The sequence below is a fragment of the Pagrus major genome, chromosome 10, assembly GCF_040436345.1.
Source record: "Pagrus major chromosome 10, Pma_NU_1.0".
Lineage (NCBI taxonomy): Eukaryota > Metazoa > Chordata > Actinopteri > Spariformes > Sparidae > Pagrus > Pagrus major.
In genome coordinates this window covers 19879388-19949774 of record NC_133224.1, presented here as the reverse complement: position 1 = coordinate 19949774, position 70387 = coordinate 19879388, and the positions used below count along the sequence as shown (strand labels likewise).

The 70387-nt window shown below is 40.1% G+C and overlaps 2 protein-coding genes, 1 long non-coding RNA gene and 1 pseudogene across 3 annotated transcripts; 3 read left to right on the top strand and 1 right to left on the bottom strand.

Annotated features, from left to right (window-relative positions):
• Window positions 1-12313: 12313 nt before the first annotated feature.
• LOC141003660 (up-regulator of cell proliferation-like) lies at window positions 12314-24223 on the top strand (annotated as a pseudogene).
• A 9290-nt stretch (window positions 24224-33513) lies between these two features.
• LOC141003271 (uncharacterized) lies at window positions 33514-34100 on the top strand. The gene is made up of 3 exons (XR_012179709.1): window positions 33514-33615; window positions 33839-33914; window positions 34041-34100. It is a non-coding gene; the product is annotated as an uncharacterized lncRNA (long non-coding RNA).
• A 108-nt stretch (window positions 34101-34208) lies between these two features.
• LOC141003374 (interferon-induced very large GTPase 1-like) lies at window positions 34209-51080 on the top strand (the record flags this gene model as incomplete). The annotated part of the gene is made up of 6 exons (XM_073474698.1): window positions 34209-34473; window positions 34793-35053; window positions 36750-37010; window positions 39284-39544; window positions 42395-42655; window positions 46124-51080. Coding segments are annotated over 6 exons (5991 nt in total), but the record flags the coding sequence as incomplete, so codon positions are not given.
• Window positions 51081-57390: 6310 nt separating this feature from the next.
• LOC141003373 (general transcription factor II-I repeat domain-containing protein 2A-like) lies at window positions 57391-66319 on the bottom strand. The gene is made up of 3 exons (XM_073474697.1): window positions 64969-66319; window positions 59550-59612; window positions 57391-57515 (listed from the first exon to the last, which is right to left on the bottom strand). The coding sequence occupies exons 1-3, from the start codon at window positions 66317-66319 to the stop codon at window positions 57391-57393; spliced, it is 1539 nt and encodes a 512-aa protein (XP_073330798.1).
• Between the last annotated feature and the right edge of the window lie 4068 nt (window positions 66320-70387).

The following is a 70387-nucleotide window of genomic DNA, read 5'->3' as shown; positions in this document are numbered from 1 at the left end:
AGAGTTGTTTTAAGTAACTGGAAAAATACAAAAACTGCAGAATTCACTGAATGAATTAGACTAATGACAGAAGCTGCCTCTCCTGAATACTTATTGGCTCAAATCAATAATACAAAAAGGACATTTTCTGAAGTCCAGGATAACTTCTTTCTATTTATTAAGGGCTCGTGACAAAGTATATATGGGTGCATCTGTGAAATGTTTACATTGTCATTATAGACCGTCTTTCTGTTCTTGTTTTGTTTGCTGTTTAAGTCACATGTCTGTGTGTAGAATATTTAATTGAAAGAAAATCAATAAACATTTGAATGACAAAACGTGTGCTCATATTAACAGGCATGTACATTATTTCATATGCTTTGGAAACGAGATTATAACTGCTGACTTCTCTTTGGGTAGATCCCATCTCACCTAAATAGTTTTCACGTTTCCTTCACTTGCATCTTTTCCTCGTGTCGTAGTCCTACCGAGGATCCGTGGAGAGACGCGAGGAGACCACAAGAGGAGAATCCGAGGGAATCTGTTTTAAGAGAAATGAGACCACCTTTCCTCTGCAGCGTCACGTGAAGCGACACCCGTTTCTGATGACGGCTGCAGCTGATCACAGCTGGATCAGCTGTCCGTCGGCTTTAACAGCTGTAGAGACGTCACATGAATTGATGCCAAAAATGCCATTATCTTTATTTTCAAAAGAGGAAGCTGAGAAAATAGAGTTGGTAGACAGAAGCTGATTAAATGTGGTCATGATACCTTTTGGCAGACATACAGACATGCTATCAGCAATTTATATAATCAGCAATTATTGTTTTTTATCCCTCAATGTGCTGATTACATTTTAAATGCCCCTCGTGATTTCCCATCTTCAAAATCAGACCAACAGTTCAAATCCAAAAGATATCCTAATAAACTTTAAGGATCAATACTGTGATCCTTTAAACTAGTCAATGTAAATGATTTCTCTCTTATCATACAGGGTTGTTGATTCATCATCTTTCAAATTCTTAATAGTTTCAGCTCTGCATCCTAGACCCTTCAGTAAGTCCATTGATCAGCAGCAAATTGACAACTACGCTTATATTAACTAAAACATACAAGTAAATGTCCTCAACACTGTCTAACTCCAGGTTCTGTGATGTGATGATTAGCCTTTGTTCTCTGTATCATTGTAACACACTCCTGTCCTGTTCTCACATGTCCACTCTCTGGCTCTTTGTATCCATCAGTTAATATTGGTATGAAGTTATAATAATTCTTTTGCAAATATTTTTTAACCAAGAGTCCAATATTATCCTCATTTCTTTTAATCCATTTACGCTTCTGGTCCACAAGTTGTAAGTCAACATTGGGTACTGGAAATATTCATGGAGGAACATTACCCCATTTGGACATACATTTATTTATACCATATTCTTCTGCCACTGAATTAATATGCCTGTTACGCTCAGCCTAGGGTTGCAAAAGCGTGACATAAAACGAATGACAAAACAATGTATTTACAACAATCATAATTTATTAACAAAAAACAATTACAGAGTGTGAGTGAAAATGTATACAGTGGTGGAGCCTCTGTCCAGGGTGAGCTCAGGCCAAAATAACAAACAAAAACCCAATCTAAACTTCTGATTGGTAATCTAACTAAACCCTATGAACGAAAAGGAACAAAAAGAAAAACAAACACAGAGCCCTCTAGCACTTAACTAAACGCTAATTTATCAAGCACAAATACAAGTAAGGCACGAGCGAGGAGGATGCTGTTCGCTGGTAGAGATCCTCGGCATCTTCTGGGCGGAACCGTTTTAAATATCCCCGCTCTCCTGTACCAGCCAATCCCCAGCTGCAACGTCACTTGCTCTTGGCCATTGCAATGTGGGAGCTGATGAGTGGAGATTAGCTTTGGAGGGAGGACAGGAGCTCTCACTCGACTTGGAACCTAAACACACAAATTAATAGCACAACACAAATGCAAAATACGTCTGGAGCCGTAACAATGGCATCCAAATCCTTTACCTTTAAGCTGCTGTTAGTACTTCCAGCAATCACTTATTACCTTAGTTGCAGGTTGTTCCTCTCCGGATCCCTTTAACTTAACCCAATAAGCCAATGCCAAATTTGTACGTCTTGGATCTAATGGTAGTTCATTAGCATCATTAGTCTTAGAGCTCTGAACTGAATTCGGTCTAGTTCTTCGAAGATGCTCTTTGCTGCTGCTCCGTATACCACAAATCCATAGTCCATGTATGACCGTATTAAAGCTCTATAAATATCCAACAGTGATTGCTTATCTGCTCCCCACTCATAACCAGATACTGATCTCATGAGATTCAGAACTTCTTTGCACTTTGTCTCAGTCTGTTTAACATGGTTCCTCCATATACATTTCTCATCAAACCACGATCCTAATATATTTTGCCCATATCATTTAAGCTGCACATGATCTACCCTTCTCTTCCTGGTAAATATCATGTAACATGATTTTGTAACTGACATCTTGAATCCCCAGCCATATGACCATCTTTCAACCTTTTGTATATTATCCTGAATGCAATTAATCACATGTCTGATGTTTTTCTCTCTTTTCCATATAGCCCCATCATCCACATAAAGTGATGTCCCAATATCTCCACCAACATTCACAAAAATATCATTTATCATAATGTTAAACAGAACAGGGCTTATCGCACTACCTTGATGAATACCATTTACTATATCAAACTCTTGTGACACAGCATCTCCAACTTGTCAATGTCAAAGAACACTACAGCCATGATCTCTTTCATTGTAACAGCTTTTTCTGCCTCATTTCTAACTTTAACTAAAGTATCTTCTGTAGATCTTCCTTTACGAAAACCACTTTGACATGTGCTTTGCAGACCTCCTTGTCCTAAATAGTATGTCAGTCTATAAACAATGACCTTTTCCATCTACACCTTCCATCCATATCTTATTAACCAGGTTTAGTATAATTTCCAGCACTTCATCTGGGAGTTGTCTGAACATAGCATAGCATAGTCCTTGATCTTGATCTTGTCCTGGAGCTGTATATCCACTTCTCTCTGATGCCATTTTTAACTCATGTAATGTAATATCCATATCAAGACATGATCCATTACCATCCGTCTTCTTTGTAACATCATTATTTTCTGTTTATGGATTTCATCTAAGTGGCTTCCATTTGCAAACTTCTTACCCAATAGCTCAGCGTTTTGCTCGTTTGAAATGGCCAGATATTCTCTATGGGATTTTAACAGATTTCATTTTTCTACTCATCTTTTTAACCATTGCCCAAATGTCATTAAGTTTAATTTCTCTGCCTATGGAGGAGCAGAATTGTGAACACTCCCTATATTAGTATCAGTTATGACATTCCATTCACATAGGGTACTCATATTTCCAGACACTAGGGTAAGATCTAAACATGAGACTCTGTTTCTTATAACATCCACCCTGGTGCCTCTTCCATCATTAAGACAGACAAGAGCTCTCTCCTAAATTAATTCTTCCACCACTTCTCCATTAGTATCTGTATGTTCACTTCCCCAAAGAGTATTGTGGGCATTGAAGTCTCCGCACCAAATTTCACTCGTGTCTGCACTTCCTGATATCTCCTGAAATGTTTGCATTGTTAAGTTCGTGCAAGGGTTGGAAAAATTGATGACTTTAACATCTCCTCTGGGACTACACATTTCTGTCACTATGCATTCGTACTCATTTGATACATTGATTCTTCTATAGGCTAAAGTGTCCTTAATAAATGTTACACATCCTCCACCTTGCCTTCCAATTCTATCATATCACACAAAACTATATCTTGGCATGACAAAGTCCAAGTGTGGTCTTAACCATGTTTCTTGTATTCAAATAACATCGGGTACCACTTTCAAATCAGCCACAACTTTCTTGAACTCTTGCCCATTGGCATTTAAGCTCCTGGCATTCCATTGTAGAATATGGATTACCATAAGGATGATACTAATTACCTTGAGACAGTCCATCATAATTTCATGTATCAGTTCAGCTGTAATTTCTTTAAACCCCAGGATCTCTACAGCTGCCTCAACAATTGTCTTGATTCTATCACTTTTTCTCTTTTGCTGCATTGCAACATTCACAGTCTTACAGATGAAAGCAACAAAGCTAATTTTGTCCACGATCAGTGTGTAGGAAGCAGAAGCTCTTTTTGTTGGTTCTCAGAAAGCCTTGCGCTATTTATCACGTGCACAGCACTGGGTCTGGCTAGTTAACTTTCCTTTCCTTTTTTAACTGCGTTGGCATAAGACACCTGGTTTGTTACTTTATATACTTGTACCTCTCTGGCTTGCCTTTGAACAGGGCACCCTCCATAAGCAGCACTATGTTCACCACCACAGTTACAGCATCTGATTTTTGCATCTTGGCCACACTTTCCATATTCATGTTCACCTGCACATCTTGCACATCTTAGTTTTCCTTACATTGTCCTGCAGTGTGTCCCATTCTCTGACACTTGGAACATCGCAATGGTGCCGGGATAAACTCTCTCACATCATAGCTCAAATATCCCATTCTTACTTTCTTAGGCAAACTTTTTTCAAACTTGAGGACTACTGACAGGCTGTCTGATTTCACGCCCTTTCTTTGTATTTGCAGCCTTGCCCCTTTTACTTCTTGAGCTATCTCATCCATCGACATTGCCAAAGGTACATCATAAATATCACCTTAGTTTTGCTATTTTTCCTGGGACGTGAGCACTGATCTTTTCTCCATTTAATGTATCTGCTCTGAGGGACTTATCTCTTTGCATCTGATATTTTGCAAAGACCAATAGCCTCCTGTTAGTCAAGTATTTAGCAAACGTAATCTTCCCCATTTCTTTTTCAATTGCTTTTGACAGTTTCAGTCGGTGAAAATGTCCCCCTTCTTTTTTGAACACTATCATTACTTGCCATTCCGTTTGTTCACTTTCCCTCCTCATGTTTTTTGCCTTAGTTTTTTTTAGCCATGTCGCCAGCCTCCAAGCCAGAAGCTGCACTACAAGAGCTGTCACTCCTATCTTTCCTCTTTCTACTGACATCCTGCCATGGCATAATATCACTATCTCCATCTGTACTGTCACCCATGATGGTTACAGTCATGGTACAGTTTGTGCTAATCCGCCCATACTCTGTTCACTTCTCTCTCATGATCTCGTGCTCCAAACAATTCTCCACACCTCCATGTTCACTTCACAACACGACGCTTGATACGCCCAAATCAAAGTTGATGCACAGTGTTTCCCAGTTGTCTAACTTTTAATATGAAAATGCATTATCATCACCATCATCTTGCTGCTATTTACAGCAACCTGACACAAAATCGGATACACAGATACACAAGTTTATGTATTTTAGTATAGAAATAACTTGGCCTATATTTTCTGTAATTTATGTAGCATGAAGCAGTTGAACTTCCATTTCGTTATGCAACCCTGTGTTGTATAATGACGATGAAATGACCTTTTACCCATCAGCTAGTTTTTTATGACTTAATGTCCTGTGTACAGCACTTTATTAGTGGCCATTCGGGACAGGTGTGGCTGATAAGTGATGAATCCATGTGACTCCAGATCAAAGGAAGAAGATTTCTCTATCAAACTTTTTAGAGACTTTAGTGGGGACCATGGGTTGTCTTTGTTTCTCTAAATTCTCAGCTTTGGTACATCTGGCTTGGTATATAGAACAGTACCAACGCTCCTTGGAATCCTGCCAGGTCAGGCAAAGGGGACAAAATGCACAAAACTATTGGGATGAGGAAGGATTGACTGAAAAAACTTCCCCCTATCTCAATATTTTCACACAATACATCTATGAGAAACATCTCCCATTAAAGAGCTGGTAAAAAGACCTTCATATTGTTTCAAAAAATTGCAAACCACTCAAATATGCGCTCCCCATTGGCTGTTTCATGACCCTCCTTTTAGCAAAGGGGTGGTAGCATGGCCAGTTTAGCTTTATTGGAAATCACATGATGGATTTCTTGGAAAACAAAACAGAAAGTAACTTTGCAGAATAAAAGGAGACGCCTGCAACCGGCTCTTGTATTGCAGGGCAGAGCTTTATCGTCAGGACAAATACCTTTAATGTATACTGCGTAGAAGAAGAAGAAGAAGAAGAAACACTTACAATGGATGAATCTCTCCTACAAAGGTAGGCTATAATTTATTACATCTGTAATGTACTTTTCAAATGCAGGCTTTCCATACACTAAAACAGAAATATGACTCAGCATATTTTATATGCCCTTGAATCTCCCATAGTGGGTTGATTACAGTAATTCTTTTTGTTTTGGTCAAAATTGTAGTCTGGCAGGCTGCAGAGTGCAATTAACTGTGTGATTTTTGTGTAAAGGGTTGTTTCTTGTTACTTTCAGGGAGAGGAAGTTTGAATAATCTGGACAACGTGTGAGGTGCCTGAGTGTCCCCACAATGGGGGACTCTGATGAGGAGGTAAACAGTTATGAAATATAATATAATAATATAATAAAATTATAAGCCAAATATGTGTTTTCAGCTATTGTGAATGGGTTTTGCTACCAATATTGTTTATATTATACTGCCATTATTTCTCATTTAATAAGGACTTCCATGATGCACCTGATTCCTTCTCTGAGCCATGCTGTGAGGAAGGAACAGATGCTTCACCAACACCACAGTCTGACTGTAAGTGTGTCAATAACTGATCCAATTTATTGACTAAATACATGCTATAATGTGGAAATATATTGAGATGCACTTCTCTTTTGACAGGTGTCCCTCCACCAGAAATAACAGTTCTCAGTGTTGGTCAGAAGACTGTTTCCTTTGGTATATCACTCACTGATGACTCTGTTAAGTATACACTGGAATTAGACTACTCCTGTGACACACAGAGAGGCAGTTTGATCAGAGGCGACTCCAGCACTGTGGAGGTTGAGGGACTGATTCCTGGGACTGAGTATACTTTCAGCATCACAAGGATTGCAGACAATGGAAATCGAAGCAAAGCAACCTCGCTGTCTGTCTTCACAGGTAAATCTGAAAAACACATGAACACAAGAAAAATCAAACACAACTAAAACTACAAAGTGTTGTCTGATTGGTCTTTGTACTCAACATATGCAAATGTGCTTCTTACTAAGAGGTAAGCTCTGAATTTATGTTATGAAGGTTAATTTCAGAATAAAGAGGTGGTAAAATGTTCTTCAAAGTGCATGAAGTGATCATATGTGTCATTGTCTTTTACCACACCTCTTGTGCTTGGCAGTCAAACTGCAACTCAAAGTGCAGGCAAACACTGACAGAACATGAATTTCCAGTTGTGCAAGAGAAAACAACGGACACAAACGACCTGACTCTCAGCAACCTGAGTCCAGGGGTGTGTTACTCTCTGCAGGTTTCTGCACAACTTAGGAATGGAAGAAGAAGCAAGCCAGCTGTAACATCTGCCAACACAAGTAAGTTAAAGGAAATCACAAGTGCATTAAAAATGAAGAATTATTTTTCAAAATAAATTCAGACACGTAGGGGCAACAAGAGGATTGTATTACATGAAATCAAATACAATCCTATAGAAATAAAACTCTAAAAGTGAAATTAAAGTAATATTAAGACCCCTGCTCTCCAGTAGTGCACCAACACAAAGACCTTCTCAGAGCGATGTGGGTTTGTAGAGATTGATTGATGGTCACGAAAGTCCAGAGAAACAACTTCGTTTTGGTTGAAAGCGGTGCAACTGCCAAACCAGGTGTTGAAGCAGCCAGTCAGGATAATGTTAGTGGTGCCCCTATAGAAGTTGGAGAGTATGTTGGATTCCATTTTGAACCTCCTCAGTCTGCGGAGGAAGAAGAGCCATTGTCCTGCTGTCTTTGTGTTAGTGTTGATGTGTTTGGTCCAGGTCAGATCCTCACTAATGTGAAACCAAAGGAACCTGAAGCTGCTGACTCTCTTTACTGTGTCCCATTGAAGGTGACGGGAGCATGTACAACTCCCCGTCATTTTCTGTAGTCCACAATCAACCTCTTTGTTTTCCTGATGTTAAGATGGAGGTTATCAGGGGGCATCAAGAGTTCAGGGCTCAGAGTGATTCATGATGGTGGATTTAGTGATAATGGGCAGTAGCTGCTCAGGCAGAGGGATTTAGTCTTTTTAGGGACAGGGACACTGGTGTTCTTCTTTTTTTTTTTAAAGGTGTGGACTACAAACAGGAGCAGTCACAGTGTAGGAACACGTCCATTGGCTCTGCGTTTTATTGAGGCCCTGTTCCTTGCCTTAATTAGTCATTTCATCTGCAAGTTTACTGTTAAGAAAGAGGCACCTTGCAGTGTCTCTCCTCTTCACCTGGCAAGGAGGACGTTGTTTTCCTTTCAATAAAGCCGTCAGATAGACGGTTCACAGGAGACCCCCTCCTGTTATTTACAACTATCTAACATCGTCTGTCCCCCCCTGTCTTGTGATAATGGTAAATGGTCTTGCATTTCTATAGTGCTTTTCCAGTCTACTGACAGCTAAAAAGGCTTTACAATACTTGCCACATTCACCCATTCACACACACATTCATACACTGATGGCAGAGGCTGCTCACTTCAAGACAGCAATCTCTGCAGAATTGCTCACGTGTTGATTTTTCTCATTTTTATAATTTTGCTGTATTGATTCACTTCCTTTAAGTGCTTCAACTTTTGTTAAGTATCGTTACCTGATTTAGAGGAAGTGAACTTTAATTAAGCTTGCTTGTATTAAGTGACCAAGGAAATTTCGTCCAGCTGGCGTCTAACCTTCAGTTATTTTAGTCAAGAAGTTAAACTAGTTTACAAGTCAGAGCCTAAGAACCACCACTCAAAGCGACAAAGAAGACCATCGTCTTTATTAAGATCATCATCATTGATAAAGACGTTTCAGTAACGGGCTGTTTCAGAAACTGTGCAAGCGGTTTCCAACGAAAGAAAGACTTTGTGCCAAGCAAAACCCGCTTTGCCCCCAACGCTCACAAGTGGTGCCATTCTGCTGGGCATTGGACAAGATTGTCACCGGCTGAGTACTTCTCCGACACCGTACCTAGGTGGTCAAACTCCAGATACCGGACGAGCCGCGACACTCGTCTATTGGACAGAGACTGCCAGTCCGCAGTCGAGCTACGAACCACCGGAGCCCGCTGATGTCCCCAACTCTTCAGAGAAAGTAGGCTAACCATCAATCATAACAGCTGGATTCACACATGAAATACGAGTTGGTGTCTTTGGCTTTGATTCAGATCTTTCGAGCTTAAGAGAAATTCGGTCAGGTTGTCATTAGTATTAAGAGTTACTCTCGTAATATTTAAATACTTTCACCTAACCCGTGATTTCACCATCCACACATATTTCACTAATACTCTCATTACTTTAGTTATTGCAGACTCCTCATCTTTTCGTTACCTGTTGTCATTCGTTTAAATTGCCATTCATTTATTTACTCTGAATTATTTAGTCAATAAACATATTTAACCATATGTCGTTGTCTGTGCAGGTTGGTTTTTAATGTGGAGAACCGATGGAAACTGTGTAGATGTCACTGGTTCAGTTATGAGATTGAATAAATTGATCTGAAATTGATTAGAATTGTTCCAAGTTAACCTTGTCCAGTCGAATTTGATTAATTCCCTCCGGATTATTCCAATAGATAAAACAACGGAGGTGGTGCCCCATTTACGGGTGTTTTATTAATCGCCAGTGATTAATAAATTACATTTATTAGTAGTGTATCTCCTACAACAGGTTGGAAATGACTGAAGCCATCCACTATCACACAAATTAGGGTTTGCGCAAGAAAAATGTTTAACTCACTTTGGAATGGATAATGGCATGACTTGTAATCTTATTTATGACACAGTTAGTTCCATGTAGTGATATTTTTCTTACCATTATGTATATCTTTATCTTAATCTGCTTATACCTCAGTGTATAAAAAAGACATCTGTTGTCTCATCCTGGATCTGAGGAAAAACTATCCTGTTGTCTGGATCTCTATGAGCAGGGTCTCTCTGAGCTAGGTCTGTCTGCATTGGACCTCTCTGAACTGGATGTCCCTGACATATGACAGTTGACAGTGTGCAGTACTACCAGCAGTCACAGAATACAGCTAATGATAGCAATACGTACAAAAGCAGACAGGTTGTAAGCAGGGATGTCCCGAGCCGATCTTCAGAATTGGGATCAGGGCCGATATGGGCATTGTTTCACTGATCGGGATTGGCAATTTTGAATGTGGACCAAAGCCCGATTATTTTTACATCAGATGTCGTAAACGGAGCACAATTTGTGGCAGAATGCAGACGGGCACGTAACGTTACTCTGGCAACCCTGTGGATAAAATGTCTGCAGTGTGGAAATATTTTAAATTAGAAAGCGAAAGCAGTCAAACGGCGACATGTAACATCTGCAATACGACCCCGCGAGGGGGTAACAAAAGAGCTGCACTTAATACTACAAATTTGATATGGCACATAAAAAACAAACACTCAAAGGAATACAATGAGTTCACTCAAGCAATACAGGCAAAGGCACTGAAGCAACAAACACTCGCAGATACTTTCAAAAGGAAAGAGAAATATCCTTGAGACAGCGACATGGCCAAAAATATTACAGAGAAAGTAATTGAATTCATCGCTCTGGATAACCAGCCCATCTCCGTGGTAGAGGATCAGGGTTTTCGCTAGAAAAATATTAGTAAAGGCTAAGTATCGGATCGGGACTCGGTATCGGCAGATACTAAATATAAAATGACTCGGATCGGGATCGGGGTTAAAAAAAAACCAGATCGGGACATCCCTAGTTGTTAGCACTAAAACGGGCTATAGATGTTGTGATTACCTTAGACCTCGCCGAGTGGTGCCTGGAAAAAGTGATCAATTTCTGTGTCTTCCTCTTGCGTGTTCTTCCTAGTGCTAGCTTTATTAGCATCCCTCGTTGTCTGCACAGGTTTCACCAGGTGAATGCTAAGATACTGTACATGCTACCAATGTACTTAAATGCTGTTCTACTGAGCTTACAAACGGCCTGATTATTGTCCAACTTTCCGACCTTCTTATAAAATCCAAATCATTTCCAAACTTTTCATTTTAGATTTGACGGTACATTGTAAATCTTGTCAGCATTGTTGGACATGTTGCTTTTGTTTCCTTGGCAACGCTATGCTAACATTTCTGTGCCGCATCTCCTGAGAGTCTCGCACTGACCTCTGAACTTTGAGAGAGTTTGAAAATGCTGGGAGGAAGTAGCAGCATAGCAGCTTCACTCAGCCGATTCATGACTTTAAAATCAGGCCATCGACCAGTTCACAGTAAATTTAGATTGATCCAGAGGTCCACGTATCGGTGTAGTCTTATCTTTAACATTAAAACCGATTTCCAATTCATATCAGTGATTTGTTGTACCCCTACTGAACTGTATAACAATATCAGTTATAATACTGTGTGACAGTATACAAGTTCAGCAAATGACTGATCCAATTTAATGCTTATTAAGACATGCTATAATGTGGAGATATATTGAGATGCACTTCTCTTTTGACAGATGTCCCTCCACCAGAAATAACAGTTCTCAGTGTTGGCCAGGAGACTGTTTCCTTTGGTATACCACTCACTGATGACTCTGTTAAGTATAAACTGGAATTAGACTACTCCTGCGACACACAGAGAGACAGTTTGATCAGAGACGACTCCAGCACTGTGGAGGTTGAGGGACTGATTCCTGGGACTGAGTATACTTTCAGCATCACAAGGATTGCAGACAATGGAAATCGAAGCAAAGCAACCTCGCTGTCTGTCTTCACAGGTAAATCTGAAAAACAAATGAATACAAGAAAAATCAAACTGAGCTAAAACTACAAAGTGTTGTCTGAATGGTCTTTGTACTCAACATATGCACATGTACTTCTTACTAAGAGGTTAGCTCTGAATTTATGTTATGAAGGTTAATTTCAGAATAAAGAGGTGGTAAAATGTTCTTCAAAGTGCATGAAGTGATTATATGTGTCATTGTCTTTTACCACACCTCTTGTGCTTGGCAGTCAAACTGCACCTCAAAGTGCAGGCAAACTCTGACAGAACATGAATTATCAGTTATAGTGAAACTATTACATTATTCCCACAGAGCCCAGCCCCCCTGTGCAGATTGCAGTCTATCAGGTCAGCAGTGAGTCACTCTCTCTGCGATGGGATCCGCCTGCTGGTGAAGTGGAGAGTTACATTGTAACGTGTTGCCATGAGGGAGAAGTTGTGCGAGAGATGATAACAGACACAAACGACCTGACTCTCAGCGTCCAGGGGTGTGTTAGTCTCTGCAGGTTTCTGCACAACTTAGGAATGGAAGAAGAAGCAAGCCAGCTGTAACATCTGCCAACACAAGTAAGTTAAAGAAAAATCACACTTGAAATAAATGCATGTTGAATGCATTTTTTTTTTAAAGTCACAGATTTTGGAGCAATAAACACATTTCTATCACAAGGATCAAATGAGAGGAATATATTGCATGAAAGCAAATACAGTCCTACAGAAAAAACTCAAAAAGTGACATTATTGATATCAAAACAGTTGCACATAAGTAGTCCACAACAAAGAACTTCTCAGGGCGATGTGGGTTTGTATAGACATTGATCGATGGTATGTAATACCTTAGTGACATTTACCAATACTGTCACTAGTAAATGTGTAGTGCTACTGTAAAGTAAAAGCTGAGTAAAAATAGAAGGATCTATAAGTCCCTATTTCATAACAAATGTCAAACTACACACAATCTGTATGATCCTCAATGTAGATCAATGTTAGAAATACTATAGAAAACTCAAAACCATAATTAAAGCTGCAAGCAGCATTGAGTGGGCCCTCCCACCTTTGTACACGGTGGCCTCATTGCTGGACCTTATTGCTGGCTCTCAGTATTCATGTGCTTTGGACACCGCACAAATGAGTCCTTGAAGCGAAATAGCCAGGGACATGGGTGAAGGCTACTTCCTGCCTGTCAAATTTCAGTTACATCAGTAAAACTCAGAGTGAGAGCTACTTTGTTAAATTTTTGTAGGGGGCGCTATCAAGCCATTTGTCCATTCGTCATTTGTCCAAATGCAAAGACCCACATCAAACATTAGTGTTTCTACTGTTGACATGTGTTCCAAGTTTTGCAAGTTTTCAAACATCCCAAGCCCCTCAGCGATAACTGTCATGGCCAATAATACATTGCCATGGCAATGCTGTTTGATTAAAAAAACAACAACAACAAAAAAAAGATTTTTGAACAGAAACATTGTTAGGCTCTCGAGTCTTCTCTGACCATATCTGAGGTGAATCTGTTTAATCTGCCTGGAGTCATTTGTAAGAGTATAGCACCTGCAATGTCCTGTTACCAGCAAAAATATGCATGAAGTTGTCTTCATAACTCTTAACAAACACATGAAGTTTGAGGCAGATTGGATAAAGCATGTATGAGTTACAACAACTTCCTGTTTCACAAGAAAACCTCAAAATATGCCATGTTGCTACGGCCACGCTGTTAAACAAAAACTCAGTTTTTGGCGTGATGCATCATCATTGGTTTTCTGACCAAATTTGAGGTGGATCTGGTCAAAGGGGCACAAGGCTGCTGCGTTGCTTCATCCAGAGACAGTCTTGTCTTTCTATTTTACTGTGCACTTTTTTTACTTTCCACCCCTCCCTCCTTCCCTCCCTCCCTCTCTTTCACACTCCTGCTTTCTTGCTCTTTCATTGGGGGTAAAGGTAAATCATGTCATCATATTTATTGATAATTAGCAAAGGCAAACTCCATGTAAACAGATTCAGCAGGCAGGAGCTGCACTGCAGGAGCAACACTGCCTATGTGGACACAAACACGCAAATGAGCAGCAGCAGCTGAGCAACACCGCTGCATCTCCATGTCATGTCCTGTAGTCCACAGTCATCTGCTTTGTTTTGCTGACACTGAGATGGAGGGTATTGTGGTGGCATCAAAAGGTTGAGGGCTATAAAGCTTTATGATGGTAGAGTTGAGTGCTACTGGACTCTCATGCCGAGGGATTTAGTCTTTTCAGAGAAAGGGATAACGGTTGTCTTTTTGAAACGTGTGGTCTACAGACTGGAGCAGTGACAGGTTGAAAATTACTGTGTTGGCATCCACAGAGTTCAGTTTGAGATCAACAATGAATGGATTCCTCTGAAAACCACATGACTTTGCCCCATTAGAAAGCGAAGCTATGGACTCAAGCTCCCACAATCCTTAATGTCTTGGCACCTAGGTGCAAAGACTGCGCAGAGGCCCAGCTTTGAGCTTTGATTGGTCCGTGGGAGAGACCCCCGTGTCCATGTTAACAAAACTCCAGCTCCCTCTTAATTCTCTTTCTCTTTCTTTTGGGCCTCTCATCCCTCCTGGTCTGTCACTGGACAGCTGCTGAAAGATGCTAGCTGCAGGGTCTTGCATGCAACTAACCATTTTTCTTAACTTGGCAGTAGAGCCCAACTAATATGGGATTTCTGAAACAAATACCAACTTAAGAGGTGAAAAATCCACGGGTAACTGACTGTTTGAGCTAAAGTGAAAATAGACCTTTTCTATGTGCATCGTGTACCAATTTTGAAAAATGTAGCGTTAATTTTAACTGATAATATATTGTACGTATAAAATATTGTTCTGAAAAGTAACTACCAAGTATAGCAGTAAAATAATAAATGCAGTGGAGTAAAAAGTACAATATTTCCCTCTGATGTTACTAAAGTACAGCGCTTAAGAAAATGTACTTAGTTACATTCCATCACTGCTCTCTAATAAACTACTCATTTGAGATTCATGCTGCAGCTTTGTTCCAATTCTGAAGTGTTATTTCAATGAATAAAACTTCAATCAGAAAATCTTATCAATACATGTCATCTTCAGCAATATTTCACTGTTTACATTCAGCATTAACCAGAATGATAAGCTTGTTGTCACGGAGAGTAAAAAACGGGGACGCTTTGGTTGATTTCCAGCATCGTCTCTCACAAATTATGTATCCAACGTTGCATGAAATGGATAAAGATAATAACCTCTGATTATTCAATATAATTAATAATTATCCCTGATAATAATGAATTATTATTGATATCCAAATGTATCTCAAATACCCTATAAATAATGCTCCAACAACTGTGACATCCGCCATCATGCAAATTACAGTTTGCGCAAGCAAAATGTGCAATTCACTTTGAAATGAATAGTGGCAGATTTTGACTTGTACGTCTTAATTCTGACAAAATTGGTTCCATATAGTACTGGCGAAAATGAATGAACAATTTTTTTGAGTACGAAATGTACCAGGTCAGCAGGTACAACTGCTTCCAGGAAGAAGCCACATCTTTGCACATCGAGTCTGACACTGACAATTGTTCTTGACTTCCCCCGCATACTTATTACCAAACTAACAGCCAGTGATACAAAATGGAAGCAGTATAACCTTCAACTGTACAACAACTCACTTTTACCTGTTTCACACCCGCCAACATCCAGCTTTTGTCTTTAATGTGAGTGTGTACCATCGTAAGGGGTACCCCATGTAAGGGGTATTTATGGTCTCCACCTCCAATTGCCTGTAATGGGAACAGAAGACCTGGGTGAAAATGCTAATATGTGCCACTCTTCAGGTGTGATGTAATGATATTATGTGTTGAAGTTGAGGGCTCTGGCTTGTTAATATTTTTCCATTGGTCTCTGTTCAAGCAGTGCTCAAATGTCATTTAACGCTGAGTTTGAAAGACAGACTGAAATAAAAGACACTAAAAAAGTAGCTGCCATGTCACTAATAACTGAGCCTTGCTGCCAACTGCCTGATTGGTACTGCACATGTGCAACTCGCCACAGAGACGAGAAAAGAAGCGAGATATGTCACTCCTTAGCTACTTCTGTTGTTCAGCATTTTTCAGAATGGGTGTAATCTGGTGAGGTATATGAACTCATGCCTTCTACTGTACCCTGTTCTTCCAGTGCGTTCATGATGACAAACGTGACACGAGGAAAAAAAGAAACACAAAGGCAAACTCGCCTCCTGGCAATGTGAAAGCAGTTAATCGGCTAATTTTAGCAGGTTTTCCCGCATTTAAAAACGCTTGTACTTGTGCTTGTAGTGTTACGGTGGGGGTTTTCTTAGGAGATCGAAGGCAGGAAGTCAGGGAGTTAAGGATTTTATTTTGCAATAGAGTTCTCTTTGAGGGAAACATAGATGAGATGAGATGAGATGAGATGAGATGGATGGGTGGGTGGGCGGGCGGGCGGGCGGGCAGGCAGGCAGGCAGGCAGGCAGGCAGGCAGGTACCGTACAGAACGGAACAATCTGGCACCGGAGTAGTGGAGAGACCAGGGTAATATAGCCAGAGGATGATGAGCTGATGAGAGACAGGTGTGCCTCTCCGCTGCTGCAGACACCACTGCCACGCCCACAGACACACACACAGGGAAGGGAGCAGGTGAGGGAGAAGGGAGGTGGAAAAAACACAGAACAACAGAAAAACAACCACTGCGACGACTGCCACAGTAGCACCGTGACATGTAGTCTATTAATGTGGAGTATGAATTAAAGTTGTTTGTGGGTTGTTCAAAGTTACAGTTTGCAAAAAACCCCAAACTTTTAGCTGAAATAAATCCTTTTGTTTCCTAATAAATTGCAATGTTTGGCGACATAAATGGTCATTTCAGCTGTTTTAATTACTCCTGGCTCTATTGGCCGTACCAAGTCTACAAGTCCAATAGTTTTAAATGGTGTCACCCCTAATTACACTTGTTATATATAAAAACATGAATATAAAAACAAGCAAGCAACATTGAACAGGCCCTCGCACCTTCGTTCACATTGGGGTGTACAGCAGTTGTGAATTTGGATGGAAAGTTTCCACCTCAAACATTTCAGAAATTGTGGAACCCTGATGAGAATACAGTGATCGATTCAGATTCTCTCAGTTGTTTGTAGACATTTTCAAATATAGCTACTAGTTTCAATAGAAGGTTTGTGGTAACTAAGTCTTTATTTATGTGGGGATTGTCTCTTTTAAAAGATATTTTATTGCCATAAAATTTGCGGCTGTCTGAATATCTTTTTACTTTCCTCTCTTTCTTAATACCATTCCTTTTTTTGTTGATTGGATTTCATTTTCTGTCTCTTAATAATCTTAGCTTGGTGTTCAATCTGAATGTGACTTTGACTCTACAAAGTGGCTCCAAAAATGACTTTACTCTTTTTAATTTTCGTTAGCGTGTTTCCACCTGATTTCCACCTGTAAATCTTAAAATGTCTCTGCTGACAGTTTATAATCATATGGATTCTGTTATATTGTGTTGTGACTGAGAGCCTGACTCACCGTGCATCATGGAAAGCGAAATTACATCACATAATCACCATCAGTGAATAGCGGACCCTGTCTGGCTCTCACTCATGGAGAGGGGTGCTGTTTACTGGGGGGAAGTTCACCAAAGACTCTCTCCACTGGTGGATCAGAGACAGAACAAAACTGTCCCCCGATTCCGCCTCTGTAACTTTCATACAGACAGCGAGGCGGAACAACGGTGCAATATTCCCGCCTTGAAGATCAGTGTGAATGGGGCTTCTTGAGTAACTGAAAGCAGAGAGTGGTGGTCCAAAAACTTTTAAAAAATCAACACACATCATCTTACTGGTTTCAGGTATACTGTCAAACATTTTGTTGGAGTTTCTTTAAAAAGTAAATGGAATGAAAAAAATATGCAAACAGTACAAATCACAGCAAGATATTTACCGACATACCGTTTGATCAGTCTGAACAAAGATCACATCACAAATCACCAATTACCATCTAGAGAATGTCTATGTCCATTTTGGTAATATTTAAAGACAGACTTGTGGAGATATAGACATTCAGCTCTTCAGTTCAGCTCTTTAGGAAATATGCAAGATTTTTAAGGATTTTTTTTTAAGTTTGCTAAATTTTGTAGGGGGTGCTATCAGGCCATTTTACCCAATTCTGAAACTCATTAGATGTTTTCAGGCCAGGACTCTGATCAAGCATGTGAAGTGGGGAAGAGTCAATCATCAATCAATCAAAGTTTTATTGTCATTTAGCTGTACCTGCAAAAGTAGTGCAGCAAAAATGAGATTGCGTTTCTCCGGGACCCCATGACACGAACACAATAAATACACACAATATATTACTATAATAAATTAAAACTAAAAACTATGACTAAGGCTCATGAAGTGCAGTAGTGCGCATGCTCCAGATCAGCAGTTCAGCAATCTAACAGCTTGTGTCAACCATGTACACACAAGTTACAACAATATCCGATCTACAGTCAAAAGCTTACAGAAAGTGTATATCATGGTAGTTTTCAGTTCTATGATTTCTACAGCTCTCATTTTTCTGTGATTGAATTAGTGGCACACATACTACGTTGTTACTAAAAACATTCATGAAGTTTGCTTCAAATCTAAATTTATTATGGGTCTTCTGAAAATGTTACCAAATCTACTGGTTCAAAAATATATGTACAGCAACTTGAACAATTAATTTTGGTGATTATGGAAAGTTGTGTGAATCTATTCTAATTCATCTGCAATGAATTGGAAGCTGCTGAAAGATAGGTGACAGTGTCCAAAGTCAAGTATGTGAGAGGCTGCCGTGCAACAGAGATGCTCTTGAAACAAACGTGGCACCTTAAAGCTCAACTGAAGTTTTCTGGTGATCACATGCATAAAGAAAAACCCTTCTGGAGGAAAACTCTGTGGTCAGATGAAACAGAAATTTAGTTGTTTGGCCACAGTGACCTGCAATATGTTTGGAGGCCTTTCACCCCAAGAACACCCTACCTACTGTAAAGCAAGGTGGTGGTAGTATTATGTTGTCGGGCTGTTTTGCTGCCTGTGGATCTGGCGCTCTAATGAAAGTAAACAAAATAATGACGAAGGAAGATTATCTCCAAATTATTCAGGAAAACATAAAATCATCAGCCAGAAGATTGGGTCTTCGGTGCAGTTGGGTGTTCCAACAGGACAATGATCCCAAACACACTTCAAAAGTGTTAAAGGAATGGCTAAATCAGGCTAGAATTGTGCCAGGAAGCTAAGAAATTTAGTTGAACTTCACTGATTCTGTCAAGAGGAGTGGTTAAAAATTCAGCCAGATGACTACCAGAGTCTCCTGAATATCTAAAGCACCTAATTGAGGTGAAAATGGCCAAGGGTCATCTAACTAATATTAGAATTACTGTATGTATATTTTTGAGCCAGTAGATTTGGTCACATTTTCAGAAGACCCATGATAAATTTTGATTTAAAGCAAACTTCATGAATGTTTTTTGTGACAAAGTATAATGTGTTCCACTCATTCCAGCACAGAGAGATGAGACCTGTAGAAATCATTGGAACTGAAAACTGCTGTGATATACATGTTCTTTACAAGTGTATGTAAACTTTTGCCTGCGACTGTATGTTTCATGAAATCATCTACTGTATGACTGGTTTTATGTAACAAACATTTTCATATCCACAGAGACACAAATGAAGAGCTTATTGGAGGATCTGGGGTTGGAGCAGCTCTACACAGAGAAGCTGTCGCTGAGCACAATACTTCAGATTGAGGAGAAGACCATCACTGATGAACCTGCCAAGTGTAATTCAGATCTTCCATGGTATTTTCTGAAGAAACTGATGATGGTTAATGTGACAGCTAGGAATGTGAAATGTACATCTGCATGTGAGTCAACCTGTGAGGCTGCATCAGAAAATACAGAGTCAGATTTTGATGATCTGCTTGACAGTGAACATTCAGATGATATGTTGAACCCCCTCGACATAATCACTGCTCTCTTCCTGTGCTCTGATGGTTTTGTACAGCAGGAAATGGCTCTCAAAATGTCCATGTGTCAGTTTTCTGTGCCTCTGCTGCTCCCTGATTGTGACACAAAGCAGTGCACACTCATGCTTTGGGCCATGAGAGACATTGTTAAAAAGCACAGACCTCAGTCGCTTTCAGAATCCAGGGGCTTTATTGAAGACAGAATTGTTGTCTCTGAACTTCCAATGATATCCTTTGTGAGACTGGGTGAGTGCTCCTTGTCCAAGTCAGAGATCCTTAATAAGCTTCTGAGCAATGCTCAGCAGTACCATGACACCTTTGTTCACTCTAACATGGAGTGTGGTGACAGTCCAAGGAGAATATCCAATGGAGTGGCTGAAATTTCTTGGTACCTTCCTTGTGGGAACAAAAACATGGACATTTTCAGTGAGCCAGTAGCTGTAGCTAACCTTCGTGGGGACATTGCTTCATTTGAAACACAATTTTCTTTTTTGTGTCTGACATCTGCAGCAGTATTTGTATTCTTTGAAAATGTAGACTCTGAATGTGAGCTGCTTATGAACAAACACCACAAGGCAGAGATCTTCTTGGTGGGAAACCATCAAAGCAGTCGCTTCAGTATGGATGCTCTAAAAAAAGTAGCAACAAAGATGGGCTTGACTAAAAACAACATCATTCTTAAGACTAATCAGAATAATGATGCAGACTTTGTCAAAAAATTGAGGAAAACAATCAGTAATGTAGTTGAGAACCCAAAGATGAAGATGGGCATTGAGCAGATGGCTGACATTGCCCATGAACTGGGAATCTGGGTTGATGAGGACTGTCCAGAGTGCCAGACTGCCAAGAACAATGCTGATGCCAGCACTGCAGAAATTCAAGACATCCTGAAATATAAAGAAACTCAGCTACCATTGCAAGGCCAAATATGGAAAGAACTGACTGGTTTAGAGAAGGAAGAGTTTCGGCTTAGAGGAGTTGGGTCTGAAAGCATAGAAAAGTACAAAAGTGATCTTCAAGTACAGAAAGAAAAACTTCGGAAAGAACAGAACTCTTATGACATGTCAAATGCAATGACATGTTTCATCCAAGCAATATCAAGCCCAGGGACAGAGAGATCCTATTTCCTGAAATGGATGCGAATTAACCTCGATAACTTATCTCGAGAAAAACTGTCTTACCTCAGGGAGCAGTACAAAGAAAAATCCAAAAATTCTGAGAACAAAGAGGAAATCAAAGAGATTGACAGACAGCTTTCCAACAGCTCACTGGGGACTGAACATTTCTTCCGTGAAATGGGTCAGATCTATGAAGCTTCACTCTCCCTTCCAGAAACTGACCCATCACGTCAACAGTTACAGCATCTGCCTAAACTATGTGCAGGATTGTTGCTTGATGGATTTCCCCTTGAGCTTGTAGATGGAGATGCATCCAACATACCTCTCAGATGGGTGAGTGATGTTCTCTCTCAGCTCAATGACCTGGTGTCTCCTAAGAACAAGATACTGGTGGTCACAGTTCTTGGAGTTCAGAGCACAGGGAAGTCCACTCTCCTCAACACCATGTTTGGAGTGCAGTTTGCAGTCAGCAGTGGTCGATGCACTCGAGGTGCCTTCATGTTGCTCATCAGAGTCAATGACGATGTTAAAAAAGTTCTCAACTGTGACTTCATGGTGATCATTGACACTGAGGGCTTAAAGTCACCAGAACTCGCACAACTGGACAACAGCTATGAGCACGACAATGAGCTTGCAACACTTGTTGTGGGGCTGAGTGATATCACCATTATCAATATTTCAATGGAGAACTCAACAGAAATGAAAGACATCCTACAAATAGTGGTGCATGCTTTTCTCAGGATGACAGAGGTGGGCAAAAAGCCCAAATGTCAGTTTGTTCACCAGAATGTGTCAGATGTTTCAGCCCATGAGAAGAACTTACGAGACAGGGAACTGCTCTTGCAACAGTTAAACGAGATGACGCGGGCAGCAGCCAAAATGGAAAAGAAAGAGGAGAACAAGAGCTTCACTGATGTGATGGAGTACAGTCCAGACACTGGGAACTGGTACGTTCCTGGTCTCTGGAATGGAAACCCACCAATGGCACCAGTCAATGCAGGGTACAGTGAGGCTGTTTATGAGCTCAAGAAAAACATTATCCAAATGTTAGGAAGTTGTGAGTCGTCTGCTAATAATATCTTGGAGTTTACAGAGTGGATGAAAAGCCTGTGGAATGCAGTGAAACATGAAAACTTCATCTTCAGCTTCAGAAACAGCCTGGTGGCTGATGCATACATGAGGCTGTGCACAGAATTCAACAAATGGGAATGGGAATTCAAAAAAGAGATGTACATCTGGGTTACAGAAGCTGAAACAAGAATTTCCAACTTTGGCACAGTTGCTGGAAAATCTGAGACATCAGACATGTCAGATTTTCTCACTCATTTAAAAAGTAAAGCTTGCACTGAGCTGTCTAAATGGGAAACAAAGACTCTTGAAAAGCTGGCAAAATACTTCAAGCAAACAGACGGTCACGTCTATCTAGTTGAAGGATACAGAGAAGACTTTGCAAACAGTGCAAAGAGCCTTCGACGAGAAACGGAGAACTCTGTAATCAATCAGCTCACAGCAGCAGCTGACATCAGACAGGGAATGAAAGAAATTGACAGAATCAAGGAGAATCACACAAAACAGATAGAGGAGAGAGTATGTGCATTGATTGAAGAATGTCGGCAAAAAAAAGTCAAGATGACAGACAAAGAGCTGGATGAAAAATTTGATAAGATGTGGAATAAAACACTGAATGAACTATCATTTCCGGAGCAAAAGGTCACAGATGTCATCGCAAGAGTGACCTCTGACTTGAGAACAAATCTATCACACAGGGGCGGTGGTGCATCTAAACTGTTGTGTCAAAAAAGGCTGCAAGATTGTGGACAGGGGCCTTTCAAATATACTGTGGAAGGATTTATCAAGCAGTTTAAACACGGAGTCAGCAAACTCTTTAATGTTGAAGATCAAGTAATGGCTTTACAAAATCTAGCTGATCGCATCATCACGGACTGCACAGAGTTTGTGACTGACAAAGTGTAAAGAAAAAACAACTACCACGACACTTACATCCAGGAGATCCTACACATGATTGATGAGAAGCTGATAAACAATCAGAATGTGAAGATAGAGATCAAGTTTGAAGTTCCTCTCAAACAGCACATCTGTGGATTTGCAGCCAGACAGTTTCAGAAAATGCATGAAGATTTCCTGTGTGAGAATGATCCCTACAGATGTCTGAATCAAAACAAAAAAAAGTTTTGTGATGATTTTAAAGATGTGTTCCATGAACGAGACCAGTGCCAGAAGAAAGCAGAAGAATTCACAGAATGCTGCTTGAGGCCTGCAGTGGAAGCCTTCATCAATCGTTCCTTGGGTCCTGATATCATTGGTGAAATGAAGACAAAGTTCGAGTTCAGCACACGAATGTTCTTCCAGTATTCAATTTTACTGGATTTGCTCTCAAAGCAGAACTTTATGAAGTATCAGAGGTACATTCGCTCATATGAGAGTTATGCCAACAAATGGGTTCTTGAATGCATCTTGAAACATTTCTCAAATGGGTCTAAACTGTTTGAGTTTGAAGATCAACATCTCCAGTCAAGAATCAACAGCATAAATATTGCTATCAACAAAGCTAAAACAGAAAAGAGTGGCAACCTGAAGACATTTGTTGAGAATGTCTGTCAGAAACTTGGTGATAAACTGGTCATTTCCCAGGATGCTCTTGGTGCTTTCATGATCCTGAACAATGCTGACCAGGAACAGTTTGCTCACTGGCTCACTGTGTGTGTGAAGGACATGGGACAAGCTCTTAGAGAGAAATTCAAAGAAACAAGCATCCAAATGAAACTAGAATCTCTTCATGTGAATCCTCAGAACGAGCTTTTTTCAGAAATGATCGGCTGTGGTAAACAGTGTCCATTCTGCAAAGCACCTTGTGAGGCAGGAGGAAGAGAACATACAGAGCACCACACTTCACTACATCGACCAAAGGGTCTGGGTGAAACTACCTGGCATGGAACAGAAAACCTTGTCATTGACATTTGCTCTTCTTCGGTGGTCAGTGACACGCATTTTCGCTGCAATGCCACAAATGGTGAATGGCACCCTTACAAGCTTTACACAGAAATTTTCCCAGACTGGAAAATTGCTCCAGATGCAAGCCTTCAGGCATCAGACTACTGGAAATATGTGCTGGCAAAGTTTAATGACAAGTTTGCAGAGGCATATTATGCAAAGCCTGCTGATATTCCAGTAATTTGGGAAAATATCACATACGAGCAGGCAGAGGAGAGTCTGAAAAAGACATTCAACATCAAATGAGAGTACAAACATTCCTCACATGTACAAAGGTACACATCTACCTTTCATAGATATTTAGAAGAGTAGAGAATCAGAAAGTCACATACTGTATATAAGATGACAAGGTTGAAGATATTGTAAGTACAAGCAGACATTTGGCCACTATGGCTTACAATGTGGATATAAGAGAAATTCTAATATACAATAGTTCTCACCTTTCACTGAGATTGCAACAACCATAGTAGATAATAATAATCTGCTTTCACTGTATGTTAAGGTTGACCTCATCAATATTTTAAGAGCTTTTTGTGTACTTGGAGTTTATGTAATAGTTAAGAACATACTAAATATTTCCAGTTTGATCTGAGTCTGAATTTGTTACCTTTGTGTGAAAGGCAACAAAATGACAGAAGCAAGTTTGTTTTTCTTTTTTCAAATATCTGATATGTTTACTGTTATTGTTTATTTCTGTGAATTATCTGATGTCAAATATTTATATTTACATTTACAGTCCTTTTTTTAAGTCACTCAGTCTTCACGTGGTATTGTCATAAAAGGACAGGAAGTTTTTGTCATAAAGGGTGATTTATGTTTTTTTTTCTGTGATGTATCTGATTCAAATATTTACTTTCTTTTATTCATCACTCAGTTTGCATGTGGTATTAATTATTAGAACTTAAAAAAACATGGTATGGGACGTATCTGATGCAAAATATTTCAATGTGTTAAACGATCATTCAGTCAACATGTAGTTTTCACATGACAGGGTCAGGGTTAGTTTGTAGTGGGTTAAGATTAAGGTTAGTTTGTTCCTTATCTGTCAATATCTATCGATTTGTCATGTTTTAAACAGCATTTAATGAATGATTTTCCTAAATCTGAATTTAGAATCTCTTTGTTTTTGTTTCTGTGAAGTATCTGATTCTGAATATTTACATTTTTTAAAGAATTCAAATGTCACTCATTCTCTATGTGATAGTTAACATGTATACGTTACTCACTCCTGTTAACTGATTCAATAAAGAGACAAAATTGTCAGACTGGCTATGAATGTCTTTAATGTTTCCCAGATCAGAATCACAGCATACAGTGTATAATAACTTCTAAAGTAAACAGAAATATCATCACCTCATTCATTTATATAGTTTTACTATACTTTTTTTAAAAAAAACATCTTTTTTAAAATCCATTATTTAACATTTTTCTTCATCTCAAGTCTTGGGTTTCTGAATTCAACAAAGAATGTAAAAACAAGACAACAGGTGCAACTTTGCAATGGAGACCAAGCTGAAGGTTTATGTTGAGTGTGTCACTGTCTTCATGTGTGTTTGCCACTGTGGGATGTTAACCATGTACTTCCATTCACCACTCACCTGACACAGGATCTCTAAATACTGCACCTGTTGTCTTTTGTTGTCACAAAAAAGCATTTCATTCATTCCCTCAAAAAAAAAAGAAAAGAAAAAAGGAAAACAAACAAGAAACTTAATATTTACAAATATTTTGTCTGTTTGATTCTTACACTTAAAAATGTACAGTTTTGATCCTCTTCCAGATGTTCTGTCTGTCTCTGTCCTGCCACCCAGTTTGGTATTTTTCTTCACACATCCATTTTCCTCAGAGTGGGCAGACCGCAGTGAATCTGTCACAATAGCGCCCTCCAGTGTTAGCTTATAAAATAGACAAGGAAAAAGAACAGAGCAAACTAAATACCTTTGTTTCTGTTCTCACCTCCAGTGGTGTCATTGTAGCTGTGTTGTGGTGAGGTTTACTTCACAAGCCCTCACTGCCCCCTTACCTTCAGGAGTGAGTACAAAAGGGTTCACATGGATCTGATCAGACATGTCAGATCATCCGTAGCAAGGTGTCCTCCTGGCAAACATTGTGGGTAGAAAGATGGCCGTGCCTTTTAATGTCCTTATTTACTAGAGATCAGTTCATCCTCCCTTTTGATTTCTACATTTAAGGCTGCAAGTCTTTCCACTCTCTTCCCAGAGTCTCATTTCCACAGTCTTGTGCTGCTGTCCATCATCTGTTCCACAGCATTTATCCACCTGCAGCACAACCAAGTCAGTTGTTTTGTGTTTTACATTGTGCACGTCTCCCTTCCAGTGGGAAGTGCTACATCACATCCCTGTGAGGTCGACATGGCTGCTTCTAGCCTGCTATATTAGCGTGGGCTGGTAGAAATAATAGGTGGGCAACTTTGGCGGTGTTGCTTACTTCTAAACTGAAGCTGTGTGAATCTGTGCCATGAAGCGTGTTTGACATAGCCAGGATGTGTCTCTGGCTGTGTCCAAATTCAGGGGCTGCATCCTTCAAGGACGCGGCCTTTGCGGCCCACGAAGGCCGGGTCCGTCGGAGAGACCTTGAAGGCCGCGTCCACCGTTGTTACATGGGACGGTCCAGCCTTCGGAGTATTTCCTGGTTGTGTCACCAGGTGTTCATGCATTAAAGTCTGTTTTGGTTCAAATCTATCAAACGTGTACAGTTATTTGTGTGTGTACAATGTGTCAAATCTAAATTGAATTAACATTACAAAATAAACATTAACCCATTGGTGAATAACAGCTATATTTAACCATAGCAGTACCAGCGTCACGTATTTTAACTGAAAGTTGAAATTTGGAAGTTTTATAGTCCCTTCAAGTTGAACATATCTGGCGTTGGATGTTCAAATGAGTAAAAACCGAGTATAAACCCATGACTTAAATTTGAATGTCATGTCTGCGCCACTTGATGTCGCCATTTTCTCTTGCTTCCTCTTCTGTTTCGGGACTGAGCAGCGGTGCGCAAAGGATCTTGGGATATAGCAGGCCGCGAAGGATAGTAGCGGTGCGTCCCATAGACATATGATATCAGACCCTGGTAAATCTAAACCTCTAGTTTTAAGCAGGATTGAGTCATTTTCAGAAATTTCTGGGTACAAAATTAATTGTCACAAGTCGGAGGCCATTCCTGTCTCTAGAACATGTTTTTCATCAGTTGTTTCTGCTTTCCAATTCCAGTGGATTCCAGAGGGAGTGAAGTACTTGGTGATGAAATTGAGTGCAGATTTAGGGAATATAGTTGAAATTAACATGCAACCTACATGCACCAATCAGGACAGGTGGAAAATGATAAATCTTACCCTGTGGGGCAAAATAAATACCATTAAGATGGCGATAGTCCCTTAATTTAATTACATATCAACGATGTTATCACTTAATATACCCAACAAGATATTTCAATAATATAATCTAATGGGAATTGAAAACATTGGGCACAATATGATTCTTACTTGGATTGGATACAAATAGAGAAATCTATTACAGCCCCTTTGAAACCCTCTGAAGTCCTTTCGCAGGTGAGACAAATAGATGGAGAAATAAATCCCTTATTAAAGCACATCCAGTGGGTATGGTCCCAGGTGCATAAAAGGATGGAAAATCTCAATATAGACAAGTTTATTCTTCTATATGGAATAACACTCAAGTACGGATAGGGAAACATTCATTTAATTGGAATAGTTGGCAGGGGAGCGCTATATGTGTGATTAATGATTTGTATAGAGATGACACATTTAAGACATATCAGGAGCTAGTTGACCAGTATGACTTGGAAGTGAAGGGAGAATTCCGGAAATACCTTCAGCTAAGGAGCCTGTTCCAACTTAACAGGGTTTAAAGAACCAAATATGATACAGAAGCTCTTTGACATAATGCACAGTGCTTCATTGTTCTACAAAACCATTATTAATACACAAAGTGATGAGTGCGAAAACGGACTTAAGACACGATATTGGAGAGGGGACATGACAGGATATAATATCCAGTACTGGCTGGGCCATGAGAGATATTAGAAGTAAATTAACACACTACTACATGATAGAAATAGTGGAAATGTAAGGATACAGTGGGCACCTGCTATGTGGGAATGCCCTGTGGTTATTCCCTTTTGGAGATTGGAGCTGGTGAAACTGGGTAAATGGGTAGAACAGCCATTGCCACACTCCCCTCAGTTATGTCTTCTTGGGGATAAAACATCTCTGCCACCAGGTGTCATTAAAGCTCAGTTTGGTTTGTTGGTAAGTTCTGCAGTAACTTACCAACAAACCAAACTGAGCTTTAATGACAAGAGTTGTTTTAATTAACTGGAAAAATACAAAAACCGCAGAATTCACTGAATGAATTAGACTAATGACAGAAGCTGCCTCTCCTGAATACTTATTGGCTCCAATCAATTCTACAAAAGGGACATTTTCTGAAGTCCGGGACAACTTCTTTCTATTTATTAAGGGCTCGTGACAAAGTATATGTGGGTGCATCTGTGAAATGTTTACATTGTCATTATAGACCGTCTTTCTGTTCTTGTTTTGTTTGCTGTTTAAGTCACATGTCTGTGTGTAGAATATTTAATTGAAAGACAATCAATAAACATTTGAATGACAAAAAGTGTGCTCATATTAACAGGCATGTACAGTATTTCATATGCTTTGGAAACGAGATTATAACTGCTGACTTCTCTTTGGGTAGATCCCATCTCACCTAAATAGTTTCCACGTTTCCTTCACTTGCATCTTTTCCTCGTGTCGTAGTCCTACCGAGGATCCGTGGAGAGACGCGAGGAAACCACGAGAGGAGAATCCGAGGGAATCTGTTTTAAGAGAAATGAAACCACCTTTCCTCTGCAGCGTCACGTGAAGCGACGCCCGTTTCTGATGACGGCTGCAGCTGATCACAGCTGGATCAGCTGTCCGTCGGCTTTAACAGCTGTAGAGACGTCACATGAATTGATGCCAAAATTGCCATTATCTTTACTTTTTTAAAATTATACCACAGAACTCCGCGTGTCGCGTGCGTAATTGCGCACAGCTCTGTTCATGGAGTTTCTTATAGTGCAGGTAATGTAATGGTTTCCTCATTAATGAGATGTATTATTTCAGCCACCAACAGTCCATCTGATACTAATCACAATGTTTAGTTTCATGACCTGGACCGCCCAAACACATATTTTCCGTGGTGTCCATGGATATACCTGTGATCCGCGATGTTTTAAGGATGTTTGTACATGTTTTCTTTCCTGTTGTTTGTGTGTTTTGTCCCTTCACTATATAATTTGCTCTTTAAATACAAAATATTATTCTTGGATCAAGAAAGGATAGATGGAAACACAACAAGGGGGAGTCTGTCCATTTCATTCATTATATTTGTCTTGTTCAAATCAGTGGAGTTAACGAGCTTCTGCAGTTCAGATGCTGAATACAAGCTGCTGTCACAGACCTTCCTGGTCTTAATGTCATTCAAGCCAAGAGAGTCTGGCTGCAGACCTCCAGTGTGGGGTCGCTTCCGGTGCAGCCTCCAGTCTCAGGCCGGGAAGTGCATGCAAGAAACTTCAAAATAAAAACATCAACATTACTGCATTAACATTAATTCTGTCAATAGGGCATACACTTCGTCCATGTAGCTTAGCGACGTCAGTTCATAGAAAAACATTCAGCTTGTTGATTGGACAGTTGGAGCCTAAAGCCTCTCTTCCTGACTTTATCAGGCGCCGATTGTAAAGTTGCGCATGCTAAAATAAACAGCAACTTTTCCACACATTTAGCACCAAACCCCATTAAAAAAACGTATGTGAATTTTTTAATATTGCTTTTGACCAGATTTACAGCAATATTTGTGAACTTTGTGATATTTGCTTCTCTTGTAAAAATATAATGTCAATGTTAAATCTAAATGTTGAATCTAAATCTAAATGTTAAATATTAAATCTAAATGTTAAATTTAAATCTAAATGTTAAATATAAATCTAAATGTTAAATTTAAATCTAAATGTTAAATATAAATCTAAATGTTAAATTTAAATCTAAATGTTAAATATAAATCTAAATGTTAAATCTAAATCTAAATGTTAAATCTAAATCTAAATGCTGAATCTAAATCTTAAATCTAAATGTCACAGGTGAAACTAAATATTTAGCTAATATGCAAATTCACACTTCCTGTCACCGGAAGTACCAAAATAAAAGCTACCGAGTGCTGTGGTGGCTCTACTGTGGTGTATGCTCACACAGAGCCAAGCAGCGCTGGCGTAAAGACGCACCGCTGTGTAATTCACACAGAAAGCCGGCGCTGCGGCTCCTAAAGAGGCGTGGCGGTACACGTCATGTTGATGACGTATGTGTGTTTTTTTCGAGGTGTTTCCCCAGGTGTCCTCCACTGACAGGAGTCCTGTCAATCTAAACATGTACCCGCTGACTGTTTATAATCATATGGATGCTGTTATAATGTGTTGGGATTGAGATCCTGACCCACCAAACATCAAGCTGCTCGGCTCTGTGTGAACAAACAACGACGGAGAATTGGCGAACCGCCGCTGCGGCGATAATGCGGCGACTCTGTGAAAAGGGCTACTGTCGCTGTCGTCGCAACGCATTGCTGAACCTCTGTACTGCCGCCAAAACGGCAAGACCAATGTTTCCAGCTGAGTCGCTGGACATGGTGGCAGGCAACATGAGAGCACGACGAGGAGACGTGACTATCAGTGCAGCGCAATCACTGGCCTGACTACCCGAAGAAGACCGCAGATAGCGCTTGTTCGCGACAATGAGCTTTTATTTTGGTACTTCCGGTGACAGGCAGTGTGAAATTGCATATTAGCTAAATATTTAGTTTCACCGTGACATTTAGATTTAACATTTAGCATTTAGATTCATATTTAACATTTAAATTTAACATTTATATTTATATTTAACATTTATATTTAAATTTAACATCTATATTTAACATTTAAATTTAACATTTATATTTAACATTTATATTTAGATTTAACATTTATATTTAAATTTAACATCTATATCTAACATTTATATTTAAATGTAACATTTAGATTTAACATTTAGATTTAAATGTAATATTTAGATTTAGATTTAACATTTAGATTTAAATGTAACATTTAGATTTAAATTTAACATTTAGATTTAACATTTAGATTTATATTTATCATTTAAATTTAACATTTATATTTAACATTTATATTTAAATGTAACATTTAGATTCAGATTTAACATTTAGATTTAGATTTAACATTTAGATTTAATATTTAACATTTAGATTTAGATTTAACATTTAGATTTATATTAAATACATTATTTTATTGTGTGCTATTTTTGTATATGGTTTCACCTAACTCTTATACATAATACACCTGAAGGTCTTTAGAAGACATATAGGCCAATCACATTTTTTACTATGCTTAAATATATTACAATGTCAGCATACGTGAAGGGCAAGAATAGTTAAAACTATTCATTATCTTAAAATGCATTAACTTACCTGTTTTCTTCATGTTGTAATCAACGTAAATTATTTGGTGCTTGATTAAAAAACCACACATTAACTGACAAAATGATCAAACAATCAGTTGCCCTTTATTCAGCACAGCAACAACAGTAGTGCCCTACAAGGCCATCAATCATCAATTTGACATTGGCAGTATGTCAAGTAGCCTTGTTTATCACTCATCTCCTCACAAAATGTCCACATGTCTTCAGTTTTGGAGAGCAGAAATTTGAACGCCTCCAAGATGCCTTCCCTTTCCTGGTCATCCATGTCCGCACTCCTCCTCAACCCAAAGTCTGGCATATTGCTGTGCAGCCTCGCCCAGTGGACATCAACAACATCTTAAGACCTATGCCTGTGCTAAACTCTTAACTAAAAAAGTTGAACAAAGCTGAACACACACTTATATATAAACAGTTAGCTTACGTTATCCGCAGAAAAAAAGCCAATGCTACCATAAAACTTTAGGAGCTAACGCTAGACACCGTTGACGTAACTAACTTTAAAACAACAAACAGCCCATCCACATTTGTAACATTCAGTAATTTGCGTGCTTTAGATTTACACATACTGATAATGATGTATGCCTATTAAAACGGCAAGCATATGCAAGACCCGTGCATTCAGAACTTTTTTGGATAAATAAAATCAGTCACTTACTGATGTCACGACGGTAATAAAAAGCCGAAAATACCCGAGCTAAAAAAGTTATTTTTTCCGGTCCTGAGACTGGAGCTGGCCGGACACTAGAGCTGGCCGGACACTGGAGGCTGCACCGGAAGCGACCCCACACTAAAGGTCCAGCCCCGCGGAGCAGAAGAATGTCAGAGAGGAAGAGGAGCCGTGTGGCTGTGTTTTCAGGCCGAAAATGAAACAACTGCAGGCTGTATAATTTGTAAAAAGGCTGTAAGATACAGTGGTAACACAACAAATTTATACAGGCAAATGAAAAATCACGCGAAAGAAAACAAAAAAGAAAATAATTTGTTTTAAATTGTGTACACTTTGTTTATTTAAGAAAAAAATCCAGAAAAGAAGTACAATGAACGGAGCAATATTATTTAATTATTGTGTTGTAGTTTCTGAACACTATAAAATAATTTGTTTTAATTTGTTCTCGAGTGATAATTTTGTGCACTTTGTTTATTCAAGAAACAAATCCAGACATGACAATGTATGGGGAAAAATTGTTTTGTTACTGTTCTATTGTTTCTGAACAAAAACTTTTGTTATGATAATGAAGTATTTTCTATTTACCTATAAACTTTACCCAAATTCTGTCCTGGGTTTTAACTAATTAATAATCCAAAGGAAAATCACAAAAACACTTAAAAGTCATGAAAATTCATTCAGATTTAGCAATTTGATGATGCATCCACCTTTATTATTTAAAAAGTATTGGTATCAGTATCGGTGATACTGGCCCTGTATTTACTTGGTATCGGATCAATACCAAATCATGCAGTCTGGCACACCACTACTGTGTTGTATAATGACGATGAAATGACCTTTTACCCATCAGCTAATTTTCTATGACTTAATGTCCTGTGTACAGCACTTTATTAGTGTATTGTCTTTAATTTCTCTAAATTCTCAGCTTTGGTACATCTGGCTTGGTATATATAACAGTACCAACACTCCTTGGAATCCTGCCAGGTCAGGCAAAGGGGACAAAATGCACAAAACTATTGGGATGAGGAAGGATTGACTGAAAATCTTCCCCCTATCTCAATATTTTCACACAATACATCTATGAGAAACATCTCCCATTAAAGAGCTGGTAAATAGACCTTCATATTGTTTCAAAAAATTGCAAACCACTAAAACATGCGCTCCCCATGGGCTGTTTCATGACCCTCCTTTTAGCAAAGGGGTGGTAGCATGGCCAGTTTAGCTTTATTGGAAATCACATGATGGATTTCTTGGAAAACAAAACAGAAAGTAACTTTGCAGAATAAAAGGAGACGCCTGCAACAGGCTCTTGTATTGCAGGGCAGAACTTTATCGTCAGGACAAATACCTTTAATGTATACTGCATAGAAGAAGAAGAAGAAGAAGAAGAAGAAGAAGAAGAAGAAGAAGAAGAAGAAAAAGAAACTCCAGGATTCTTACAATGGACGAATCTCTCCTACAAAGGTAGGCTATAATTTATTACATCTGTAATGTACTTTTCAAATGTAGGCTTTCCATACACTAAAACAGAAATATGACTCAGCACATTTTATATGCCGTTAAATCTCCCATAGTGGGTTGATTACAGTAATTCTTTTTGTTTTGGTCAAAATTGTAGTCTGACAGGCTGCAGAGTGCAGTTAACTGTGTGATTTTTGTGTAAAGGGTTGTTTCTTGTTACTTTCAGGGAGAGCAAGTTTGAATAATCTGGACCACGTGTGAGGTGCCTGAGTGTCCCCACAATGGAGAGCTCTGATGAGGAGGTAAACAGTTATAAAATATAATATAATAATATAATAAAATATATTATTATAATTTTCAGCTATTGTGAATGGGTTATGATGCCTATATTGTCTATATTACACTGCCATTATTTCTCATTTAATAAGGACTTCCATGGTGCACCTGATTCCTTCTCTGAGCCATGCTGTGAGGAAGGAACAGACGCTTCAACAACACCACAGACTGACTGTAAGTGTGTCAATAACTGATCCAATTTAATGACTAAGTACATGCTGTAGTGTGGAGATACTGACATTGATTGCTCTTCTCTTTTGACAGATGTCCCTCCACCAGAAATAACAGTTCTCAGTGTTGGTCAGGAGACTGTTTCCTTTGGTATACCACTCACTGATGACTCTGTTAAGTATACACTGGAATTAGACTACTCCTGCGACACACAGAGAGACAGTTTGATCAGAGACGACTCCAGCACTGTGGAGGTTGAGGGACTGATTCCTGGGACTGAGTATACTTTCAGCATCACAAGGATTGGAGACAATGGAAATCGTAGCACAGGAACCTCGCTGTCTGTCTTCACAGGTAAATCTGAAAAACAAAATGAATACAAGAAAAATCAAACAGAGCTAAAACTACAAAGTGTTGTCTGAATGGTCTTTGTACTCAACATATGCACATGTACTTCTTACTAAGAGGTTAGCTCTGAATTTATGTTATGAAGGTTAATTTCAGAATAAAGAGGTGGTAAAATGTTCTTCAAAGTGCATGAAGTGATCATATGTGTCATTGTCTTTTACCACACCTCTTGTGCTTGGCAGTCAAACTGCACCTCAAAGTGCAGGCAAACTCTGACAGAACATGAATTATCAGTTATAGTGAAACTATGGCATTATTCCCACAGAGCCCAGCCCTCCTGTGCAGATTGCAGTCTATCAGGTCAGCAGTGAGTCACTCTCTCTGCGATGGGATCCCCCTGCTGGTGATGTGGAGAGTTACATTGTAACGTGTTGCCATGAGGGAGAAATTGTGCAAGAGATGACAACTGACACAAACGACCTGACTCTCGGCAACCTGAGTCCAGGGGTGTGTTACTCTCTGCAGGTTTCTGCACAATTTAGGAATGGAAGAAGAAGCAAGCCAGCTGTAACATCTGCCAACACAAGTAAGTTAAAGGAAATCACAAGTGCATTAAAAATGAAGAATTATTTTTCAAAATAAATTCAGGAAAAAGACTCGCGCACACTGTCCACTTCACTTTCAATTCAGTTTATTAATAGACCTTCATCGGGTTAAGAGATTATCTTTTTTTCTAGGCAGTTTCTACAATACATTTTCTTTGAAGCTCTAACCTACTTTTGTATTATATTTATACTGTTATATTATTTGTATTGTGTACATACGTGCATTGATTGATATATGAACTTTACCTGTTAGGATGTTTTTAAAAAAAAAAAAAAACTTTTGTCATTCAGTAGCGTAGATTTGTTAGTCCAGGTGTGTTTGATGGCATATTGAGGCACGTCTTTCTGCGGTGAGGCCTGATTGGGCCACGCGAATCCACAACCCTACTTAAGACAGCCTCCCCCATTGTCTTGTAAGACAACCTGATGAAGGTCTAAGAACCGAAACGTTGTTATTAGACTTAATTGCAAGTGAAGTGGACAGTGTGCGCAAGTCTTTTTCCTGATTTTGTCGGCCCTCGGTCTTCTCCTAAGCACCTGTTGACCTTAAGGTGTGCAAAAGCTGCACTTTAAAAATAAATCCAGTTGGCTTTCTTCGTAAACCACTGGGTGTAGAGGTCCTCCATGGATGGTGGCTGGTGAGGTGCTGTGCAGATTTCACCAACCTCTGTAGAGCCTTACTGTTGAAAGTGGTGCAACTGCAAAACCAGGTGATGAAGCAGCCAGTCAGGATAATGTTAGTGGTGCCCCTATAGAAGTTGGACAGTATGTTGGATTCCATTTTGAACCTCCTCAGTCTGCAGAGGGAGAAGAGCCATTGTCTTGCTGTCTTTGTGTTAGTGTTGATGTGTTTGGTCCAGGTCAGATCCTCACTAATGTGAAACCAAAGGAACCTGAAGCTGCTGACTCTCTTTACCATCTCCCATTGAAGGTGACGAGAGCATGTACAACTCCCCGTCATTTTCTGTAGTCCACAATCAACCTCTCTGTTTAGCTGATGTTAAGATGGAGGTTATCAAGGGGAATCAAGAGTTCAGGGCTCAGAGTGATTCATGATGGTGGATTTAGTGATAATGGACAGTAGCTGCTCAGGCAGAGGGATCTAGTCTTTTTAGGGACAGGGACACTGGTGTTTTTTTTTTAAAGGTGTGGACTACAAACAGGAGCAGTCACAGGTTGGAAATGACTGTGAAGCCATCCACTATCACACAAATTAGGGTTTGTGCAAGAAAAATGTTTAACTCACTTTGGAATGGATGATGGCATGACTTGTAATCTTATTTATGACACAATTACTTCCATGTAGTGATGGCAAAAAAGTTAACAAGCAATTTTTTTCTACTGATATTTTTGGGAGTTCAAAATGTACCAGGTCTACACTGGTACATACTGCTTCCAGGAAACAGCCACAGGTTGGCAAGCTGAGTCTGACATTAACAAAGGTTCTCGTCCTCTCTTGCATTCTCATTACCAAAGAAACTGCCAGAGATGTAAACAGAAGATTTCCAATTCATATCCGTGATTTGTTCTACCCCTACTTAACTGTATCACAATATCAGTTATAATACTGTGTGACAAGTTCAAGTTCCAAGTTCAGCAAATGGCTGATCCAAGTTAATGCTTATTAAGACATGCTATAATGTGGAGATATATTGAGATGCACTTCTCTTTTGACAGATGTCCCTCCACCAGAAATAACAGTTCTCAGTGTTGGTCAGGAGACTGTTTCCTTTGGTATACCACTCACTGATGACTCTGTTAAGTATACACTGGAATTAGACTACTCCTGCGACACACAGAGAGACAGTTTGATCAGAGACGTCTCCAGCACCGTGGAGGTTGAGGGACTGATTCCTGGGACTGAGTATACTTTCAGCATCACAAGGATTGCAGACAATGGAAATCGTAGCACAGGAACCTCGCTGTCTGTCTTCACAGGTAAATCTGAAAAACAAATGAATACAAGAAAAATCAAACAGAGCTAAAACTACAAAGTGTTGTCTGAATGGTCTTTGTACTCAACATATGCACATGTACTTCTTACTAAGAGGTTAGCTCTGAATTTATGTTATGAAGGTTAATTTCAGAATAAAGAGGTGGTAAAATGTTCTTCAAAGTGCATGAAGTGATCATATGTGTCATTGTCTTTTACCACACCTCTTGTGCTTGGCAGTCAAACTGCACCTCAAAGTGCAGGCAAACTCTGACAGAACATGAATTATCAGTTATAGTGAAACTATGGCATTATTCCCACAGAGCCCAGCCGTCCTGTGCAGATTGCAGTCTATCAGCTCAGCAGTGAGTCACTCTCTCTGCGATGGGATCCCCCTGCTGGTGATGTGGAGAGTTACATTGTAACGTGTTGCCATGAGGGAGAAATTGTGCAAGAGAAGACAACGGACACAAACAACCTGACTCTCAGCAACCTGAGTCCAGGGGTGTGTTACTCTCTGCAGGTTTCTGCACAATTTAGGAATGGAAGAAGAAGCAAGCCAGCTGTAACATCTGCCAACACAAGTAAGTTAAAGGAAATCACAAGTGCATTAAAAATGATGAATTATTTTTCAAAATAAATTCAGGAAATAGACTCGCGCACACTGTCCACTTCACTTTCAATTCAGTTTATTAATAGACCTTCATCGGGTTAAGAGATTATCTTTTTTTCTAGGCAGTTTCTACAATACATTTTCTTTGAAGCTGTAACCTACTTTTGTATTATATTTATACTGTTATATTATTTGTATTGTGTACATACGTGCATTGATTGATATATGAACTTTACCTGTTAGGATGTTTTTAAAAAAAAAAAAACTTTTGTCATTCAGTAGCGTAGATTTGTTAGTCCAGGTGTGTTTGATGGCATATTGAGGCACGTCTTTCTGCGGTGAGGCCTGATTGGGCCACGCGAATCCACAACCCTACTTAAGACAGCCTCCCCCATTGTCTTGTAAGACAACCTGATGAAGGTCTAAGAACCGAAACGTTGTTATTAGACTTAATTGCAAGTGAAGTGGACAGTGTGCGCAAGTCTTTTTCCTGATTTTGTCGGCCCTCGGTCTTCTCCTAAGCACCTGTTGACCTTAAGGTGTGCAAAAGCTGCACTTTAAAAATAAATCCAGTTGGCTTTCTTCGTAAACCACTGGGTGTAGAGGTCCTCCATGGATGGTGGCTGGTGAGGTGCTGTGCAGATTTCACCAACCTCTGTAGAGCCTTACTGTTGAAAGTGGTGCAACTGCAAAACCAGGTGATGAAGCAGCCAGTCAGGATAATGTTAGTGGTGCCCCTATAGAAGTTGGAGAGTATGTTGGATTCCATTTTGAACCTCCTCAGTCTGCGGAGGGAGAAGAGCCATTGTCTTGCTGTCTTTGTGTTAGTGTTGATGTGATTGGTCCAGGTCAGATCCTCACTATTGTGAAACCAAAGGAACCTGAAGCTGCTGACTCTCTTTACCATCTCCCATTGAAGGTGACGAGAGCATGTACAACTCCCCGTCATTTTCTGTAGTCCACAATCAACCTCTTTGTTTTGCTGATGTTAAGATGGAGGTTATCAAGGGGAATCAAGAGTTCAGGGCTCAGAGTGATTCATGATGGTGGATTTAGTGATAATGGACAGTAGCTGCTCAGGCAGAGGGATCTAGTCTTTTTAGGGACAGGGACACTGGTGTTTTTTTTTTAAAGGTGTGGACTACAAACAGGAGCAGTCACAGGTTGGAAATGACTGTGAAGCCATCCACTATCACACAAATTAGGGTTTGTGCAAGAAAAATGTTTAACTCACTTTGGAATGGATGATGGCATGACTTGTAATCTTATTTATGACACAATTACTTCCATGTAGTGATGGCAAAAAAGTTAACAAGCAATTTTTTTCTACTGATATTTTTGGGAGTTCAAAATGTACCAGGTCTACACTGGTACATACTGCTTCCAGGAAACAGCCACAGCTTGGCAAGCTGAGTCTGACATGAACAAAGGTTCTCGTCCTCTCTTGCATTCTCATTACCAAAGAAACTGCCAGAGATGTAAACAGAAGATTTCCAATTCATATCCGTGATTTGTTCTACCCCTACTTAACTGTATCACAATATCAGTTATAATACTGTGTGACAAGTTCAAGTTCCAAGTTCAGCAAATGGCTGATCCAAGTTAATGCTTATTAAGACATGCTATAATGTGGAGATATATTGAGATGCACTTCTCTTTTGACAGATGTCCCTCCACCAGAAATAACAGTTCTCAGTGTTGGTCAGGAGACTGTTTCCTTTGGTATATCACTCACCGATGACTCTGTTAAGTATACAGTGGAATTAGACTACTCCTGCGACACACAGAGAGGCAGTTTGATCAGAGACGACTCCAGCACTGTGGAGGTTGAGGGACTGATTCCTGGGACTGAGTATACTTTCAGCATCACAAGGATTGCAGACAATGGAAATCGTAGCACAGGAACCTCGCTGTCTGTCTTCACAGGTAAATCTGAAAAACAAATGAATACAAGAAAAATCAAACAGAGCTAAAACTACAAAGTGTTGTCTGAATGGTCTTTGTACTCAACATATGCACATGTACTTCTTACTAAGAGGTTAGCTCTGAATTTATGTTATGAAGGTTAATTTCAGAATAAAGAGGTGGTAAAATGTTCTTCAAAGTGCATGAAGTGATCATATGTGTCATTGTCTTTTACCACACCTCTTGTGCTTGGCAGTCAAACTGCACCTCAAAGTGCAGGCAAACTCTGACAGAACATGAATTATCAGTTATAGTGAAACTATGGCATTATTCCCACAGAGCCCAGCCGTCCTGTGCAGATTGCAGTCTATCAGCTCAGCAGTGAGTCACTCTCTCTGCGATGGGATCCCCCTGCTGGTGATGTGGAGAGTTACATTGTAACGTGTTGCCATGAGGGAGAAATTGTGCAAGAGAAGACAACGGACACAAACAACCTGACTCTCAGCAACCTGAGTCCAGGGGTGTGTTACTCTCTGCAGGTTTCTGCACAATTTAGGAATGGAAGAAGAAGCAAGCCAGCTGTAACATCTGCCAACACAAGTAAGTTAAAGGAAATCACAAGTGCATTAAAAATGAAGAATTATTTTTCAAAATAAATTCAGGAAAAAGACTCGCGCACACTGTCCACTTCACTTTCAATTCAGTTTATTAATAGACCTTCATCGGGTTAAGAGATTATCTTTTTTTCTAGGCAGTTTCTACAATACATTTTCTTTGAAGCTGTAACCTACTTTTGTATTATATTTATACTGTTATATTATTTGTATTGTGTACATACGTGCATTGATTGATATATGAACTTTACCTGTTAGGATGTTTTTAAAAAAAAAAAAACTTTTGTCATTCAGTAGCGTAGATTTGTTAGTCCAGGTGTGTTTGATGGCATATTGAGGCACGTCTTTCTGCGGTGAGGCCTGATTGGGCCACGCGAATCCACAACCCTACTTAAGACAGCCTCCCCCATTGTCTTGTAAGACAACCTGATGAAGGTCTAAGAACCGAAACGTTGTTATTAGACTTAATTGCAAGTGAAGTGGACAGTGTGCGCAAGTCTTTTTCCTGATTTTGTCGGCCCTCGGTCTTCTCCTAAGCACCTGTTGACCTTAAGGTGTGCAAAAGCTGCACTTTAAAAATAAATCCAGTTGGCTTTCTTCGTAAACCACTGGGTGTAGAGGTCCTCCATGGATGGTGGCTGGTGAGGTGCTGTGCAGATTTCACCAACCTCTGTAGAGCCTTACTGTTGAAAGTGGTGCAACTGCAAAACCAGGTGATGAAGCAGCCAGTCAGGATAATGTTAGTGGTGCCCCTATAGAAGTTGGAGAGTATGTTGGATTCCATTTTGAACCTCCTCAGTCTGCGGAGGGAGAAGAGCCATTGTCTTGCTGTCTTTGTGTTAGTGTTGATGTGATTGGTCCAGGTCAGATCCTCACTAATGTGAAACCAAAGGAACCTGAAGCTGCTGACTCTCTTTACCATCTCCCATTGAAGGTGACGGGAGCATGTACAACTCCCCATCATTTTCTGTAGTCCACAATCAACCTCTTTGTTTTGCTGATGTTAAGATGGAGGTTATCAGGGGCATCAAGAGTTCAGGGCTCAGAGTGATTCATGATGGTGGATTTAGTGATAATGGACAGTAGCTGCTCAGGCAGAGGGATCTAGTCTTTTTAGGGACAGGGACACTGGTGTTTTTTTTTAAAGGTGTGGACTACAAACAGGAGCAGTCACAGGTTGGAAATGACTGTGAAGCCATCCACTATCACACAAATTAGGGTTTGTGCAAGAAAAATGTTTAACTCACTTTGGAATGGATGATGGCATGACTTGTAATCTTATTTATGACACAATTACTTCCATGTAGTGATGGCAAAAAAGTTAACAAGCAATTTTTTTCTACTGATATTTTTGGGAGTTCAAAATGTACCAGGTCTACACTGGTACATACTGCTTCCAGGAAACAGCCACAGCTTGGCAAGCTGAGTCTGACATTAACAAAGGTTCTCGTCCTCTCTTGCATTCTCATTACCAAAGAAACTGCCAGAGATGTAAACAGAAGATTTCCAATTCATATCCGTGATTTGTTCTACCCCTACTTAACTGTATCACAATATCAGTTATAATACTGTGTGACAAGTTCAAGTTCCAAGTTCAGCAAATGGCTGATCCAAGTTAATGCTTATTAAGACATGCTATAATGTGGAGATATATTGAGATGCACTTCTCTTTTGACAGATGTCCCTCCACCAGAAATAACAATTCTCAGTGTTGGTCAGGAGACTGTTTCCTTTGGTATACCACTCACTGATGACTCTGTTAAGTATACACTGGAATTAGACTACTCCTGCGACACACAGAGAGACAGTTTGATCAGAGACGTCTCCAGCACTGTGGAGGTTGAGGGACTGATTCCTGGGACTGAGTATACTTTCAGCATCACAAGGATTGGAGACAATGGAAATCGAAGCAAAGCAACCTCGCTGTCTGTCTTCACAGGTAAATCTGAAAAACAAATGAATACAAGAAAAATCAAACAGAGCTAAAACTACAAAGTGTTGTCTGAATGGTCTTTGTACTCAACATATGCACATGTACTTCTTACTAAGAGGTAAGCTCTGAATTTATATTATGAAGGTTAATTTCAGAATAAAGAGGTGGTAAAATGTTCTTCAAAGTGCATGAAGTGATCATATGTGTCATTGTCTTTTACCACACCTCTTGTGCTTGGCAGTCAAACTGCACCTCAAAGTGCAAGCAAACTCTGACAGAACATGAATTATCAGTTATAGCGAAACTATTACATTATTCCCACAGAGCCCAGCCCTCCTGTGCAGATTGCAGTCTATCAGGTCAGCAGTGAGTCACTCTCTCTGCGATGGGATCCCCCTGCTGGTGATGTGGAGAGTTACATTGTAACGTGTTGCCATGAGGGAGAAATTGTGCAAGAGATGACAACTGACACAAACGACCTGACTCTCGGCAACCTGAGTCCAGGGGTGTGTTACTCTCTGCAGGTTTCTGCACAACTTAGGAATGGAAGAAGAAGCAAGCCAGCTGTAACATCTGCCAACACAAGTAAGTTAAAGGAAATCACAAGTGCATTCAAAATGAAGAATTATTTTTCAAAATAAATTTAGACACGTAGGGGCAACAAGAGGATTGTATTAGATTAAATCAAATACAATCTTATAGAAATAAAACTCTAAAAGTGAAATTAAAGTAATATTCAGACCCCTGCACTCCAGTAGTGCACCAACACAAAGACCTTCTCAGGGCGATGTGGGTTTGTAGAGACATTGATTGATGGTCACTAAAGTATGGGTGACTGCCATCATGTAAAACCATGAACATCCAAAAATCCTAAAAATTAAGTTCTTATTTCATTTTCCTTGACAGCCAAAGATGGTAAGTAATACCTCAATGATATGTAGCAGCAATGTCATGAGCAGGTCTGTAGTGGTACTGAAAAGTAAAGGCTGAGCAAACCCTTACATTAGCTATTTCATTAAAGAGAGCCTTCATTGATAGATGGATCTGTCAGTCTGTTTCATAACTGATGTCAAACTAAGCACAATCATTATGGCCTTTATTGTGGATCAATGTTTAAGATAGATCAGGGTGGATCGGATCAGTCTCTTTCGATTGAGGTGCTTACATGAGTTATTTATATTCTTGAGCATTTATTCTGATTATTAGTGGATATTAGTGTCCATGTAAATGCAGCTAGTAAGCTCAAACCATTTTACATTAATTAGCTGAGCTCTGTGATTAAATACTTTGTTAGGTTGTGAGGACTGCCCAGTCACAGGTTCCTTTGTTTAAGACTTTTGTTAGAGCCCAGACCGGCCCTGTGAGGAGTCACACCCCTATCTCAGCTGCTCATCCTCATCATTAGAATAGTGCAGTGTAATCTGAGTTAATTCTATTTCTTATCTCTTATTATATTGTTTATTTTTTACTTTTTAATATTGTTTAAGTGTGATACTGTCCTTTGGCTGCTGTGACTAAGGAATTTCCCCATTTGCGGGACAAATAAAGGATTTCTGATTCTGATTCTGATATTTTTCCCAGGAAGTCCATTATTCAATTAGACTTGAAACAATTGTGTGTTAAGCCTATGCAAATCCACTCAGACAGACTTGAGAGTGAGGTCTGTACTGATCCTGTTGGCTTTCTTCGTAAACCACTGGGTGTAGAGGTCCTCCATGGATGGTGGCTGGTGATGTGCTGTGCAGATATCACCAACCTCTGTAGAGCCTTACTGTTGAAAGTGGTGCAACTGCAAAACCAGGTGATGAAGCAGCCAGTCAGGATAATGTTAGTGGTGCCCCTATAGAAGTTGGACAGTATGTTGGATTCCATTTTGAACCTCCTCAGTCTGCGGAGGGAGAAGAGCCATTGTCTTGCTGTCTTTGTGTTAGTGTTGATGTGATTGGTCCAGGTCAGATCCTCACTATTGTGAAACCAAAGGAACCTGAAGCTGCTGACTCTCTTTACCATCTCCCATTGAAGGTGACGGGAGCATGTACAACTCCCCGTCATTTTCTGTAGTCTACAATCAACCTCTCTGTTTTGCTGATGTTAAGATGGAGGTTATCAAGGGGAATCAAGAGTTCAGGGCTCAGAGTGATTCATGATGGTGGATTTAGTGATAATGGGCAGTAGTTGCTCAGGCAGAGGGATCTAGTCTTTTTATGGACAGGGACACTGGTGCTTTTTTTTTTAAAGGTGTGGACTACAAACAGGAGCAGTCACAGGTTGGAAATGATTGTGAAGCCATCCACTATCACACAAATTAGGGTTTGCACAAGAAAAATTTTAACTCACTTTGGAATGGATAATGGCATGACTTGTACATCTTATTTATGACACAATTAGTTCCATGTCATGATGGCAAATTCAAAATGTACCAGGTCTACACTGGTACATACTGCTTCCAGGAAATAGCCACAGCTTTGCAAGCTGAGTCTGGATCTCCATGAGCAGGGTCTCTCTGAGCTAGGTCTGTCTGCATTGGACCTCTCTGAACTGGATGTCCCTGACTGTATCCTCTGCTTCCTAATAATAATCAATGTATAAAATCACAGCTATGATTAACATTCAGACAAATGTTTTGTACCGATAACAAACTCAAAAGTCAGATTAACTTAACAGTGCACATCGTGTCAGTAAACAGTAAACTGTGTGCAGTATGGTTCAATTCAACACATCATTTCAGTAGACAATGACAGTTAACAGTGTGCAGTACTACCAGCAGTCACAGAATACAGCTAATGATAGCAATACGTACAAAAGCAGACAGGTTGTAAGTCCTTACCACTAAAACGGACTATAGATACTGTGACTATAGATAGACCTCGCCAAGTGGTTCCTGGAAAAAGTGTTCACTCTCTGTGTCTTTGTCTTGTGTGTTCTTCCTAGTGCAGGGGTCTGCAACCTGCGGCTCTGGAGCCACATGCGTCTCTTTTGCCCCATATATATATGTATAGATACATATATATATATGTATGTATATATATATATATATATATATATATATATATATATATATATATACATATATATATATACATATTATATATATTTTATCATCATCACTGCTTTAGGCCGACATTGATTCTTGAATTCTCCTTAAGTAAAAATGCGTAGCCTACACACAGAATTGTATCTGTTCAAAAGGTTGTTCAAAGTTACACTGACAAAAAACCTTTAAATCCAATTAAATCTTTTGTTTCCTAATAAATTACAATAATTGGTGATGTCAATGTTCATCACAACTGTTTAATGACAAAATAGTAGTTTTCATGGAAAAAAACAGCCATGGAAATAAACTCAAAATAACTTTTTATTGGTTGTACAAAGGATAAATATCATACTTTTAAATGGTATCACCCCTTATCACACTCTGCCTATAACAATATGCAGTGTTTATTCCCAAATATACTTACAATATATTTGATTATGATAACACATTTTCCTTACATTAATACATTTTGTAAAAATTGCAAGGATCTCATTTTATTATAAAATTGGATTTGTTGTCTTAACATAGAACTAGATTTAATATAATAATAATTGCTCTGGACCCAAGTGTTACGTGGATGGGCAGATTCATTACAAAGATTCAACAAGAAAGTATTTGAGTAATTTTGTGCTTTTACGTTTGAATTTCTTTTGTAATCCTATTTTGACGTATCTAGCATACTACAGCTCCAATGAAAAGACGAGATGCAAAATTGTGCAGCAGGCAGAATTTCCTAACATCTCAGCATGCAAAGATGCATTCATTCAAGTGTCAATAAAATTGGACACCTATAACATAATAATTTATTTTATTTGAAGCAAACTTCATGAATGTTTTTTGTGAGAAAGTAGAATGTGTTCCACTCATTCCATCACAGAGAGATGAGAGCTGTAGAAATCATTGGAACTGAAAACTGCTGTGATGTACATGTTCTTTAAACTTTTGCCTGCAACTGTATGTTTCATGAAATCATCTACTGTATGACTGGTTTTAAGTAACAAACATCTTCATATCCACAGAGATACAAATGAAGAGCTTATTGGAGGATCTGGGGTTGGAGCAGCTCTACAAAAAGAAGCTGTCGCTGAGCACAGTACTTCAGATTGAGGAGAAGACCATCACTGATGAACCTGCCAAGCGTAATTCAGATCTTCCATGGTATTTTCTGAAGAAACTGATGATGGTTAATGTGACAGCTAGGAATGTGAAATGTGTATCTGGTTGTGAGTCAGCCTGTGATGGTGCATCAGGAAAGACAGAATTAGATCTTGATAATCTGTTCAGTAGTCAGCAATCAGATGATATGTTGAACCCCCTCGACATAATCACTGCTCTCTTCCTGTGCTCTGATGGTTTTGTACAGCAGGAAATTGCTCTCAAAATGTCCATGTGTCAGTTTTCTGTGCCTCTGCTGCTCCCCAATTGTGACACAAAGCAGTGCACACTCATGCTTTGGGCCATGAGAGACATTGTTAAAAAGCACAGACCTCAGTCACTTTCAGAATCCAAGGGCTTTATTGAAGACAGAATGGTTGTCTCTGAACTTCCAATGATATCCTTTGTGAGACTGGGTGAGTGCTCCTTGTCCAAGTCAGAGATCCTCAACAAGCTTCTGAGCAATTCTCAGCAGTACCATGACACCTTTGTTCACTCTAACATGGAGTGTGGTGACTGTCCAAGGAGAATATCCAATGGATTGGCTGAAATTTCTTGGTACCTTCCTTGTGGGAACAAAAACATGGACATTTTCAGTGAGCCAGTAGCTGTAGCTAACCTTCGTGGGGACATTGCTTCATTTGAAACACAATTTTCTTTTTTATGTCAGACATCTGCAGCAGTATTTGTGTTCTTTGACAGTCTGGACTCTGACTGTGAGCTGCTTATGAACCAACAACACAAGGCAGAGATCTTCTTGGTGGGTAACCATCAAAGCAATCACTCCAGTAAGGATGCTCTTAAAAAGGTAGCTACCAAGTTGAGCTTGACTAACAACAATATCCTTCTGAAAGCTAAGCACATGAATGACGCAGACTTTGTCAAAAAATTGCGAATCACAGTTAGAGATGTATTTCAGAGCTCAAAGAGGAAGATGAGAATCGAGCAGATGGCTGACATTGCCCGTGATCTGAAAATCTGGGTTGATGAAGACTGTCCAGAGTGCCAGAGTGCCAAGAACAATGCTGATGCCATCACTGCAGAAATTCAAGACATCCTGAAATATAAAGAAACTCAGCTACCCTTGCAAGGCCAAATATGGAAAGAACTGACTGGTTTAGAGAAGGAAGAATTTCGGCTTCGAGGAGTTGGGTCTGAAAACATAGAAAAGTACAAAATTGATCTTCAGGTACAGAAAGAAAAACTTCGGAAAGAACAGAACTCTTATGACATGTCAAATGCAATGACATGTTTCATCAATGCAATATCAAGCTCAGGGACAGAGAGATCCTATTTCCTGAAATGGATGCGAATGAACCTCGATAACTTGTCTCGGGAAAAACTGTCTGACCTCAGGGAGCAGTACAAAGAAAAATCAAAAAATTCTGAGAACAAAGAGGAAATCAAAGAGATTGACAGACAGCTTTCCAACAGCTCACTGGGGACTGAACACTTCTTCCGTGAAATGGGTCAGATCTATGAAGCTTCACTTTCCCTTCCAGAAACTGACCAATCACGTCAACAGTTACAGCATCTGCCTGAACTATGTGCAGGATTGTTGCTTGATGGATTTCCCCTTGAGCTTGTAGATGGAGATGCATCCAACATACCTCTCAGATGGGTGAGTGATGTTCTCTCTCAGCTCAATGACCTGGTGTCTCCTAAGAACAAGATACTGGTGGTCACAGTTCTTGGAGTTCAGAGCACAGGGAAGTCCACTATCCTCAACACCATGTTTGGAGTGCAGTTTGCAGTCAGCAGTGGTCGATGCACTCGAGGTGCCTTCATGTTGCTCATCAGAGTCAATGACGATGTTAAAAAAGTTCTCAACTGTGACTTCATTGTGATCATTGACACTGAGGGCTTAAAGTCACCAGAACTTGCACAACTGGACAACAGCCACGAGCACGACAATGAGCTTGCAACACTTGTTGTGGGGCTGAGTGATATCACCATTATCAATATTTCAATGGAGAACTCAACAGAAATGAAAGACATCCTACAAATAGTGGTGCATGCTTTTCTCAGGATGAAGGAGGTGGGCAAAAAGCCCAAATGTCAGTTTGTTCACCAGAATGTGTCAGATGTTTCAGCCCATGAGAAGAACTTACGAGACAGGAAACTGCTCTTGCAGCAGTTAAACGAGATGACGCGGGCAGCAGCCAAAATGGAAAAGAAAGAGGAGAACAAGAGCTTCACTGATGTGATGGAGTACAGTCCAGACACTGGGAACTGGTACGTTCCTGGTCTCTGGAATGGAAACCCACCAATGGCACCAGTCAATGCAGGGTACAGTGAGGCCGTTTATGAGCTCAAGAAAAACATTATCCAAATGTTAGGAAGTTGTGAGTCGTCTGCTAATAATATCTTGGAGTTTACAGAGTGGGTGAAAAGCCTGTGGAATGCAGTGAAGCATGAAAACTTCATCTTCAGCTTCAGAAACAGCCTGGTGGCTGATGCATATATGAGGCTGTGCACAGAATTCAACAAATGGGAATGGGAATTCAAAAAAGAGATGTACACCTGGGTCGATGCAGCGGAAACAAGAATTTCCAACTTTGGCACAGTTGCTGGAAAATCTGAGACATCACACATATCAGATTTTCTCACTCAGTTAAAAAGTGAAGCTTGTGTTGTGTTGTCTAAATGGGAGACAAAGCTTCTTGAAAATCTGGCAGAGTACTTCAAGCAAACAGAGGGTCACGTCTATCTAGTTGAAGGATACAGAGAAGACTTTGCAAACAGTGCAAAGAGCCTTCGACGAGAAACGGAGAACTCTGTAATCAATCAGCTCACAGCAGCAGCTGACATCAGACAGGGAATGACAGAAATTGACAGAATCAAGGAGAAGCACACAAAACAGATAGAGGAGAGAGTATGTGCGTTGATTGAAGAATGTCGGAAACAAAAGGTCGAGATGACAGACAAAGAGCTGGACAGAGAATTTGAGAAGATGTGGAATAAAGTATTGAATGAGGTATCTTTTTCCAAGCCAAAGTCCACAGATGTCATCGCAAATGTGTCCCACTACCTGAGAACAAATCTGTCACATAAGGGGAGTCATGCATGTGACCTGTTGAGTCAAAACAGGCTGCAAGATTGTGGACAGGTGCCTTTCAAATATACTGTGGAAGGATTTATCAAGCAGGTTAAACACCAATTCAGCAGATTCTTTAATGTTGAAGATCATGTAATGGCTTTACAAAAGATAGCTGACCACATCATCATGGACTGCACAGAGATTGTGACTGACAAAGTGAAACAAAAAAACAATTACCATGACATTTACATCCAGGAGATCCTACACATGATTGATGAGAGGCTGCAAAACAATCAGAATCTGAAGATAGAGATCCAGTTTGAAGTTTCTCTCAAACAGCACATCTGTGGATTTGCAGCCAGACAGTTTCAGAAAATGCATGAAGATTTCCTGCGTGAGAATGATCCCTACAGATGTCTGAATCAAAACAAAGAAAAGTTTCGTGCTGGTTTTAAGGATGTGTTCCATAAACGAGACCAGTGCCAGAAGAAAGCAGAAGAATTCACAGAACGCTGTTTGAGGCCTGCAGTGGAAGACTTCATCAATCGTTCCTTGGGTCCTGATATCATTGGTGAAATGAAGACAAAGTTTGAGTTCAGCACACGGATGTTCTTCCAGTATTCAATTTTACTGGATTTGCTCTCAAAGAAGGACTTTAAGAAGTATCAGAGCTACATTTGCTCATATGAGGAGTATGCCAACAAATGGGTTTATGATTGCATCTTGAAACATTTCTCAAATGGGTCTAAAATGTTTGAGATTGAAGATCAACATCTCCAGTCAAGAATCAACAGCATACATATTGCTATCAACAAAGCTAAAACAGAAAAGAGTGGCAACCTGAAGACATTTGTTGAGAATGTCTGTCAGAAACTTGGTGATAAACTGGTCATTTCCCAGGATGCTCTTGGTGCTTTCATGATCCTGAACAATGCTGACCAGGAACAGTTTGCTCACTGGCTCACTGAGTGTGTGAAGGACATGGAACAAGCTCTTAGGAAGAAGTTCAAAGAAACAAGAATCGAAATGAAACTAGAATCTCTTCATGTGAATCCTCAGAGGGAGCTTTTGTCACAAATGATCGGCTGTGGTAAACAGTGTCCATTCTGCAAAGCACCTTGTGAGGCAGGAGGAAGAGAACATACAGAGCACCACACTTCTCTACATCGACCAAAGGGTCTGGGTGAAACTACCTGGCATGGAACAGAAAAACCTGTCATTGACATTTGCTCTTCTTTGGTGGTCAGTGACATGCGTTTTCACTGCGCTGCCACAAATGGTGAATGGCACCCTTACAAGCTTTACACAGAAATTTTCCCAGACTGGAAAATTGCTCCAGATGCAAGCCTTCAGGCATCAGACTACTGGAAATATGTGCTGGCAAAGTTCAATGACAAGTTTGCAGAAGCATATAATGCAAAGCCTGCTGATATTCCATTCATTTGGAAAATGATCACATACAAGCAGGCAGAGGAGAGTCTGAAAAAGACATTCAACATCAAGTGAGGTTCCCAACATTCATCACATGTGTACAGATGTACACATCTTCCTTTCATGGTTATTTAGATTGCTATTATTTGATATGAAACAGAAGAGAATCAGACACAAGATGACAAGGCTGAAGATATTCTCAGTACATGTAGACATTCTGCCACTATTACAGTTACAATATGGAGATCAGATGAAATCACTGCAGATACTGCTTGTCTTTAGCACAGATTGCAATAAATAAATAATACATATAATATAATCAAAATAATCTGCTTTTACTGAACGTTGATTTTGACCTCATCAATATATATAAAGTGTTTTTGATACTTTGAGTCTATAAACATATTAGGAACATACAAAATGTTTCCAGTTTGATTTAATCTGTTTGAATTATTGATCTTTGTGTGACAGATGAATGTCATTGTATTGCCACTGAAAAATTCAATGGAAAGTTAATCAAGGCAACAAGTGACATAAAAAGTTTTTTTTTTCTTATATCACTTATATTTTTGTTCTTTAATGGTTAGTTTTATTGAACTATATGATGCCAAATACTTTTTTTTCTTTACATGGCAGAGTGGAAAGTTGTTTTTTCCTGATAAAAGATGATATGTTTTTTTGGTTTCTGTGACAAATCAAATGTCAAGTAGTACATATTTTTATACATCACTCTGTCTGCATTTGGTATTATTGTAACAGGACAGAATTATATGTGACTATTAAGTCAAAATTCAGAATCGGTTTTAGTTAAGTATCTGATGCAAAATATTTCATTGTGTTTAACAATCATTCAGTCTAAATGTCAACATTTGAGTTTTTGTTACTTTGAAGTATCTGATTCTGAATATTTACATTTTTTAAAGAATTAAAATGTCACTCATTCTCTATGTGATAGTTAACATGTATACGTTACTCACTCCTGTTAACTGATTCAATAAAGAGACAAAATTGTCAGACTGGCTATGAATGTCTTTAATGTTTCCCAGATCAGAATCACAGCATACAGTGTATAATAACTTCTAAAGTAAACAGAATATCATCACCTCATTTATTTATATAGTTTTACTATACTTTTTTTTTAAAAATAATCATCTTTTTTAAAATCCATTATTTAACATTTTTCTTCATCTCAAGTCTTGGGTTTCTGAATTCAACAAAGAATGTAAAAACAAGACAACAGGTGCAACTTTGCAATGGAGACCAAGCTGAAGGTTTATGTTGAGTGTGTCACTGTCTTCATGTGTGTTTGCCACTGTGGGATGTTAACCATGTACTTCCATTCACCACTGACCTGACACAGGATCTCTGAATAACCTCAGTGATATGGAGTCATCTTGTTTTGCTTGGCTGACTGCAGGTTTGGTTCATGTTGAAGTGAGAATAAACAGAAATTCAGCCTCACCAGTGCAGTGAGTCACTTTATACCATAGACCAGGCTAAGTGTGAGTCCACATACATTTAGTCTGATCATGCTCAGAGTCTGAAAGTGTGCAGGACATTTCAGATTTACTCAACATTTAATCCATCTTTAGACTCGAAACATGAAACTCTTCACTGCTACATCACATCACTGTGAGGTGGACACAACCTCCATAACCACAATGCAACACAGTGTGTGGAAGGGAAAAGTCAGAGCATCTGTGTGATCTCATTACTCTCTGAGGATGTGAGGCATCTTATGGTATCAAAGCCCTCGTGTCTGTCCCACATGTGATTAAGTGGCTACATGTAAACACTGCTACATGTGAGGTGAGCTAACATTTAATTGACTGCACTTGTGTTTAGTGTCTGAGTTTAGAAATCCTGACCATGAATCACTGGCCAGTTCCCTCCACCATCTTAACATTAGTTAGCTGCTAAAGGTTGGCTTTTATCAGTGCTCTTAGTCTCTGAGATGTTTCCATAAATACTCTGAAGTCACACAGATCAAGCAGTAGATTCATCAGGAGTATAGTTGGATCAAGATATATTTCAAAATAAAAGTGTGCCAAAGCTTAAAAAAATCTCCCAAAGCCACCGAGTAGTTGATATTTCTCCACCCCAGAACAAAGAGCAATGACACCACAGACTTTAGCTTTAGTGTTCTAATCAGAAAATGTAATATTCATTGGAAACTAGCGAATGCTAACCACAGCATTTAGGCCATCAGCAGTGGAGATGAATGTCTGCTACAGTCACTTTCTTGGTTCAGAATCATGGTGCTACAGGATGCTCAGACAAAGTCTAATAAAAGTAATTTCTAATGGCATGAAAAGTGATCTGCAGCAAGTATTTTCTTTTACTCACTAATGAATTTCAAACCTCACGCTAGTGGCCATTTTTTGGCAAACTGCACCTGTTGTCTTTTGTTGTCACAAAAAAGCATTTCATTCATTCCCTCAAAAAGAAAAAAAAAAGAAAAAAGGAAAACAAACAAGAAACTTAATATTTACAAATATTTTGTCTGTTTGATTCTTACACTTAAAAATGTACAGTTTTGATCCTCTTCCAGATGTTCTGTCTGTCTCTGTCCTGCCACCCAGTTTGGTATTTTTCTTCACACATCCATTTTCCTCAGAGTGGGCAGACCGCAGTGAATCTGTCACAATAGCGCCCTCCAGTGTTAGCTTATAAAATAGACAAGGAAAAAGAACAGAGCAAACTAAATACCTTTGTTTCTGTTCTCACCTCCAGGGGTGTCATTGTAGCTGTGTTGTGGTGAGGTTTACTTCCCAAGCCCTCACTGCCCCCTTACCTTCAGGAGTGAGTACAAAAGGGTTCACATGGATCTGATCAGACATGTCAGATCATCTGTAGCAATTTGTCCTCCTGGCAAACATTGCGGGTAGAAAGATGGCCGTGCCTTTTAATGTCCTAATTTACTAGAGATCAGTTTTTCCTCCCTTTTGATTTCTACATTTAAGGCTGTGAGTCTTTCCACTCTCTTCCCAGAGTCTCATTTCCACAGTGCGCACCTGTTCTTGTGCTGCTGTCCATCATCTGTTCCACAGCATTTATCCACCTGCAGCACAACCAAGTCAGTTGTTTTGTGTTTTACATTGTGCACATCTTCCTTCCAGTGGGCTTACACAATCTCTGACAGGAGCAGCCAGGCAGAGGTCCTTTTATACCTGACCTTATCAGGAAAATGTGTGATTCTAATAAACATTATGTATTTCAAACTAATTGATGAACTGAATTCTGCATCACAGCAGGGAACCAACTTTGTACTGTGTAATATGCCATGTGAGAAAAGTTGCAGCAGGTCTTATGGGGATAATTCCTGGAAGCTGAACTTTCATTTCCGAGAAAGCACATGATCGTTCAACTGTTGATGGAAACCGAAAGTGAAAGAATCTTCACCCATCCCTATAAAAAGAGCAGTCCGCATTGCGGGACTGCAGTAGCATGTGCAGTGCTCCATCTGCAGGACACATTGTTCCGATGCAAAGCTGGAAAGAAGAAACTCCTGAATACAAGAAGAGAATTTCATCACTGGCCCATCTCTTGTACAAGTGAGTTTATACATGTTTGTTTTCAGTGATTTTTCTGTCATGTGTCTGATGGGAGGATGTGAACAGACTATTATTATGTAGATAATATACAGTAGTAGTCTACTGTAGGGCGTTCAGGGCTTCCACTCTTATTCAAACTTGGCATGCAGCAACTTCAGTGTTTTAACCGATTTCTAGTATCAGAGGCTCAGAGATGAGCCGGCGTCTGTGTGAATGGATCAGCTGGAGGCGCGGAGCGGGGCGTGTCGATCTGATGGTGTTCACTGTCTGATAACTAAACAGGTCCTTCACTCATCACATAAAAGAGAAATGACCCGCAAAGCAACGTTACAGGACCAAACAGTAACGTGTTAACTGGTCGTGTCTTTGGCAACTTAAATGAGGAAAAAAATAGCCTACCGCAGTTATAGTGGAGAAGTGTCTGTCATCCTGTCTGTCATCCTGTCTGTCCTACCGACTCTTCGTCACATTTCTGCCTAAAAAACAGCGTCTGTCCCCGGCAATAAGCTTTAACTCAGTTTTAACTCAATAAGCTTTAACTCAGTTAAAGCTTATTGCCGGGGACAGATGGCAGAAATGTGAGTATTGTTTTCCTCTTATGAGTTACCAAAGACACTATCAGTTACCACATTACTGTTGTTTGGTCCTGTAACGTTGCTTTGTGGGTCATTTCTCTTTTATTTGATGAGTGAAGGATCTGTTTAGCTGTCAGACTGTAAACACCATCAGATCGACACGCCAGCTCCGCCCCTGACTTTTTCCATTTTTTTGTTTCTCTCAGTGATTTTTGTTGCACTGCATGTTTCTCACTGTCAATATAGTGATCACTTCCATCATGCTAAGAATTACACTTACTACATTTTTTTTCTCAAATTTTGTCAAAGTTCTCACTACTTATCAGTCTCGTAAGACACGGATGTAAAGTGCAACTTGATTGGTGCGTGGAAGCATCCAGCCGCAAAGTGGTTATTCTGGTTTAAACTAAGATGTACAGTCTGGTACTGTGGACCACATAAAATGCGATGCAAAGTCCTTTGAACAGCTGCTCTTCCTGAGAGCATGCACAGCTAAAATCGAAAACTGAAATCTGGACCTGTAGCCTTTTACAAGTTCAGCAGACAAGGACAGGCATGTTACTAAGTACTGAATGGTGGTTTATTAGCCTACATACATAGAGAGAATCATTTTAGTAGTCTCCGAATTAAATGCTGCGGTCAGTGAAACATAGAAGTGACAAAGTATTACTTTGTCACTTTACAAGGAAACCACGAGAGGAGAGGACCAAGGAAATCTGTTTTAAGAGAAATTAGACCACCTTTCCTCTGTGGCGTCATGTGAAGCGACGCCCGTTTCTGATGACGGCTGCAGCTGATCACAGCTGGATCAGCTGTCCGTCTGGTTTAACAGCTGTAGAGACGTCAGATGAATTGATGCCAAAAATTCCACTATCTTTATTTCTTTTAATTATACCACAGAACTAAAATGTGCCGTGTGCGTAATTGTGCACGGTTCTGTTCACGGAGAGACGCACTTATAACGTTTCTTATAGTGCAGGTAATGTAATGGTTTCCTCATTAATGAGATGTATTATTTCAGCCAGCATCAGTCCATCTGATATTAATCACAATGTTTAGTTTCATGACCTGGACCGCCCAAACACATATTTTCCGTGGTGTCCATGGATATACCTGTGATCCGCGATGTTTTTAAGGTTGTTTGTACATGTTTTCTTTCCTGTTGTTTTCGTGTTTTGTCCCGTCACTGTATAATTTGCTATTTCAATACAAAATATTATTCTTGGATCAAGAAAGGATAGTTGGAAACACAACAAGGGGGGGTCTGTCAATTTCATTCATTGTGTTTGTCTTGTTCAAATCAGTGGAGTTAACAAGCTTCTGCAGTTCAGATGCTGAATACAAGCTGCTGTCACAGACCTTACTGGTCTTAATGTCATTCAAATAACATCCTGATCAAATGTTCCTCACCTCGATGCATTGCCCAGCAAACATTTTGACGTCTATTTCACGTCTAATTAACGTCGGTCAGGCAGGTTGATTCGACGTCGATCTGAGGTGCTCAAATTAAAGTTTTTCTGACGTCGGTGTTATGACTGACGTCATTTCGATGGCTAATAGACGGCATCATTTTACGTTGTTTCAACGTCGTTTAGACGACTTATCAACGTCTCACAGAGCAGGCTACTTCATGACGTCTATCTCACGTCTAATTAACGTCGATCTAACAGGTTGATTCTACGTCTATTTGAGGTGCTTAAATGAAAGTTTTCCTGACGTCGGTGCCATGACCGACGTCATTTCGACGGCTCATAGACGGCATAAGTTCACGCTGTTTCAACGTTGTTTAGACGACATATCTACGGTTTACAAAGCAGGCTATTACAACCCATATCAATATTACGCCGTATAGACGACTTTTCAACGTCTCTACGTGACGTCTTGTCTACTACACGTCGATCTTGGAGGTCGAGTCCACGTCGATATGAGGTGCTGAAATTTAAGTTTTTCAGACGTCGGTGCCATGACCGACGTCTTTTCGACGGCTATTAGACGGCATAATTTTTACATCAACATTTCAACTTTTGTCGTTTCGAATTGCAATATAGCTTACATTTCAACCTTTTTGTCTACACATGTAATTGCATTTCAAAAGGTGTCTATAACTGGCATTATCATATCTAGAAATTCTATGAAAAGCACAGATCTTGTGCTGCATATCCTATGTGTAATTCTCAATGCTCTAATCTACACATACTTGAACAAACTTCTCAATTTTAGCAAAAAAAAAAAATCTCAAGCTGCATTGACTTCAAAAAGTCAAAGACATCAAATCACATCAGCATTTTTGGAAAAGTGAACCTGACGGAAACTTTGATAGCAAATAAACCTGAAGGTTTAAAATATCCTTGTGATGTTCACCTAGGCTATACTGTAAAATACAAGTGGTGCATGGACTAATAGGTAGAATAATAAAAGGAAAGCATTCAGGACAAGATCTATTCAACTGGTTATATTGAAAACATATAAACAAGTAAAACAAATATATTTATTAGAGAACAAATTTTTTGTCAGGTCATAGCCAAGGAGGCTTAACAGTCAGCGACGAGGATCTGCTCCTTCCCCCCGCTTCTGGCTGGCGCATGCTTTAGATGATTCATCATTGCATTCTCTATTTCCACATCTGTGGCCTTAATGCTCCATCTTTTCACAGCAGCTGGAGAGAGGACACAAGAAAAAAAAAATTATAGAGCACCTATTCAGATGTAAAATGCACTTTATAAATTACAGTAAGACTTTGTCCTGGGATTTGAAAGAGTAATGACATAACCACTTCTTAGACCCACACAGTAGCCTGAATCTTCTGATGGTTCCTTATAAAGCCTATAGGCATTAGTTACAAGTCATTGATTTAACCAGCATTAGGACTCTGGAGCTAAGGGACACATGGAGCAGGTTTGAGGATGGAATCCTTAAGAGTTCCTCTTTAACCATCCTGTTGTCCACCTGGGTCAAGGAAGGAAGTACAAAGGGAAAATGTAGATCATTCATGATGATCCCTGTTGTGCCCAGTAGGGGTCGCGCCGCCTGTGTGTATTTGTGGATGTTTGGGTTCAGTTGTTTATGCCTGCTAGGCTAAAAGTAAGTCTGCCACTCCATGCTCTCGGAGCTACAATAAAAATACACTCTTTGGAGATGATGTATGGTCATTGAACTCACACACATACATGCGGAAGCATCTACAGGAAAGAAGGAATGACGAAGGGAAAGAAGGATGAAAGATAAAGGGAAAGATGGGAGGAAAGAAGGGAAGGAAGGAAGGGAGAGGGGGAGGGAAGAAAAATGGAGGGTCAATTGGATCAATAGAGGAGGAAGAAGAAGGAAGGAAATAGGGAAGGAAGGAAGGGAAAAAGATTGTGGAAAGAAGGAAGGATGGAGGAAGTGGACAGATTGGTTCAATTTGACCCAGAAGGCCGACAGGAGAGTTAAGACCAAACCCAGATAAGTTTTTATTTAGAGCTGCACATTAAAAGTTCATAGACCTTTTCAAACTGCTGTACTGTCTTTGGGAACTGAATTTGCTTTGCAGGATCAATCTCGAATTAAATAAAATAAACAAAAATGGGTTTGTTTGCATTAATCGCTGTAACACCAATGACCAAGACAGGGCCTCACTTGAAAGTTGAAGGGCAACTTCAGTTTATTTCAACCTGGGCCCTGTTTTCATTTTTTTTTTCTGTATATGTGAGCAGGGCTGTAAACTAACTTTTTGGCTCACCTGCCAAGGGGACTGGTAGATGAAAAAATCTACCGGCCAAGTACATTTTTTACCGGCCAAATAATAAGTTGCCTCTTTTCGTTACATATACATCAGTTTCAGCACTTTTCATTGAGATAACAGTATTTTATAGCAATACATGCTTTGAAAAGAAGCCAAAGCCAAATAAATTGTAATCTTATTAAATAATCAAAACATTCCAAATTGGGAAACCTTAACATTGCAAAACTAACAAACAAAACATTCATTCTATTCTGTATTCTGTTACTCAGAGATGTTCACAAGTCTTTTTTTGCAAGTCCAAGTCAAGTCTCAAGTCTTTGTGGGGTGAAACTTCATCAAGTCTCAAGTCTTTGGTCACGAGTTCAAGTCAAGTCTCAAGTCTCTAAAAAATAAAAGTCTCCTGTCTCTTCTGGTTAATGACCCTTCTATCATCTGCTGCTATCCGGTCTACTAAGAATACTGCACAGCTATATCTAAGACATTCAAAGCATTTACTGTATTATTATCACTCCTTTATTAGCAAACAGTACCTATTGATTAGTTGTTTATGATCACTTTAAATAGGCTACTGCAATGCAATATGAAGAAAACACACAATGAAAGCTTTCCTTTAAAGAAAAACTGTATTCTGAGTCAAGAAAGAATCAAGGCTGCTCTGCCCCTCTGCATGTTTCTGAGAAGAACTGGTTGTTATTATTTTTTTAATTAGCTCAGTCAACTCATGGGGGCGTGTCGACCCGTGCAGACTTCCATATCATCGATGCTACACTCGATGTATCAGGGTAGGCCTTGCTATTTCGCCTGCTAGCTTACTGTTAGCCGCCGCTCGGTTACGAATAACATGCAGCAGATATCTGTAACATTACACGATGCAGCAACAAAATCAGAACTTTAACATGTAACTCATGAACGTATAATGTCTTACCAAGCACATTTTCATTTTAAATTACACTATTTTTCGAAGCTCACCTTTCACACGCGTCTGTGTCTTCTCCTCGCCGACTCCAAACTTCTTCTGCCGCCGCACCGCAGCTGAAACCAGGTGCGTTCACTACGCGAGGAAAATAGTTCCTTGATGGATGCTAGAATAACAAACATTTAAGCCCACCCCGCCAATACACTTGATGGTACTACATTGTTTTCTCCCATTCACAAACATATTTCCATCATTTTGAATAGTTTTTAACAACGTAAACCGATGCCGTCTAAACGCCGTTGAAATGACGTCGTCATCCGCCGGTCATCTCACCCCTCAGATAGACGTCATATCAACCCGCCTGCCCAACATTAATCAGAGGTGGAATCTACGTCCTGACATGACTGGACGTTGACTGGATGTCTTCATCTCCACACAGCACTAGACAGCAGTAGATAGAGGAAATCATTCTTGGCAGTGTTTTTTTAGTTAAATATGTGTTATGTGAGATCGTATCCCCCCTAATGTTATCATGTCGAAAAAAAGTCTAAATAAAGTCACGTCGTGACGCAACGTCTGATGGATGTCGTCATCTGGACGCGGATTGAGAAAATGTTTGCTGGCAGTATTTAACCAATTAATCCGATCTAAAATGACTCATTATGTATGTCATATTTACTCAGATGTTATTTTATCATGTTGAAAAACTGTCGAATTAAGGTCACGACGTGACGCGACGTAGATTGGACGTCTCCATCTCGACCCAGGTCGAGGAAATGTTTGCTGGGTGGTGATAGTTAAAGATACATTCCTGCAGATTCTATTGTTGTCAAATCAAATACATCGTCCTTCTGATAGCTGTCCATTACATATTCATTTTGAACATAAACACCACTGGTGGTTCAAGGATTTGAATCCAAATTAAATAGACTACTGACATCTAGTGGACATTTGCCACAACAACATGGGCATGAAATATAAACTTAGTATACCTCAGTTTTTCAGATTATTTGTATCTTTAAAAACATACGAACATGAAACTGTAAACACTTGCACAGAACCTTAAGGCCTTAAAATTAAAGACACTTGTACATTTAGATTTGGCATAACCATGTCTACAATTATTAAATGACATTGAGGTTTTACCTGGCACACCACTGTTGCTTCAAGACATGCAAGGTGAAAAAGAACAACGGTTACAATTTGCTAATGAAACACACGACAAAAGAGCATAATATAATCAGTCAACTAAGGTTCAAACTGGAGCACTCCAACACAGTTCAATGATAAACATACAGCCACCACACTGAATGTTATCCGCTCCAAATTGCAGTCCGTGGCTCTGTCATGTTTCTCAGTGGATATATGTGCTCAGCAGCTCGGGTCAAAAGAGGAAGCTGAGAAAATAAAGTTGGTATACAGAAGCTGATTAAATGTGGTAATGAAACCTTTTAGCAGACGTTCAGACATGCTATCAGCAATTTATATAATCAACAAATATTGTTTTTTATCCCTCAATGTGCTGATTACATTTTAAATGCCCCTTGTGATTCCCATCTTCAAGATCAGACCAACAGTTCAAATCCAAAAGATATCCAGTTTAATATCCTATAAAACTTTAAAGATCAATACTATGATCCTTTAAACTAGTCACTGTAATTGATTCATCTCTTATCATACAGGGTTGTTGATTTACCTTCTGTCAAATTCTTAATAGTTTCAGCTCTGCATCCTAGACCCTTCCGTAAGTCCATTGATCAGCAACTACACTTATTTGAACTAAAACATACAAGTAAATGTCCTCAACACTGTCTAATTCCAGGTTCTGTGATGTGATGATTAGCCTTTGTTCTCTGTATCATTGTAACACACTCCTGTCCTGTTCTCACATGTCCACTCTCTGGCTGTTTGTATCCATCAGTTAATATTGGTATGAAGTTATAATAATTCTTTTGCAAATATTTTTTAACCAAGAGTCTAATATTACCCTCATTTCTTTCAATCCATTCACGCTTCTGGTCTACAAGTTGTAAGTCAACATTGGGTACTGGAAATATCAATGGAGGAACATTACCCCAAACAACATTTGGACATACTCTAATTTATTTATACCATATTCTTCTGCCACTGAATTAATATGCCTGTTACGCTCGGCCTAGGTTTATGTCAAAAGCGTGACATAAAACGAATGACAAAACAATGTATTTACAACAATCATAATTTATTAACAAAAAACAATTATACAGAGTGTGAGTGAAAATGTATACAGTGGTGGAGCCTCTGTCCAGGGTGAGCTCAGGCCAAAATAACAAACAAAAACCCAATCTAAACTTCTGATCGGTAATCTAAATAAACCCTATGAACGAAAAGGAACAAAAAGAAAAACAAACACAGAGCCCTCTAGCACTTAACTAAACACTAATTTATCAAGCACAAATACAAGTAAGGCACGAGCGAGGAGGATGCTGTTCGCTGGTAGAGATCCTCGGCATCTTCTGGGTGGAACCGTTTTAAATATCCCCGCTCTCCAGTACCAGCCAATCCCCAGCTGCTACGTCACTTGCTCTTGGCCATTGCAATGCGGGACCTGATGAGTAGAGATTAGCTTTGGAGGGAGGACAGGAGCTCTCACTCGATTTGGAACCTAAACACACAAATTAATAGCACAACACAAATGCAAAATACGTCTGGAGCCGTAACAATGGCATCCAAATCCTTTACCTTTAAGCTGCTGTTAGTACTTCCAGCAATCACTTATTACCTTAGTTGCAGGTTGTTCCTCTCCGGATCCCTTTAACTTAACCCAATAAGCCAATGCCAACTTTGTACGTCTTGGATGTAATGGTAGTTCATTAGCTTCCACCAGTAGTGCGTTCATAGGAGTTGTTTTAACTGCACCAATACTGAGTCTTAGAGCTCTAAACTGAATTCAGTCTAGTTTTTCCAAGATGCTCTTTGCTGCTGCTCCGTATACCATACATCCATAGTCCATACATGGCTGTATTAAAGCTCTATAAATATCCAACAGTGATTGCTTATCTGCTCCCCATTCATAACCAGATACTGATCTCATGAACTTCTTTGCACTTTGTCTCAGTCTGTTTAACATGGTTCCTCCATATACATTTCTCATCAAACCACAATCCTAATATATTTTGCCCATATAAGTTAAGCTGCACATGATCTACCTTTCTCTTCCTGGTAAAGATCATGTAACATGATTGTGTAACTGACATCTTGAATCCCCAGTCATAAGACCATCTTTCAACCTTTTGTATATTTTCCTGAATGCAATTAATCACGTCATAAATGCGCATAAAGTGATGACCCAATATCTCCACCAACATTCACAAAAATATCATTTATCATAATGTTAAACAGAACAGGGCTTATCGCACTACCTTGAGGAATACCATTTACTATATCAAACTCTTCTGACACAGCATCTCCAACTTTAACACAGAATGTCCGGTTAGATAGGAAATCTAGAACCTAGTTACAGCCGACCACCGACACCCATTTTATGTATTTTAATCAGGAGTCCTTCTCTCCACATTGAGTCATACGCTTTCTCAATGTCAAAGTAGACTACAGCCATGATCTCTTTCATTGTAACAGCTTCTTCTGCCTCATTACTAACTTTAACTAAAGCATCTCAGGGCTCTAGACTGCGACCAAATGGTCGCATTTTGTGACCAAAATTTGAGACACTAAATTTTACATTTAGTCACACATGTGCGACCAGTGAATTTGCCAGTGTTTTTTTAGTAGTACCAGTACTTGGAAGGGGCGAATCAAAGAATCTGGAATCTGGAATTACAGGTGGCAGGCCAATGTGTGTGAGAGGGGGAGGGAATGGGGACTGGGGAATGGGGAATGGCACTGTAAGTGGCTAATGTGTGGAGGGGGAGGGTCCTAAAGTTGTTCCGAGCGCGGAAGGAGAAGATTTCACTTTCAGCGAACAATGGTGAAACGAACTCTTGACGCTTGTTTTCTCCCCGATAAGCCTAGTAGTGTGCCAGAGTCAAATCCTAACTCAGAGGATGAGTCAGAGTCTGAAGACACAAGTGTGGTGAAAAAGGGCAGAAAATACTGTTTTCATGAAGAATGGCTGGTTAAGGTATTTGAGTGGTTAAGGTATCTCAGAGAGACGAATTCCATGAACTGCAAATTTTGCAGTCGATACCCGCACCCGGGGAACACGAAATTTGCAGGTAATGCTGGCACTACACAGTTAAAACATAACACATTGGTCAAACACAGTGCTAGTCTAAGGCATAAAATATGCTGTGACCTGTACTCCAATGAAAATGCAACTCCACTGTCAGTTGCATTTAGAAGGCAAGAGGCTGTTACTCAGTTCGCTGAGGAGGCCGAATTAATATTTAAGTTTAACACAGCCTTTTTCATTGCCAAGGAAGAACTACCCTTTACCAAATATAAAGGCCAACTCGACCTGCAAAGAAAGAACGGCTTGAAACTGAACTCAACATATAATAATGACACAGCATGCGCACAATTTATTGGAACAATCGCAGAATGTTGTATGAATGAATGTATGTTTGTTAATATTGTACTTTAATGACAGTAATGGTACTGTCTGTATACTTTATTTCTCTTATGTTGCTTCTTAAAAAGTTCACAATAAAATGTGACAGAGAATTTAAAACAAGACAAAGTATTATCAGTAATACAGTAAAAATGAGAGGAAATGTGAATAGTTGCTTTGCATGTTGATTTACGGTGTGCGCCCCTAAATTTTGTGATTGTGCTCCTAAAATTTTCAGTTAGGGGCCACTGTGCTCCTAGAAAAAAAACATTAGTCTGGAGCCCTGCATCTACCGTAGATCTTCCTTTACGACAGGGGTGGGGAACCTTTTTCACATCAAGGGCCATTTCAATTTTTCCAAAGTCCTCAGAGGGCCATACCATTATGAACATATAACTAAAGATGAAAAAAAAGACAAAAAAAGTCTATAACTGCTGTGTTACTAAGCCTCATGTTTGCTGCATTTCTAGACTCACCTAATGTGATGGCTGGAACTGTTTTTCTCTAGCAAGGCGTCTGATGTCAGCTGGCAGTGATGATGATGCTACTCGAAGCTGGTTTTCCAAGTTTGAGTCAGTCAGTCTTGAGCGGAAGCGAGTCTTTGCAAGAGTCAGTTTTGAAAAGAACTGTTCACAGCGATACGTTGTCCCAAACAGAGATGCAAACTTCAGGGCATGTCTCCTCAGGATGGGAAAATCCTCAGCACGAACATACAGTTTGTAAAAGTCCAGCAGAGAAAGGTTGTGGTACTTGGCTTTGAGCTCGTTTGTTGTTTTGCAGATCAATTATTTCCATTTGGAGGTTGTCTGGCACATCAGACGGTTGCACATTAAATGGTGTCGCAAACACGTCGAGTTCCTTTTGTATATTTTTCACATCATGAAACCTCTCATCAAATGCCTGGATGAGTTTTGCACACTCACCAGCATATTCAGTCGTAACATCAGGCTTTTGTTCTTGTAGGGTGGGAAAGTGCACAGTGTTTCCCCTTTCCAGCTGTCCTTGCCACAGCCTTAACTTCACTTCAAATGATTTCACATTTGAAAGCAGAGAGCTGATGAGCTGGTTGGGACCTTGCAGTTTGATGTTTAGCTCTGACAGGTGCTTGCTGATGTCCACCATGAAGGCCAGATCACGGAGGAACTTGCCATCACTGAGCTCCATGACAGGTTTACCCTTCATCTCCATGAAGCATCTGACTTCTTCCCGCAGTGTATAAAACCGTGCGAGCATATTTGCACGACTCAGCCATCGCACTTCACAATGATAAACCAGATCACCGTACTCTGACTCAAGCTCGCTGAGTAACTCCTTGAACTGGCGGTTGTTCAGCCCTCTGCTTTTAATGAAGTTTATGGTGGACACAACTGTTTTCATCACATTGTTAAGCTTCAGGGAATGTGCACACAAACTCTCTTGATGTATGATACAGTGGCATACAACTAAATCACTTGGATCCAGACTCAGTCGGCTCATTTCTTTTTTGACTAAAGCAGTCAATCCTTTTTGCGCGCCAACCATTGCGGGAGCTCCGTCAGTGGCGATGCCGCTCAACTTCTCAAATGGCAGTTCAAAATTGTTCATGGCCACAATAACTTGATTGAACAAATCCTCACCTTTAGTAGTGCCATGCATGGCTTGCAAAGACAGCAACTCCTCCTTTGTTTCAAACTCAGACGTAATCCCACGCAGAAAAATGGCAAGCTGCGCTGTGTGTGTGATGTCTGTTGTCTCGTCACAGGCCAGAGAAAAATACTCAAAGTCTCTTGCAGTGTTCTTGAGTGTTTTTTCAATATCTTGCGCCATATCAGTAATCCTTTCTGAAACGGTTCTCCGGGACAAACTGACGCTTTGAAATAATTTCACTTTGTCGGGCGCGAGCAGCTCCGCGGCGGCTACGAGGCACTCCTTCACGAACTCTCCTTCAGCGTGAGGTTTCAGCTTCGTGGCTATCAGTTCACTCACCACAAAACTTGCACGCGTAATATTCTCTCTGTCAGTCTGTGGCCGTGTGAAAGCTGCTTGTTGAGCACCCAAACTCCGACGAAGAGCGTTAATTTTATCCAAACGCATTTGTCCTTTCAACTCGTCGAGTTTAGCGTGTTTCGAGCTGTAATGGCGCTCGACATTGGCCTTTTTCATCACCGCAAGCGCCTCGCCACAAACTAGGCACACTGGCTTGCCTTTCACTTCAACAAAGAAAAAGTCATCTGTCCATTTTTCCTGAAATACGCGGCATTCTGCGTCCACCTTCCTTTTCTTGACAGTCTCCATGATGCATCACTTGTCTGTGTCGGTACTTGTCATGTGTCAGTCACTCCGACCCAATGCAGTGGTACGTACATCACATGCTGTATTCACTGACCCTGACGTTGACTCGGACATAGGACTCTCTCTCGGAAAACTAATGACGGGCGATATATTTTTTTTCCTGATTTTTTTTAATTCATGTATGCATATATGAAGATATAAAATATAAAAATTGTATTGCATTGCGGGCCAGTTGAAATGGCCTCGCGGGCCGTATACGGCCCGGAGGCCGGACGTTCCCCACCCCTGCTTTACGAAAACCACTTTGATATGTGCTTAGCAGGCCTCTTTGTTCTAAATAGTATGTCAGTCTATAAACAATGACCTTTTCCATCCATTTACTCATGTGAGACGTTAATGCTACAGGTCTGTAATTTCCTGCGTCGGTTGGGTCTTTACCAGGCTTAGCAAATGGCAGTATCAGAGCATTTTTCCAGCTGTTAGGCATTACACCTTCCCTCCATATCTTATTAACCAGGTTTAGTATAATTTCCAGCACTTCATCTGGGAGTTGTCTGAACATAGCATAGCATAGTTCTTGATCTTGATCTTGTCCTGGAGCTGTATATCCACTTCTCTCTGATGCCATTTTCAACTCATGTAATGTAATATCCATATCAAGACATGATCCATTACCATCCGTCTTCTTTGTAACATCATTATTTTCTGTTTATGGATTTCATCTAAGTGGCTTCCATTATGTACATTTGCAAACGTCTTACCAAATAGCTGAGCTTGTTTGAAATTGCCAGATATTCTCCATGGGATTTTAACAGATTTCATTTTTCCACTCATCTTTTTTTTTTTTTTTCCCATGTATTTTTAGTGGGCATTTATAATACAATCATACAGACATAATAATTACAGAACACGTAAACAGAGACAACAGAAACAGAACATAACAGGTTGACAAAAAACACCCCCCACCCCCTGGTGAAGACCCACATGGAAAATATCACGAGAACCCTGCTATGCATAGGAGACCGATTGTTGAGTTGGGTTCGTATTAGCAAGGTACTGTATAAGAGGTTGCCAAGTTGCGTCAAAATGTTGGAGTGTGTCTTTCAGAACAAATCTTATTCTTTCCAGATGGAGTGTATTAGTTGATTCCTCTAGCCACATCTTAGATGTTGGTGAATTTACACTCTTCCATAATGTAAGAATCATTTTTTACAATGGAAGATTTGCATTTATCACATATAGGTGATACTTCTGGATATATATTATGTAATTTTTCCTTTGAGAAGTGCAGCATGTGTATAATTTTAAATTGAATGAGACAATGTCTTGCACTGTGTGAACAGGTGTTGATCTTCTCAAGGGCTCTGTCCCATAGATCATCTGTGATCGGTTTGCCAAATTCTTTCTCCCATTTGCGTCTATGCGTGTGGGCAGGGGGGGGACTTATGCTGCATTCCAGTTACATGGGAGACCACTCGCCCGAGTTGCTCTTACGCGAGAACGTGACGTCATTTCCTGGCTTGTTTCTTTGTTTGACGAGTCGTTTGTCTATCCTCGCTCAACTCGGTGTACTCGCAGGAGCACCGAGTCAGACAGTAGATATTCCGACCAAAAGGGGGCGTGCCTCGTGAAATGTCGCGAGACAGCTGCGAGATTTCCCACTTCGCAACTCGGGCGAGTGGTCTCCCATGTAACTGGAATGCAGCATTAATGACAGGAGAGTATTATAGATACGTGTTATCAACTTTGGTTCATTTATTGGCAATTTTAAACAGTCATCTATTAATGAATTTGATTCGGTCTGAAAATCCTCCAAATGTCTACGTATGTAGTCCCTGATTTGCATATATTGAAAGAAATTATTATTTCCCAATCCAAATTTCTGCTGTATTTGAGAAAACGAGGCAAATACACCTTGTATATACAGATCTCTAACACATTTAATATCTTTCTGATTCCACTTAGAAAAGGCCCCACCCAAACCAGATGGGGCAAAAGAGGGGTTTCTATCTATGGGTAATGCAGAGGATATGGATTTAAGATTATAACTGGATTTGATTTGTTTCCAGATACAAATCATGGTATGAATAATAGGATTGTTGTTATATAATAACCTACTGATCTTAGTTGGCGCTAAACTCCGAGAGATGCTGAGGACGTGCAAGGACAACTACAGGAGGAAGCTGGAGGCCAAACTCCAACAGGACAGTGTGAGGGATGTGTGGACAGGAATGAAGCACATCACGGGGATGAAGGGGAAAGACAGGCAGACATCAGCGAGCCTGGACAGAGCAAACCAGTTGAACCAGTTTTTTAACAGGTTTAGCTCACCTCCTGCCACCCCTCCGACACCCCCTGCCCCCCACACACCCACGCTGTCCCAAATGGCTCGACCCACCCCCCAGCTTTCTCCTGTACAGCACCTCTCCATCGGCCCCCCCTCCTTCTCCCCCACATCCTCCTCCTCCTCCTCCACTGAAGACATCTGCACCAACCCCCGCCCAACGGTGACTACAGGCCAGGTAAAGAGGCAGCTGGAAAGACTACATCAGCGAAAGGCTGCAGGCCCTGATGGCACTACACCCAGGATCCTGAAGACCTGTGCCAGCCAGCTGTCTCTTGTACTGGGACATCTGTAGAACCTGAGCCTGAGTCTGGAGAAAGTCCCAATGCTGTGGAAGACATCCTGCTTGGTTCCAGTCCCCAAGAAGTCGAGACCGTCCGACCCGGCAGACTACAGACCAGTCGCCCTCACATCTCATGTGATGAAGGTCCTGGAGAGACAGGTCTTAGCCCAGCTGAGGCCACAGGTGAGGACGTATCTGGACCCTTTGCAATTTGCCTATCAGCCTCATTTAGGAGTCGATGATGCTGTCATCTACCTGCTGCAATGAGCCCATCTGCACGAGCATCTGGATGGTGGAGGAAGCACTGTGAGGATCACATTCTTTGATTTCTCCAGTGCTTTCAACACCATTCAACCTCTGCTACTGGGTGAGAAGCTGCAGGTGATGGGTATTGACAACACATGGATCTCCTGGATTACTGACTACTTGACAGGCAGGCCACAGTTTGTCCGTCTGGGCAGTGTCCTGTCTGATGTGGTGGTCAGTGATACAGGAGCTCCACAGGGAACTGTGCTTTCTCCCTTCCTCTTCACCTTATACACCACTGACTTTCAGTACAACTCTGAGTCGTGTTACCTGCAGAAGTTTTCTGACGACTCAGCTGTTGTCGGGTGTGTAAGTATAGGACACTGGTAGACAACTTTGTTGAGTGGTCCGAACAGAATCACCTGGGGCTGAATGTCAACAAGACCAGAGAGATGGTGACTGACTTCAGGAGGAAGAAGATGCCTTCACAGCCACTACGGATCAGGGGGGAGGTGGTGGAAGAGGTGGACGACTACAAGTACCTGGGAGTGGTGATTGACAACAGACTGGACGGGAAAACTAATACCGAGGCTGTGTACAAGAAGGGGATGAGCAGACTCTATTTCCTGAGGAAGCTGAGAGCCTTCAACGTGTGCAGCAAGATGTTGGAGATCTTCTACCAGTCTGTTGTTGCTGGCCAATTTTCTTTGCTGCTGTGTGTTGGGGCAGCAGCATCAGAGCCAGTGACACTAACAGACTTGATAAAATCATCAAGAAGGCTGGCTCTGTACTCGGTCTCAGGCTGGACTCTTTTGAGACCGCGGTGGAGAGGAGAACGCTGAAGAAACTTTTATCCATCATGGACAATGATCAGCACCCTCTCCATCACACAGTAGACAGACAGCGGAGTACCTTCTCTCACAGGCTGCTTCAGCTCCGCTGTCGAAGGGATAGATACAGGAAATCTTTCCTGCCACATGCCATCACACTGTATAATAACAGCTAAAACTCTGGTCATAACATACAGTCTCTACGCACTTTATACGTTTTTACACTGTTCTGCACCTCATCTGTTCACTGCACCTTATAGTTATTTTGCACTACAATTAATACTGCTTATCAACACTGCTCATTTATACATTTTTATACATATTTTTTATATATATACATTTTTTATATTACATTTTATATTGCTATG

Coding starts and splice junctions, on each gene's coding strand:
- LOC141003373 (XM_073474697.1), bottom strand. CDS start 66,319: ATGGAGACTGTCAAGAAAAGGAAGGTGGACGCAGAATGCCGCGTATTT. Junction 59,613..64,968: donor TGTTACGACTGAATATGCTG/GTGAGTGTGCAA, acceptor ACCTGGTTTCAG/CTGCGGTGCGGCGGCAGAAG. Junction 57,516..59,549: donor GACACAGACGCGTGTGAAAG/GTGAGCTTCGAA, acceptor TCCTCTCTCCAG/CTGCTGTGAAAAGATGGAGC.